Below are 72089 nucleotides of genomic sequence, written 5' to 3'. Positions count from 1 at the left end.
TTCTGACATTAGATACTTGGAAACTGAAATGTGTAAAAATATAAAAGCTTTTAGTAAAGTGATTTCTTGAGTAGGCTTGTTGTGATAATCTCCTTATTCGACTTGCACTTGCGTAGCTCTGACAACAGAGTCACACCCGATGCAAGTACTATACTTTCTCCTTTTCATCTTTTCATTCGTAATACATATATCACTAAAGTTATTAAGTTCTCCTCTATGCTGTATTTCACTAAACTTTTTTACTTTACCTTGCTTTACTTTCAGGCCCCTGATAAAAGCGTAATTAAGTTTTGAGGAAATATTTTATTTAAAGAAATGCACGCGAATTAAAACCCATCTTAACAACGAGCACTTCAGAATTCGACTCATCAAATAATTGTTTGTACTCCGCAAATTATTGTTTGTTTTAAGGCTCATCTGTCTTGCTTAAAAGCCCTCATTTCCACCTATGAAACGTATTATCTTTTCTGAAAATTCGAAAGTTATTTTCATTCAGAATTAACGTATTATAGAAAATAAGAATTTTAAAATGTAAGCCTTTCAAAATTTCCCTGTTTTGGTTCTTTAGCCCCAGTTTTTCTGATTACAAAAACGTATAACTTTCCTAGAATAACATGCATGGAGTAATTCCTGTAAGACCATAACGGCCTCCTTACTCAACTACATAGACCTGGAGGTGATCAACTTTGATTGCAAGTTGTCATACCGTAAAATAAATGTGTGACGGTAATATAAACGATAAAAAATTAATAACAACTTATGCTGTGAAATTTTCAATTAGAGAATTAAACTTTCCAGAAAATTCCTCATGGGCTTTTGTAGATCCAGGTTCACACCAGAACTCCGGCCCAGTAAAAGAGAGACATTTTTGATAGCAGTTTACGTGCTTACGGCTTGTGGTTAAACAAATCCACTTCACTGCCTAATGTGTTCATGATTTTTAACTTTGCGCCCTTTTATGTAATATATAAAATGTAATACCTTTTTATTTTAACATTTTGTTTTCCGTTCTATGCTCGTCTTTGAAAAGGAGTCGAGCATAAAGCTACGGTCAGCCGGAAGCGAGCATACAGCCAGTGCAAATACTGTGTTATTCGGTTTGTTCAACCTGCGTCCAGCGGTCATTGTGTAACCCTTCTTGTCATACACAAAATTCATACGCTCATTTCACCATTGTATTCAATTACGATGATTGTTACAGTGAAAGTTTTGTTATTCAACCACTTGTTTAGTAGTGAATGGCCACCTTTTGTTTTACTAGCCTACGTAGTCTATGTGAGCTCTTGAACCGTATTACAGTATTGAAATTACTGTATGAAAGTTGATTATCCCATTTCTAAAAACCATAAATATAAATGAACAGAAAAACTGAAAAGTAAATTCGACAATGTTGTGTTAAATCATTAGTGACTCTTTAGAGCACTTAAAGAACGAAGAGGATGATTCCGAAAGATCTACAAGACTTACACACTGCTGTATCAGGTCTTTTTTAAATTTGTTAATGGATTTTGGACATCACCATTACAGTCAGTCTTATCATTGTTTAAATGTTTAACTGCCTAAAAGCGTCAAAAGGAAACGGGCTATAAAAGTACCACTATGACAACAGCAATGCATTACACTCATTTAAGCCGAAATTACGTCCAAGTTCTAAGGAAATTAATATACATTCATTACAATATATGGAAACTTGACGTTATGAAACGTAAATTTTATTGAGATTCACAACACTGTAAAAAAATCGCTTTTTCTAAATTCTCATTTGTCCTGCTACAGAACCGTATAGGGGTTTATACTGTGTTCGTTATTCTGTCGATAAAAGACTTCGAATGTCCGATGGTAATTCACTAGCATAGGACACGCTGTGATAGTAGAAACCTTCTGTCACAGCCGAAGAAAATGTTAACAACTTCCACACCGCAGCATTCACATGAAGGTGTCGAAATCATGTTGAGGTGGTAGAACTGGTGCTGGCGTCTTCCATGGTTAAAATTAAGTTGTGCCATTGTCACTACCAAGTCTCTGTTGGTACCATGGATGTAGAGGAAATTAGGCACCACTGCGGCATAGTGTTACCATTTAATTCGTAAGAACGGTGCAGGTTTCAATTCCATCTGTCCACGATTTTATTCTTTATGGTATGTAGGTGATCGCCAGGTGACAATTTATTTTATTTCACTAAACCAGTCTATACAGCTTTCTTGGTTGGAGTATCTACTTGTTAATTTCCCTTTATTTCACTGCGCGTCTTCACCCATGAAACAATAGTGGTGTTATTTACATCTACATCTACATCCATACTCCGCAAGCCTCCTGACGGTGAGTGGCGGAGGGTACTTTGAGTACCGCTATCGGTTCTCCCTTCTGTTCAAGCTGTGGGCGAACAAGTATACTGTAACCTACTTCCTTTGTTTTCGGATTGCGTTTTCTTAGGATTCTTCCAATGAATCTCAGTCTGGCATCCGCTTTACCGACGATCAACTTTATATGATCATTCCATTTTAAACCACTCCTAATGCCTACTCCCAGATAATTCATGGAATTAACTGCTTCCAGTTGCTGACCAGCTGTATTATAGCTAAATGATAAAGGATCTTTCTTTCTATGTATTCGCAGCACATTACACTTGCCTACATTGAATTTAGACGGGAGAGTTCCTGAATTGCTTCTGTAATGTGATATACAAGATGAGTTTTGGAGTTGTTGACGTCGTAACCATTTAAATGCGTGACTCAGATAAATCGCTGTATTTCTGCTGTACGGACGTAGCGTCAGGGAACTTGAATTTTCGCCGTAAATTTGTCTTGCCATCTATGAATCCACTTCCTGTTCCTCTTTTTGTTTAGAGCTATTTGTGTAAATGTATCTTGAGGATAGACATGCTGCTAAATTGCCACCTAAAATTTTCTGCTTGAGTGTACTTTGAATGTATGGAAGGTGTGTCTCAAAGTTCAACAAGCCGTTAACGTAGGACGCGCAGAAGCAACACCACCTACGTACAAAGCCTCACATCGTGTATCGTTACGTCATGACTCGGCGTTTGCAGTGCAGGGCGGTTTGGGAGGCACTGCTCCACCTATTCAACTGAATCACATACACGAAAACATTTAACAATTTTATAGCAGACCGCACATTCTGCTTTTTCATACGTAAATCCGCAGACATGGATCATTTTTATCAGTCTTAAATCGTTAAGATTTCGTAAGCTATTGCTCCAAATGGTAAAATGACTTTCCGTACCCTCCTTCACTCATAGTTGCTACAAATGCGGGTTTTAAAATCAGTAACTCTTATCTCTCAATATAATGACCGTGTTCACTTCAGTCACTTTAATTGAAGTTGAAAAGAGCGACAATTGATCAAAGATTTCAGAAGTACGCAGCTATTCTAATTTTATTTTCATACGACCAATACCTCATTGAGCTTTTACCAGCTGCTTCTTAGTAAAAAATTTGCGAAAATGTTCCCGAATCTTCCACTCTTTACTTCAAATAGCCCCTGAGTAAAAAGGAAGCACAGTATCTACTACTACTAACCTGCGCACACGCGGTCACACACACACACACACACACACACACACACACACACACACACAAAAGCAACAAACACACACGCGCACACACTCACAAGCGCGAATGAGAGAGAATGAGTACTCAGAGTGGAATAAAATCTAAATATAGAAACAAATATTTATTTCACCCATCAGGGGACTATGATTCACAAAGCGGAAATTTGCAATCTACGGTACAGTGTGACATTATTTGAACCTCTTCTACACAATTATTTTAACTTTAGTTTCCTCATTTTATTGTTTACCAAAGAATTTACACAGAAAAATAGTTGTGTTGCAGTGGTTTTCAGTCCAGAGACTGGTTTGATGCAGCTGTCCACGCTACTCTTACCCTGTGCAAGCCTCTTCGGCTTCGAGTAGCACAAAAAAATAGTTCGCAACTCCTAACTGATCGACGGGAATGCCTACTTTTACTTTGAAACGCAGACTAAGGAATGCTTAGGATGTAAATCGGATGTTACCTTGAGAAGCACACTTTTCTGATTTGCCTGTTGGAAAAATAAAATTTCCTTTCACTTTGGAGGTTTCTGCAGATGCTGTGCCACTACATCATCTGCAGGACATTGCCAACCGTCGACGATCTTTTAACACTATCAACTCATCACCCAAGAGTTAGGAACAGCTAACAATGCTTTTCTTTTTCTTCGACACTGTCGATCTGTACTTTTCGAAATGGCAGGTGTGATCTGTTTTTCGGACACAGATAGCAGCCACTCAAGTCAATCAAAGGGACAGTCGTGTGCTTCAAAGCGGAATATATTTCTCTCGCTAGTTTCCTTACACCTCTCAAATAATGTAACGAATGGTTCAAATGATTCAAATGGCTCTGAGCACTATGGGACTTAACATCGATGGTCATCAGTCCCCTAGAACTTAGAACTACTTAAACCTAACTAACCTAAGGACATCACACACATCCATGCCCGAGGCAGGATTCGAACCTGCGACCGTAGCAGTCGCGCGGCTCCGGACTGAGCGCCTAGAACCGCTAGACCACCGCGGCCGGCTAATGTAACGAACATAACCATACATGATGGGAATTAGTAATCACAGTTTCTTGGAAAATATTTCATAACTTCTGAGCCATAAGCAATGTTTTCATGCCATTAACAATTTACTATTTTTATGAATGAAGAAGTACTTCTGCAGTTTTAAATTCTTTTCTTTGAAACGAATTTGTCCAAAGCTACAACTGTCATGTCATTAAAAATACCTAACACTACGTTGTGTAACACCCACGAGATAAATTTTTGGCTACAGTGCGACGAGAGGAAATTATGCCTCTAACAGTTATAAACATTATGTATTCGACGTATGAAAAAACAATGAAAACTTATAGTGAATTAATTATTTATATAATATTCTATGATATAATTGGACATACCGATGTGTGTCATACAAAAACAATGATAATTGTAAAGTGTTTTTATGATCTGCGTTTGTCTTCCTTTGTTTTTACCTTTTGTTGGATGGCTTTTGTAGGTTCGGCACGCAAGACGCGTATCAAACTGAGGTCTGTTAAGAAATTGTAATTATTTGTTAATTATTACTTGAAAATAGAGTTCATTATTATTATGAACATGAGTGAATAATTATTTGTAACTGTAATTCCTCTCTCAGTAAGCATTATCTGTGTTAATTATTTCTTTCCGCTGCAACGAGCGCAGCCATTGATGATAGCGATTTGTATCGCGTGTTTGTCTGTGTTTTCTTTAGAAACAAATCCAATGTTTGCTTGATGAAGTGTAAATAGTGCACAATACGAAAGTAGAGTTTCTGTAAAGTTCAATAAGCATTTAAAATATTTATTTGCTCTAACAATAGGAAGTCTCTATAAATTGTCTGCCGCCCTCTTAACAATTGTCTCAGCGGAAAATTCAAATTCGCAATTCTGCAGACATAAATGCCGAACGTAATACAAATGTGTAAAATTAAATGTGCACCGGTGGTTCCGAACTCATTTTAATGAAAATGATTCGGATCAGATTGGTTCTTTAAAAACAGTGCTCGTAGCACGATCGATATAACAAACTTTTCTAGCTGATGTATGGAGCCGAAATTAATTACGCGCGAGTTGCGAAGAATATTGTTTCAGGTAACATACGTCAGTGTTGTGCGCGGCTGATATTCCGTGGTTTTAATGATCATTTTGCTGAAGATAACTGTTTCCATCATAATCCATAGTTGTATAGAATCCGTTGTATGAACTGTGATTAAGTGACACTTGCACAACTTACAGACAACACTTTAACACGACGTTAACTTGGAGTTCTTTAGCAACTTGATCAAATCTTTAGCCGGGAGAAAAATTATTTAGTAATTACTCAATGTAATAAAATAAGATTATCATTTCCATTTATAAATTAGTTAAATACCAAAACACTGAATAACCCAGCGAACGCCACAGTTGACATTTTGGCATTATATTGATTTTGGAAATGAAGACTTAAATGAACTGCCATTTTCTCATAATGTGTTTTTCAGTTCAAACTGTGTCTGAAGTCGGATAAACACAGCATCTGCTCCTTTTCATTGAAGTAGTTGTTGTGAATACACTTCAAAAGATGAACAGTATACACAAAACAGTACAGCAGGTGATATGTAGACGACCGCGCAGGATGATGCACTTGATTTCCACATCTGGAGAAGTAGAAAAGTTAGGTATGCTTCCCTGCTAATCTCTTTGTCTGGTATTATCCGAACAGCCTTGGATTTTGTAGCTTCTAATTTAGGAATTAGAGTTTTAATATATAAGAATACACAATCAATAAGAACAGGAAGAATAAGTATACCATAGGTACTGGTTGAACACGAAACTTTGTCAGTGTTTAGGGCACCTCCCAGAACATTTCCACAATTTTAGCCAAGATGGTTTAAACTGAATTTCGTAGAATTATGATCCGCAATTTAGGGTGGCAATCATTAAAACAAAGAAGTTTTTCCAGGAAATTTCTATCATTAGCCTTCTCCAATTCATGCGAAATCTTTCTTTCCATTTCAAACTACTTAGGGAGAAATTATCAACGTAATGAGATAAGAGAAATCAGAGCTCGCAAAACGAGGTTACTGTTCCTTTTCCTGTACGCTGATCGAGAGTAAAACGATGCAGGAACATTGTAAAAGTGGTGCAATGAACCCTTTGCTGGCCGCTTAAGTGAGAGCTGCAGGGTAGGTTTATAGATGTAGATCGGTAGGAGCACAGATTTATCATCTAAAGTTAAAGCCCCTAATTTATTTGTGATGTGACTCGTAAACTGGTCACTCTGTTGTTCCATGATGGGATCTGTTAACAGAATGAGATTTTCACTCTGCAGCGGAGTGTGCACTGATATGAAACTTCCTGGCAGATTGAAACTATGTGCCGGACCGAGACTCAAACTCGGGTCGTATGCCTTTTGGGGGCAAGTGCTCTACCATCTGAGCTACCCGAGCACGTCTCACACCCCGTCCTCACAGCTTCACTTCTACCAGTAACTCGACTGCTAGGATCTGTTAAGTTTGAGAGGTTTGTTAGCATACAAAAATTATCATTGTTTCCCATATTTTGTTAGTATGGAGGCTGACACTAGTTACGAATAGCCGCATTATCGTAGGATTAGTATCTACATTGAATTGAACTTGTACTTCAAACATGAAACACGTTCCATCCAAAATTTTGTTTTGGTTTCGTTTCTTGGTAACTTTTCTAATAAGTGTTACAATTAAAGACGAAATGTTATCAGCTGGAGCCATAGCACTAAAATATACTAAATAAATGTCCTTAAGAGCATTACTTACCAACCGCATGTTGTTCACTTTAACGGAAAATTTAATATTTCCAATATATTTCACTTCGGCGTCATTAACAAACACATTGAGTAACATACGTCCGACTTGTTTACCGGTATGAAGTCACATCGATTTTAACATTTCTTCAGCGTAGTTTTGAGTACTTCTAAGTTATGAGACAATGCCGTATCAATAATTTTCGCTTTTGCGTCTATACTTTCCTGGATGGCAACTTGGAGGGCGCTGTTTTGTGAATGCTCCTTGTGACCTCCGGTTCCTCTCGTTCTGATGTTCCATGAGTAGAGAAATGTGTTGGGTGTTCTATCAACTTCGATGGAATTCCGTCTCAAAACGGCAAACTAAATATCAAAGTTATGAACAGTAGATTAAAACTGAAGAAACTGCAAAAAGGTGGGAATTTGAGGAGATATGACCTGGATAAACTGAAAGAACCATAGTTTGTACAGAGTTTCAGGGAGAGCATTAGGGAACAATTGACAAGAATGGGGGAAAGAAATACAGTAGAAGAAGAATGGGTGGCTTTGAGAGACGAAATAGGCTAATAGAAATCCTTGAGTAACAGAAGATATATTGAGTTTAATTGGTGAAAGGAGTAAATATAAAAATGCAGTAAATGAAGCAGACAAAAAGGAATGCAAACGTCTCAAAAATGATATCGACAGGAAGTGCAAAATGGCTAAGCAGGAATGGCTAGAGGACAAATGTAAGGATGTAGAGGGCTATCTCACTAGGGGTAAGATAGATACTGCCTACAGGAAAATTAAAGAGACCTTTGGAGGAAAGAAAACCACTTGCATGAATATCAAGAGCTCAGATGGAAACCCAGTTCTAGGCAAACAAGGGAAAGCAGAAAGGTGGAAGGAGTATATAGAGGGTCTATACAAGGGCGATGTACTTGAGGGCAATATTATGGAAATGGAAGGGGATGTAGATGAAGATGAAATGGGAGATATGATACTGCTGAAGAGTTAGAAACAAGGCCCCGTGTTAGACAACATTCCAATAGAACTACTGACAGCCTTGAGAGAGCTAGTCCTCAAAAAACTCTACCATCTGGTGAGCAAGATGTACGAGACAGGCGAAATACCCTCAGACTTCAAGAAGAATATAATAATTTCAATCCCAAAGAAAGCAGGTGTTGACAGATGGGAAAATTAGCTTAATAAGCCACTGCTGCAAAATACTAACACGAATTCTCTACAGACGAATGGAAAAAATGGTAGAAGACGACCTCGGGGAAGATCAGTTTTGATTCCGTAGAAATATTGGAACACGTGAGGCAATACTGACTCTACGACGTATCTTAGAAGAAAGATTAGGGAAAAGCAAAGCTACGTTTCTAGCATTTCTAAACTTAGAGAAAGCTTTTGACAATGTTGACTAGAATACTCTCTTTCAAATTCTGAAAGTGGCTGGGGTAAAATATAGGGAGCGAAAGGCTATTTACAATTTTTACATAAACCAGATGGCAGTTATAAGAGTCGAGGGACATGAAAGGGAAGCAGTGGTTGGGAAGGGAGTGAGACAGGGTTGTAGCCTCTCCCCGATGCTATTCAATCTTTATATTGAACAAGCAGTAAAGGAAACAAAAGAAAAATTCGGAGTAGGAATGAAAATCCATGGAGAAGAAATAAAAACTTTGAGGTTCGCCGATGACATTGTAATTCTGTCAGAGACAGCAAAGGACCTGAAAGAGCAGCTGAACGGAATGGACATGGTCTTGAAAGAAGGGTATAATATGAACAACAACAAAAGCAAAACGAGGATACTGGAATGTAGTCGAATTAAGACGGGTGATGCTGAGGGAATTAGATTAGGAAATGAGACACTTAAAGTAGTTAAGGAGTTTTGCTGTATGGGGAGCAAAATAACTGATGATGGTTGAAATAGAGAGGATATAAAATGTAGACTGGCAATGGCAAGGAAAACGTTTCTGAAGAAGAGAAATTTGTTAACATCGAGTATAGATTTAAGTGTCAGGAAGCCGTTCCTGAAAGCATTTGTATGGAGTGTAGCCATGTATGGAAGTGAAACATGGACGATAAATAGTTTAGACAAGAAGAGAATAGAAGCTTCCGAAATGTGGTGCTTCAGAAGAATGCTGAAGATTAGATGGGTAGATTACATGACTAATGAGGAGGTACTGAATAGAATTAGAGTGAAGAGAAATTTGTGGCACAACATGACTAGAAGAGGGGATCGGTTGGTAGGGCATACTCTGAGGCATCGAGGGATCACCAATTTAGTATTGGAGGGCAGCGTGGAGGGTAAAAATCGCAGAGGGAGACCAAGAGATGAATGCACGAAACAGATGCAGAAGGATGTTGGTTGCAGTAGGTACTGGGAGATGAAGAACCTTGCACAGGATAGAGTAGCATCGAGAGCTGCATCAAACCAGTCTGTGGACTGAAGACCACAACAACAAATACCAAAGTAATCTCACAAGGCATTTAAGAGACCTACTTAGCTCTCGTGACACTGTAGTTTAGATTTGTGGTATCTGCCTACTTGCCTTTGATTAAAAGTGAAGTTTTTCTTCCTGAACTTAACTTCCATGGGCTGTCAATGGCGCACCAGATTTTAGGTCACACTGATTAGCACAAAGGGCGTCGCGAATTTGCATCATACCAAAACCACGCTAATAAATGTTAAGTTAATTGTTTCTGAGTGCCAGTGACGGTAGGCGCAGATTCTACAATAAGGTACCAACATCTGTGACGGTTCTTTTGTGTCCTAAGTGCTTTGGGTACTTCTCCAGCGACTTTCTGTTCGCATCTTCGTTTACGCCACACATACGAGAAGTTACCGTCATTGTTTGGACGAGTGCGGCTAGATACAAAGGTAAGATCAGTTCTGAAAATTTCTTGTTTGTACTGTAGTACCTGTGACCTGATGTAAACCACATTGTGATTCAATAAAGGAGTTGCACGTGCAACTGAATTCGTAAATACTGTTTGTGTAAAATATGCGTCATTACGAGTGAGTGTACCTTCGTGGGCGAGTGCATAGACGGCGTTCTGAACTGCCACGAAGAACAGACGCCCACTAGGATCGTCGTATCGCGAAGGCAGCAGATCGTACAGCTACCACGGCACAAATAAGAGAACTTGTGAGCCGAGAGGAATCAACACGAACTGCGATTATTAGCAGTGGGACTACGGCTGCGCACACCTCTAGCCCGTCTTCCACTCATGTGGCAGAATCGACGGGCACTGCTCGAATTGTGCCCTTTGATGTATTTGGAGGGGATGCTAACCTGCGCTTGCTACATGCAGATTCTTGTTACACTCGTTCTTTTGCCGTTCTTGCAGAAGGAAGGCGACTTGTTGTTCCAACAGGATAATGCTCGCTTACAGATTGATCATTTAAAAGATGGAATGACGCTCCGTGGTCTTTACTTTTTGAAAGCAGAGTGATGGTCGTCTGCGTGTATAATATACACCTGGTGAGGACTGTTTCGCGGAATGCGTTCATCCAAGACTCATTGGTTCCACCTCATGTCTTATGGTCTGGTGTGCAATTAGCTTTATTTATTTATTTATTTATTGTTCCGTGGGGCCAAATTAAGGAGAAGTCTCCATGGTCATGGAACGAGTCAATACATGAAATTATAACACGATAGTAGAAACAGATAAAATTAAATATAAGAAACGTATTCAGGCTAGAATTCGTAAGTCCTCGACAGAACAGATGGAGTGAGCCATGAGGACACTCTTCAGTTTAGACTTAAAACCGTTTGGGCTACTGCTAAGATTTTTGAGTTCTTGAGGTAGCTTATTGAAAATGGATGCAGCAGAATAGTGCACTTCTTTCTGCACAAGAGTCAAGGAAGTGCATTCCACAAGCAGATTTGATTACTGCCTAGTATTAACTGAGTGAAAGCTGCTAACTCTTGGGAATAAGCTAATATTGCTAACAACAAACGACATTAAAGAAAATATATACTGTCAGGGCAATGTTAGAATTCCCAGACTATTGAAGAGGGGTCGACAAGAGGTTCTCGAACTTACACCACATATAGTCCGAACAGCCCGTTTTTGAGCCAAAAATACCCTTTTTGAATCGGAAGAATTGCCCCAAAAAATAATACCATATGACATAAGCGTATGAAAATATGCGAAGTAGACTACTTTTCGTGTTGAAATGTCATTTATTTCAGATACTATTCTAATGGTAAATAAAGCAGCATTTAATTTCTGAACAAGATCCTGAACATGGGCTTTCCACAACAGCTTACTATCTATCCGAACGCCTAGGAACTTGAACTGTTCCGTCTCGCTTATAATACGCCCATTCTGTCTGATCAAAATATCGGTTCTTGTTGAACTCTCCCTCATCCTTGGTGTATATGGAGGGGATGCTAACCTGTGCTTGCTACATGCAGAATCTTGTTAGACTCGTTCTTTTGCCGTTCCTGCAAAAGGAAGGTCATGTGTTGTTCCAACAGGATAATGTTTGCCTACACATTCTCTGTCAAACTCAATGTGTAATACGTGCAGAAATTTCCCTGGGAAGTATAGACTTGCCTCAAATCGAGCACGTGTGGGGTATTATAGGACGAGAAGTGACTCATGCGACTCATCAACTAGCCACTCTTATAGAACTACGTGAACGTGTCGATCTGAGGAGAAAAACATATCCCATGACAATATTGAGCACCTGTACGATCGACTGGTTGTCAGAGTCAGTGCCTGCATTTTAGCCCGTGGAGTCCACACCACGTACTAATATGGGCGTTTTAGCATTGATCGATATCTGGGACCTTGATCTGTAAGTGCCATCATTTCATGTAATCCTTATGCACTGTTGGGAAAGTTAATCCTGAGTGTATTTGCATCCTCTAAAAGGGTGCACTGATACCTTTCCGGCTGTGTAGTTTCTCTAGGCTACTTTGTATTGCTGAACCGCAGCAGACTGGTGAGGTTGAGCAGTGCTTCCCCCCGCCCGCCTGTGGCAGCTCGACAGCTACCTGCGGCCAGGGTGGCGGCGCCGCCCCTGTACACGGCGGCCACCGGCAGGCAGCTCCACAGACTGAGTCTCCCGACAGCCCGCGCGCCGTGCTTCAATAACGCGCCGGGCCCGTGCGGGCTGCGTGCTTGCCGTGCCGGCCTGGCTCGCCTTTAATATCTCAAATGACGCCAGGGCGCACGCCGCCGCCGCTCTACGTCACTCACGCGGCACACTCTGCCAAATCAAAGCACCTGTCGCGAAAGGAAACCGGCGCCCGGAATGCGGAGGGGCGCCACCGGATATTACGGCCACGGTAGGCGCCTAAGCGCGCAGCACCGCTGTTAACGCAACTACCTCAACACGCCGGCAAGTTCCCAGCTGCTCCGGTAATACCTTCAGCGCACTTTACTATTTGTAGCACGGGCCGTGTTTTCAGTTCTCGCTAAGTGCCGCTGTTAATTAAGCCATGTACAGAACTTCGGTCAGGGCTCTGCGTGTATGTTCTGCGTAGCTATTGGCTACCCGGAGACGCCATAACGCAGGCATTCATCTGTACTGTACGGAAGCATGGACGTTATTTAAGCCTGCTGCGGACAAATTACAAGGTACGCTGGTTATCTATGATAAAGCACAGTACGAAATACGTGGCAAACAAGCGCAGCAGATCGAAGTGGCTCGGAGTCTATACTCGTACGTACAATACGAACAGCAGCAGTGAACCAACCACATCTATAACAGTAGTTGCTGCAGGACCATAACAGACATCCACAGGCACACTCCTCAAGACACCGTACGTCGTTTGGCCGTGGGTACTTTGCGTTGCACTGTCGCTTGTTCCAGGCAGAGCTGCGTGGGGAATAAGCCTCAGTGCGAATTGGAACCAATTGAATCTTGCGTCATGGCTTTTACGCGAAATATACAGAGCAAAAGTACACTGCTGGCCATTAAAATTGCTACACCACGAAGATGACGTGCTACAGACGCGAAATTTAACCGACAGGAAGACGATGCTGTCATATGCAAATGATTAGCTTTTCAGAGCATTCACACAAGGTTGGCACCGGTGGCGACACCTACAACGTGCTGACATGAGGAAAGTTTCCAACCGATTTCTCATACACAAAAAGCAGTTGACCGGCGTTGCCTGGTGAAAAGTTGTTGTGATGCCTCATGTAAGGAGGAGAAATGCGTACCATCACGTTTCCGACTATGATATAGGTCAGATTCCAGCCTATTGCGATTGCTATTTATCGTATCGCGACATTGCTGCTCGCGTTCGTCGAGATCCAACGACTGTTAGCAGAATATGGAATTGGTGGGTTCAGGAGGGTAATACGGAACGCCGTGCTGGATCCCAACGGCATCGTATCACTAGCAGTCGAGATGACAGGCATCTTATCCGCGTGTCTGTAACGGATCGTGCAGCCACGTCTCGATCCCTGAGTCAACAGATGAGGACGTTTGCAAGACAACAACCACCTGCACGAACAGTCCGACGACGTTTGCAGCAGCATGGACTATCAGCTCGGAGACCACGGCTGCGCTTAGCATTGACAACAGAAAAATAAACAAACATATAAGCCCTTCGTTGAAATCCTTTGTGCTTATTTAAAATCGATCTGTTGATCGAAAATTATGCTGAGCGTTATACATGCACAATTTTTTATTTTCTGTGCGCTTAAGGTGTGAATGTGATCGAAAATCATCGGCATATTAGTGACATTTATGGAGAAATCATCACGAGCATTGGACAAGTAAGAAAAGTAATGCAATTAAATATGTTCAGATCAAATGCGAAGTGGATTACTTTGTTCATCCCATAATGTTAGTTACTTTATAACCACTTGGTACAGTAATTCCAAGAAAAGTTTGAAGAAAATAGATGGGTTCAGACTTAGTCATTATCCAGTGAGATTTCTCACTTTTCAAGAAACAGTTTTTGCGAAATTTTTTCTCAACACGCTAACTACCGGAAATTGTACTCAAGCTGGATACCGAAAAGACTGATTGTTGCTGACGGCCAGTCGAGTAACCAGTGCTCTGAATTTCCATGAGTGCCACATGACGGTAAATTTATGAGCCGCATTGTCACAGGATACGAACTGTCGTCTACAACAATGAAGGCAGCGTCAAAACGGCCGCTCATCAAGAGTTGGAAAATCGGGAGACCGATTTTTGTGAGAATGGGAATAAGTAGTCGGTATGTTAAAGGGGCTGGATGGCGGTGGAAATAGCCTTGAAGTGTAAATTATGTTGTCAGATTTTACATAATAATAAAATTGCTCCAAAAAAATCCTATTTTTTAATATACAGACGTTGGTTACAATAAAAAAAAACACTACTGGTATCTAGAGAATCGATCCAGGTTGGTTATATATAAATAGTTACAAAAATGGTTCTGAGCACTATGGGACTCAACTTCTAAGGTCATCAGTCCCCTAGAACTTAGAACTACTTAAACCTAACTAACCCAAGGACATCACACACAACCATGCCCAAGGCAGGCTTGGAACCCGCGACCGTAGCATTCGCGTGGTTCCGGACTAAAGCACCTAGAACCGCTCGGCCACCGAGGCCGGCTTAGGCCTATACGCTGTGTGATTGTGAATCACTGTTAAGCAGCATGGTTTGATGGTTTTGCACATATTGTAATTGAAATAAAACTACATGGTCTATGCTAGGTAATATACAATAATATATACAACAATATAATATATACAATAATATACAATAGGTAATATACACTAACAATCTAACATTAATTGTGCAGGTTCTTACACGATTAAGTCAATACAAAAAGGAAATAGTACACTACTGGCGATTAAAATTTATACACCAAGAAGAAATGCAGATGGTAAACGGGTATTCATTGGACAAATACATTATGCTAGAACTGACATGTGATTAGTGGTAGTGACTGGCGTATTGTGACGAGCCAGTTGCTCGGCCACCATTGACCAGACGTTTTCAAATGGTGAGAGATCTGGAGAATGTACTGGACAGGGCAGCAGTCGAACAGAAAGGCCCGTACAGGACCTGCAACATGCGGTCGTGCATTATCCTGCTGAAAGGTAGGGTTTCGCAAGGATCGAATGAAGGGTAAAGCCACGGGTCGTAACACATCTGAAATGTAACGTTCACTGTTCAAAGTGCTGTCAATGCGAACAAGAGGTGACCGAGACGTGAAACCAATGGCACCCCATACCATCACGCCGGGTGATACGCCAGTATGGCGATGAGGAATACACGCTTCCAATGTGCGTTCACCGCGATGTTGCCAAACATGGATGTGACGATTATGATGCTGTAAACAGAAGCTGGGTTCATCCGAAAAAATGACGGTTTGCCTTTGGTGCACCCAGGTGCGTCGTTGAGTACACCATCGCAGGCGCTCCTGTCTGTGATGTAGCGTCAAGGGTAACCGCAGCCATGGTCTCCGAGCTGATAGTCCATGCTGCTACAAATGTCGCCGAACTGTTCGTGCAGATGGTTGTTGTCTTGCAAACGTCCCCATCTGTTGACTCAGGGATCGAGACGTGGCTGCACGATCCATGTGGATAAGATGCCTGTCATCTCGACTGCAAGTGGTACGAGACCCAGCACGGCGTTCCATATTCTGCTAACAGTCATTGGATCTCGACCAACGCGAGCAGCGATGTCGCGGTACGATAAACCGCAATCGCGATAGGCTACAATCCGACCTTTATAAAAGTCGGAAATGTGATGGTACGCATTTCTCCTCCTTACACGTGGCATCTTTACACGTGTATGTATGAGAAATGGGTTGGAAACTTTCCTCATGCCAGCACGTTGTAGTTGTCGCCACCGGCGCCCACCTTGTGTGAATGCTCTGAAAAGCTAATCATTTGCATATCACAGCATCTTCTTCCTGTCGGTTAAATTTCGCATCTGTAGCACGTCATCGTTGTGGTGTAGCAATGTTAATGGCCAATACTGTATGAAAAAGCTTTGAGTTTGCTGGAAGCCATAAACAAGTTGTGATGTGGAAACCGAAAAATGCAGATGTTTGAACTAAATGGGCATTATGAACATGTTCGTACTAAATGTGACATAATAACAACACAGGAGCTGTACATTAGTTAATATTTGTTTAATTTTGATACAGTAGGGCAGACCTCGGGAAACTTGCGTTCGACAACGATTTGCGGTGTTATATCGCCGCACTGTCCTAACGGCTACTTTCGTCAGAGTTCTAACATTGATTGCTGCCCTTTTTTCACTCTGTATTTCTCGTCGCTTAGCAACGCAAACTCTATGCAAAGGCAGGTGCTCTTGGTCGTTAAGTGAAGGCTGTCGGCCACCACTGTTGTCTGTAACAAGCGGCAACGCCAAACATACGGGGATCTCGGCACACTCTTGACGCTGTTCATCTTGGAAACTTGAGTGTGCTAACGATTACCGAAATGGAATGTCCGATTCTGCGTTCAAAATCTGCTAATTCCCGTTGTGCGGTCATAATCGCGTGGGAAACCTTTTCATATGAATCATCTGAGTAGAAATGACAGCTCCTCCATTATACCCTGTATACGTCATACTAACATCATGTGTACGCGTACATATCGCTATTCCATGACTTCTGTTATCTCACCCAAAGCGATCAGAGCGTAGTCATGTAACACATGAAAGGAGAAGAGAAGTCTTATTGTAAATGGTGTGAATTCATGCCAAATTGCATCATTGGTCCGTTATTGATCAGTCTACCGTCAACAGTAATGTTTATGTGCACATTTACAAGAGTTTGCAGTGTCACAATTGCATCATCTGCGATTTGATGTTATTTTCCAGCAGTATCGGGCACCATCACGTGCCTTTTCTAAATACGTAGGTTGGGACTTAAATAGTGGAAACACAGCTGTGGAGACACTATGCAATTGAATCTACTATTTTCGCTGATAGCACACGTTGTTGACATACCTACCTTACCTCCGAGCAAATGGACTCACCCGTCCCACGTCACCGGCGTGCGCACAATCGAGGGAAACTCAGTCACTTGTGAGCGAGCGGTCTAATTTATCGGTGTCACCGTTTTCGAAACAGGAACAACGGAGTTGAATCAATGCACAGTATTACTGTTCGTTTTTGGAGTCTCACCTGCGACCAGCTTTGCGAAAGAAGCGGCGACACGTTCCGTGTAACCCACCCATCATTTTGCGCGAAAATGCGCGGGCGCATACAGCGCAAGCTGTGGCTGCTCTGTTCGGTCGATGGGACTGGGAAGTACTGTACCATCCACCGTACTCCCCGGGCTTAAGTCTTTGTGACTTTGATTTGATTACGAAGATGGAGGAACCACTTCGTACCATTCGCTTCAGAACTGTTCCAGAGATTCGACAGGCAGTAGACCGCTCCATTCGCGCCATCAACAGAACAGGCTCTGCTAACGGTATACTATGCCTTCCACATCGCTGGCAACGGGTTCTACACAACGCTGGTGACTACTTTGAAGGACAGTAACAGGTGCAAACATATAACTCTTTTGTATAGGTTGTGAATAAATATTTGCCACTATTTAAGTTCCAATGCTCGACTGTCTGTTCCTGGATAAGTGGAACGAGATGACCCCGGTCCCCAGTACCACCCTCCTCATACCAATTGACGTAGTCCTATGGGGGTCTGTAAGGCAAGAAGTATGCAGAATCAAGGTTAAAAACTACAGGACTTTGTGATACATTTGAACGTATCTGTCATGGTAAAGCTGGAGTGTACGTGGAGAGAAACTGAATACCAGCTGGACAGAGTCCGTGCGATTAGGCGGTTCCCAGCCTTTTTGAGACCAATATCTCTTGAAATCGGATATTAACTATTACACTCCGCTCCATCTCCACCCGCCACAACGTTGTGAAAAAAAAGTTTTCGAAAACTTTTATTTTTAAAATGGCAGAATATAAATGGGTGTTTTTGTTAAACCACGACAAGTGAGTCATAAGACAACGTATATTATAGAATGACGAAGCTACTCTCAGTGCAGTGCGAGTGCTATCTACAACTCAAAAATGTTCAAATGTGTGTGAAGTCTTATGGAACTTAACTGCTAAGGTCATCAGTCCCTAAGCTTACACACTACTTAACCTAAATTATCCTACGGACAAACACACACACCCATGCCCGAGGGAGGACTCGAACCTACGCCGGGACCAGCCGCGCAGTCCATGACTGCAGCACCCAAGACCGCTCGGGTAATCCCGCGTGGCTATCTTCAACTCCTACCGGAAAAAAACGAACCTATGCTCATTGAAGGTAGACTATTTTTACAAGATTTTCTTCCTCTGCATCACTACTTCTCGTCTTAGCGACACTGCTTCAGTGACACTGCTTCACCTTCAGCTGCAATACCACTCAGAATTAACCAAGTTCAAATGTGAGCACTATATTATTTTGTTTCTAAATCAGTCGTTATTTATGAACTGACATACTGGAAGACTTCAGGCTACCAAAGCTTTGTGCCTGACCACTGCCACTAATAATAATAATAACAATAATAGTATCTAATCAGTGTATGTCCTACAGCAGTGTTGTTTTCTTGTCACGCAGTGAATAATGAAACAATTTATTGTCCGATGTGTAACTAAACACAACTAAGAGAAGGGATTTACATGACATATTTAAGCATATGTGACATAGATGCATGCATGAATAATACAAAATATGTGTGTAGTGGGTGAATTATATAAGAAAGATGTATCTTGTCACTTATTGAAAAAGCTAGATTTTTACCTAGAACAATTTTAAATTTGTTAAAGCCCGAAATTGTAAAGATGATTTATGGACACCGTGTATTTGGGATGGCCTGCATTAGATGTCACACCCCGTACAGGGGAACCATAAACCCATCGGGTACGTCCTGTGTATTTTGTAATAAGGGACCCTCGGTCTCCGGCACTTTGCTACAGACTTACTGCATTTCTTTTGATTTATTGCCCAAATTACGTTTGTATCTATATTAGACAGAAAATAATATATAACAGTGCACATATCGGCGGTGTATGATACCTTGTCTAGAAACGGAACTGTTCCATTCACTCACAATAACAGCTGTTGAAACAGTAAAGTCCACTAAAGTCTGTGCCTTCAAACTTACACTCAGTACTGCTTGGTAAAACGTAAAGTCGTATGGCATTGTTGGCTGAAAGATCTAGATGGTCAGATGCAGCCGCCTAGTTGGAAAGTTTTTTCCTAGCGTACGCACACATTGGCACCTTTCCTTCACGATGTGTGAGATTTGTGCGCGTAATGTGTGTGTGTGTGTGTGTGTGTGTGTGTGTGTGTGTGTGTGTGTGTGGGTTCTGGTGTAATGTTGGCGTTGTATGATGACGAGAGAAGCGTGAGGGTGAAACCTGGTTCCTGCACACAGCCTACTATTTTGTAATAACCGAGTGAGGTGGCACAGTGGTTAGCACACTGGACTCTCACTCGGGAGGATGACGGTTCGACCCCGTGTCCAGCCATCCAGATTTAGGTTTTCCGTGTTTTACTTAACTCGCTCCAGGCACACAGCGGGATGGTTCTTTGAAAAGGCACGACCGATTTCCTTCCCTATCCTTGACAGTATCATAGCTTGCGCTCTTTCCCTAATGAACTCGATGTCGAAGAAATGATAAGCCCAATCTTCCTTCCTTCTTTCCTTTCTAATAGCATCAAGGGGGGCACCAGGATTATTGTCCCCCTTCGACAGACGGGGCTTCGTCAACAGAGTTACGTGACCTCTTTTCATGAGACACTGCCAAGAAGTCTGGAATTAAGTCCAGGGCACTGGCGCGAAGTCTGGTTATCATGAACTTTGCACCATCACGCCTCCTCCCACTTGCCGGAAAGAAAAACAGAAAATGGGTAACATCGGTCACCCAAGTAAGTACCGGCTATGTCCGGCGTTGCTTCACAGCAACTGGTGTATTCAACGAGGCAATGAGGTTGGCTCATGGCTCTGTTACGTCCCAGGTATGTTCCACGGCATTGTTAGTTTTGCGTCAAAAGTGGTACACAGCAGTGGGGATGGACTTAATGATGAGCAGGCATCGTGTGTGAGATCACTTAACGTAATGTAGGAGTGGCATAGCGACGCTTTGGTGACCTGTTCCTGCGGAGACGTGGCCTCATCACTGTGCTTTTGCATCTCTGATAGGGGCCTACACGAAACGGGTTCTTCCGTGTCAAATGCTTGCATGTTACAATTATTCCCATCGAAGTGCTAGTATTTTCACAGAAACACAGACGCCTGTGGCTACAAACCGAATAAATCGTAATTCAACTATAAAGCTGTAACGAGCCGCCGGAGACGAGGTTCCTTATACAAAAATACTCGAAAGGCATCCAGTATCAGCCCGTGAAATTTTGTTGTGGAGTTTTGGTTCACAATATATATCACTACCTTCGAGAATATTACGCAGCAGATACAAAATGAAAACCTAACTTTATCCACTACGGTTGTTCTGGTGAGTAAATGTCATTTCATACAGAAAAAGAATTAAATTGCTGATCTATTAGCACTCCTTATGGAATAATACGTATTGTGAGGTGTACAGGAATTTAGGTTAATTGCCAAATATTAACCTAATAAACAACTTTAAGTATTATATTTATGCCGGATATTTCTTTTCGGAATACACTGCTAGCACACCGTTTACTTCTTTTGTAATATGATCATAGCGCCAATATATCCATTACTGGTTTCATTCTTCATATTGAATTTAGGCATCAGTGTCGCCATAGATGCTGAAAATGTTGCTCTTGTAAAATTAAAAAATGTGTGTACAACCCATAGCGTGAAGAGATGGAATGTGCATTTGCCCCAAAACACGTCATAACGAATGCGGTGAAGTGCAGCAGTTAGTTGATTCGTTGGGCTATAATTCTGTTTGTTGTTGAACTTGTCTTGGTAGCTGAAGCAGATTTTAAATATTTAGGCACCAAATATCGGAATGAATATGAACTGCAAAAAGCAAACATTAAGAGTATTAATTTTTAAAATGTGGTCTTATAAATATTTAGATACTCCAACACACATCCAGTAAGAGAACGGTCGAGTCCGATGTGTCGAAACCTACTCTGAAATTTTTCGCAAGGGAAGAATACACTAAAAGAAATGCACTGTCAAAATTTTAGCTGCTGAGGCGCACTACAAATATTTCTTAAGTATATTAAAGTTACTCAAGAACGGTTGATAACAGCGGGTTGCACAGTCCTTCCTGCCTAGCGAGGAATCGGCGAATAAGCACATGTAGCCCTAGCAAGAGAAGGAATAAAGTCCAAAGTCCAGACATGCAAATTTAAACACTTAAAGTATCCCAAAAATGTCTCAAATCATTAATTTTTTGAAAACTGGCAGTTTGTGTCGACAGCTAAACTGTCTGTTGTAATTGTTACACAGATGACTAGCAGAGACAAGAAAATGAAGGCAGTGCATGATGTTACATTACAGACGACTTTCATCTGTCAGTACTTAAGTTACTGACATGAGATATCTTACAACAGTTCCCGTAACATTATTCTTATGATAATGTTTAATTAATTTGTATTTTACTGACTTATTTATTGACAAATGTTGATTTTGTTAAGACAGCAACCAGCCACAAATTTATGTTCACTTCCTTTATTCAAAGGGTACCGTTACCGGTTCCGAATCGTTACGATTCATCTTCAGACGGTTTTCATGCTTTCATTACAACATGTGGTGCGTTTTATTACAGATTAATTGTCCTAAAATATAAATAATACATAATTATAAGCACGCCACAAAGATGGTTGCGTTACAGATTTTCATTGGCTGTGACACTGCGTAATTAGGACGTTGCCTAATCGGCGGTGCGGGTCTCCCGCATACGTCCCCTATGCTCCTCGGAGTGGGACGTCATCATCATTTTCCCAGATTTTCTTCCGTAGATTACTAGATTTTTAGTACTAAACAATCATTTTTGTAAATTTTTTGTCTTAAGTTTCCTGAGGATACATATAAAACTCACTTGTGCTTCAAGCTTGTTCTACGAACTTCACTGGAAATGATAAAGTTCGATTTCTCTAGCAGTTGTTCCGTGGAACATGACTGATGGCTTTTTATGCAGCAAAAAATGGCTCTGAGCACTATGGTACTTAACATCTGAGGTCATCAGTCCCCTAGAACTTAGAACTACTTAAACCTAACTAACCTAAGGACATCACAAACATACATGCCCGAGGCAGGATTCGAACCTGCGACCGTAGCGGTCTTGCGGTTCCAGACTGCAGCGCCTTTAACTGATAAATAGGAAATATGTAGTTCTTCATGACAAATAAGGATTTCAATTGCATACCACTTTTTTCTTATTTCATCTTTGCACAGTTGAAAACATTATTTGATTTCCAGAGCACTATGAAGCTCTGGAACCCGCACAAAAACAGCGTATTACTATTAACAAACACATAGAAAGGAAACGCAAAGAAAATTGGATCTCAACACCATTGTTAAAACTTATTACAAAGACAACTGCCAAGCAAATCGAAGGAATAGCATCTGACAAAAATTGTGTCAGATTTCAACATAGGATTATGCAGCCAACAGGTTTCAAATTACTGTTCGGTATATTGACATAGGTTGCACAACCTACTAAGGGTGTCTTCATCAGACAAAGGCTGGAACGCTTTGTTTTATTTTTGACTTGAGGGTAGCTGCATTAGAATCGGTCCATTGCTTTTAACCAATGCAATTTTATGGTTTATCAGAATTTTATTCTGATGAAGACACCCTTAGTAGGTCAATGTACCGAACAGTAATTTGCTACCGGTAGGCAACCTACACTACTGGCCATTAACATTTCTACACCAAGTAGAAATGCAGATGATAAACGGGAATTCATTGGACAAATATGTTATACTAGAACTGATATGTGATTACATTTTCACGCAGTTTGGGTGCATAGATCCGGAGAAATCAGTACCCAGAACAACCATCTCTGGCCGTAATAACGGCCTTGATACACCTGTGCATTGACTCAAACAGAGCTTGGATGGCGTGTACAGGTACAGCTGCCCATGCAGTTTCAACACGATACCACAGTTCATCAAGAGTAGTGACTGGTGTATTGTGACGAGCCAGTTGCTCGGCCGCCATTGACAAGACGTTTTCGTTTGGTGAGAGATCTGGACAGTGTGCTGGCCAGGGCAGCAGTCGAACATTTTCTGTATCCAGAAAGGCCCGTACAGGACCTGCAACATGCGGTCGTGCATTATACTGCTGAAATGTAGGGTTTCTCAGGGATCGAATGAAGTGTAGAGCCACGGGTCGTAACACATCTGAAATGTAACGTCCACTGTTCAAAGTGCTGTCAATGCGAACAAGAGGTGACCGAGACATGTAACCAATGCCACCCCATACCATCTCGCCGGGTGATACGCCAGTATGGCGATGACGAATACACGCTTCCAATGTGCGTTCACCGCGATGTCGCCTAACACGGATGCGACCATCATGATGCTGTAAACAGAACCTGGGTTCATCCGAAAAAATGACGTTTTGCGATTGGTGCACCCAGGTTCGTCGTTGAGTACACCATCGCAGGCGCTCCTGTCTGTGATGCAGCGTAAAGGGTAACTGCAGCCATGGTCTCCGAGCTGATAGTCCATGCTGCTGCAAACGTCATCGAACTGTTCGTGCAGACGGTTGTTGTCTTGCAAACGTCTCCATCTCAGGGATCGAGACGTGGCTGCACGATCCCCTATAGCCATGTGGATAAGATGCCTGTCATCTTGACTGCTAGTGATACGAGGCCGTTGGGATCCAGCACGGCGTTCCGTATTACCCTCCTGAACCCACCGATTCCATATTCTGCTAACAGTCATTGGATGTCGACCAACGAGAGCAGCAATGTCGCGATACGATAAACGACAATCGCGATAGGCTACAATCCAACCTTTATCAAAGTCGGAAACGTGGTTGTACGCATTTCTCCTCCTTACACGAGGCATCACAACAACGTTTCACCAGGCAACGCCGGTCAACTGCTGTTTGTGCATGGGAAATCGGTTGGAAACTTTCCTCATGTCAGCACGTTGTAGGTGTGGCCACCGGCGCCAACCTTGTGTGAATGCTCTGAAAAGCTAATCATTTGCATATCCAGCATCTTCTTCCTGTCGTTTAAATTTCGCGTCTGTAGCACGTCATCTTCGTGGTGTAGCAGTTTTAATGTAGAAATTATTAACGGAAACTGTAATTTACTTTTGAAATTATAAACGTTTTGTGCCACATTATGTGCTTACCGGTACTCTGTCAGTCAATGGTAGGCGCCTGCTTTGTGGCGTATGGGCTGTTTGCTTTAGCTGAGATAAGGGATTATATTTCTCCAGCCACCTGGCGCGCTACGAATTTGGAAATTTTCAACATTTTTTTAAATACCTGCTGCCTGTCTTAACAGCTGAAATTTTTACTATGTCTTTCGGTGTATTCTCCCTGTATAAAAAGTTCAGGGCAGGCTTCAGCATGCTGGATTGGACTGTTCCCTTGTAAACTCAGCCAGTTAAGGAAATTCGAAAGATGACAATGTACTAACGTCAATATAAAAATTTAATGAAAATACAGATTAAAAGAATGAGACGTTGAGTGAAAATAAAGAAGGGGAAGTGCGTTCACTGCTGATACAGAACGTTAATTCAACTGAATATGTAACAGACAGTGTAACAAAAGCTTCGAAAACTGACATTTATCTGAAACTTAGCATAATGTATTCGAGCCTTTTATGCTTTTGATCTCCCAAAATATTCTATAAAGGCCTCACAATGCCGAAATTTTGAGCATATATTTTCAGTCCGAGACAGTACTCTAAGATTCAAACAAAGAGTTAACCGTATTTAATGTAAATCTTTTATTTCCCATAAAACAATGTAACAAGGTTAAATAACTTATTTTTCTAGGAACTATTGTTGAGAGAGTGTATTAGTAGGCTAGTGCATTACCTTAATTTAACCGGAGATTGTAAAAATTTATTTGATTCTGAAAATAGTAATAACGGCCAGCTACCATACATCTATGACATCTTGTGACACGAGAATTAAGTAGTTCACTTTTATGAACTACTTTGCGTATATGGTGATACGTGTCCATAAATATTTTATTGGGGTAGAATAAAGGCTCACTTAGGTCATTAAAATGCTTCTGACGTGTTTTCATGCGCCTGTCATATTACAGTGGCAAAGGAAACATCATCGGTGTCCAAAGCTTCTGTACTTTACGGCCGGCCGGGTGGCCGAGCGGCTTTACCCGCTACAGTCTGGGACCGCGCGACCGCTACGGTCGCAGGTTCGAATCCTGCTTCTGGCATGGATGTGTGTGCTGTCCTTAGGTTAGTTAGGTTTAAGCAGTTCTAAGTTCTAGGGGACTGATGACTTCAGAAGTTGAGTCTCATAGTGCTCACAACCATTTCGGACTTCCATGCATCCACCCACATCGACATCCATACTCCGCAAGCCACCTGACGGTGTGTAGCGGAGGGTACCTTGAGTATCTCTATCGGCTCTCCCTTCTGTTCCACTCTCGTATAGTTCGTGAAAAGAAGGATTGTCGGTATGCCTCTGTGAGGGCTCTAATGTCTCTGAGTTTATTCTCATGGTCTCTTCGCGAGATATACGTAGCAAGGAGCAATATGCTGCTTGACTCCTCGGTGAAGGTATGTTCTCGAAACTTCAACAAAGCCCGTACCGAGCTACTGAGCGTCTCTCCTGCAGAGTCTTCCACGGGAGTTTATCTATCATCTCCGTAACGCTTTCGCGATTACTGAATGATCGTGTAACGAAGTGCGCTGCTCTCCGTTGGATCTTTCCTATCTCTTCTAACAACACTATCTGGTACGGATCCCACACTGGTGAGCAGTATTCAAGCAGTGGACGAACAAGTGTACTGTAACCTACATCCTTTGTTTTCGGATTGCATTTCCTTAGGATTCTTCCAATGAATCTCAGTCTGGCATCTGCTTTACCGACGATCAACTTTATATGATCATTCCATTTTAAAATCACTCCGTACTCCCAGATAATTTATGGAATTAACAGCTTCCAGTTGCTGACCTGCTATTTTGTAGCTAAATGATAAGGGAACTATCTTTCTATATATTCGCAGCACATTACACTTGTCTACATTAAGATTCAATTGCCATTCCCTGCACCATGCGTCAATTCGCTGCAGATCCTCCTTTACGAAATTGTTTTCGGTTGCCAACACAAGTACAGGCTTATTAATCTGAAATTCTTTGTATATCCTCAGGCGTCATATATCGATACTGCCAACTAATTTGGGCAATATATTCCGTTTCTTAAGAGTGATTCGTATTAGTTAAAAAAATCTGTGAAGTATATTTTTAGTTATGGACCAGTCTCTGTTGGAACTACAGAAGGCGCTGACTTTAAGTTCACTATTAGTTTCTACGTCTCGCCTCGCGGCCTCTACTTTCTGCTCTCTAGTTGGCACTGTTTTTCTTCGTTTTTTTTTTGTACGATTTTTATAAATAATGAGATAGTTTTAGACGGCTTACAACCTGTATGTCTAGAGTAATATTCTATGTTGATTCTTCACTATTTTTCTCCACAGGCCTGATGATAATCTAATCGTTTGGATGAGAACTCTTCATAAATCATCTATGATGTTGAACGCATACTTAATAAATAGTCTGAAATTTTCTAGCAGAAGGAAACAGTGTGCCTTACCGGGACTTTTTGGGGACCCTTGCTGTCAGTTGACACTTCCTTATCCACTGAGCTACGCAGGAACGGCTCACGAACCGCCTCTTACCGCCCCATCTCTCCTCTATGCACAAGCCTTCATTTCTGCTAGCCTCTCTCTCCTGCTTGCCCTATCTCACAGAAGTTCCCCTGGACCATCACTGCTGGAGAGAAGACTGTTACAGAAAACTGGTTTAGCCTTAGCGTAAGGTACTATTTCCGGAATGAATTTTGAACTCTCCATCGCAGGTCAAAATTCGGGTTCGAGTCCCAGTTCATGACATTTTAATCTCCCAGGAACTTTCTAAAACCTGTTTACTCCGCTGCAGAGCGAAAAATCCATTCTAGAAATAATAGTTTCGTAGTTAATTCTCTACACGTGAATATCCTCCAACAGTTCTCTTCTTCCATACAGATATATCTTCATTTAACAAAATGTAGAGTAAATATGTTCTTTGAATCCGCAATGGAAACCAAATAAACATCAGGGTTGATTCATTCGAGTGGTAAAAATATAGATTTCAATACAGTCGATACAAATTTCAAAGCTACAAATCTACTCTTAGCAAAATCTCTAACAAATCTCCTTTCCATCTGTTTTCTCACGGGTGACTGTACATTACTACTCAAGACGCCCAGCTTAAAAAGGATATCGAGCAACAGTGCCTGGGTAAGATATCACGGCGAAGAAGTGTGGAATCACACATTAGGAGAATGACTCGCTTAACAGAAACATGCAGCCATCTCTGATTCGTCAATAACAAATTTTGTTTACGAGAAGCTCATGAACTGGATTCACGTCTGTCAGCAGATAATCTCTGACTGAGCTTCAGCACAGCGCATCTTCTAGGAAGATCATTTTTAATGAACATCAAAGCTAAATTTTCTTTCTGTCCCAAATGAATTCGAAGCCTTATACCCTTCGACACCGTTTGGATGGCAGTCACATACTTTCCAGCTCAAACGGGTACATAGAATATGTCGATTGCTATGAGATTACATTCTTTTTTATAAATCATCAGTCTTGTGACTGATTTGAAGCGGACCGTCACGAGTTCCTCCCCTGTGACAACCTCTTCATCTCAGAATAGCTCTTGCTTGCTACGTCCTCAGTTATTTACTGATTGTATTCCAATCTTCATCTCCATCTAAAGTTTTTCCCCCTACAGCTCCTTCTAGTACCATGGAAATCGTTCCATGATGTCTTAACAGATATCCTTTCATTCTTGTTAGTGTTTTCCACGGATTCCTTTCGTCTCCGATTCCGCGCAGGATATCCTCATTCCGTATTTTATCAGTCCACCTAATTTTCAACATTTGTCTGCAGCACCACATCTCAAACGCTTCCATTCTCTTCTGTTCCTTTATGTCCATCATTGCTTCTTCGATGTACAGATGGAACAGTAGGGGACAGAGACTATGTCCCTGTCTTACATCCTTATTAATCCGAGCACTTCGATGTTGGTCGTCCTCATTTATTATTCCCTCTTGGCTCTTGTACATATTGTATATTACCCGTCTCCCTACAGCTTACCACCATTTTTCTCAAAATTTCGAATATCTTGGAACATTTTATATTGTCGAAATCTTTTTCCAGGTCACAAATCTTATGAACGTGTCTTGATTTATCTTTAGTCTTGCTTCCTTTTACTACCACGACGTCAGAATGGCCTCTCTGGTGCCTTTACCTTTCCTAAATGGAAACCGACCGTCTTCTACAACATCCTCAGTTTACTTTTCCATTCTCCTGTGCGTTATTCTTGTCAGTGACTTGGATGCATGAGCTGTTAAGCTGATTGTGCGATAATTCTCCACTTGTCAGCTTTTGCAGTCTTCGGAATTGTGTGGATGATATTTTTTCGAAAGTCAGATCGTATCTCGCCAGACTCATACTTTCAACATACCAGCAGGAGTAGTCGTTTTGTTGACACTTCCCCCAGTGATTTAAGAAATTCTGATGGAATATTATGTCCTTCTGCCTTATTTGACCTACCCCAGAGCTCTTTTAAAATCTGATTCTAATAATGGATCCCCTATCTCTTCTAAATCACCTCCTTATTCTTCTCCTATCACGCCAGACAGTTCACGCTCTGTCAGAAGCCTACAATGTACTCTTTCCACTTATCCGCTCTCTCCTATGTATTTAACAATGGAATTCCCTTTGCACCCTTTATGTTACCACCGTTGCTTTCTATTTCACCGGAGGTTCTTTTGACTTTCCTACTGAGTTATTTGTTTTGGCGGTGTCTATAGCCTTAGAGAACTTCAAGAGTATCTCGTCATCCCTTAGTACTTCTGTAACCCACTTATTTGCGTATTGATTCTTCCTGAATAATCTCTTAAACTTCAGCCTACCATCACTGCTACATTTTGATCTGAGTCTATATCTTCCCTTGGGTACGCCTTACAATCCAGAATCTGATTTCGAAATCTCTGTTTAATCATGATGTAATCTAACTGAAATCTTCCCCTATCAACCAGCTTTTTCCGAGCATATATAATCCTCTTGTGATTCTTGAACAGAGCATTACCTGTTACTAACTAAAATTTACTAGCAAACTCAATTAGTCTTTCTCCTGTCTCATTCCTTGTCCCAAGCCCATATTCTCCTATAACCATTTCTTCTGCTCCTTCCCCTACAACTTCATTCCAGTCCCCCATGACAGATTGTCATCGCCCTTTAGATAGTGTATTGTCCTTTCAGTATCCTCATATACTTTCGTTGTCTCTTCATTTTCAGCTTGCGACGTCGGCATATATATCTGAACTGTCGTTGTCGGTGTTGGTTTGCTATCAGTTCTGATAAGAACAACATTGTCACTGGACTGTTCACAGTAACAGAGTCTTCGCCCTACCTTCCAATTAATAACGACTCTTACCCCCTTTATAGCATTTTCTGCTGTTGTTGATATTACCCTACGCCTCTCTGGCAAGAAGTTATTGTCTTCGTTCCATTTAATTTCACTGATCCCTACTGTATCTAGACTGAGCCTTTGCATTCCCCTTTTCTGATTTTCTAGTTGCTCTACCTCTTCTTTTACTCATGGTCATTTCCCCTTGGCAGTTCCCTCCCGGAGATCCGAATGGGGGACTATTCCTGAATCTTTTGCCAATGGAGAGATCATCATGACACTTTCATCGTATAACTTACAAACGAATGGCAAAGATTATGGATATCGAATGTACGCAACAGTGATGTATATAATTGTTCACTTGTTATTATGACCCCTAGTTCTGCCCCGACCTCAGCAAGGCGGACATCACTGCTACTACACCTGCTTAGTGGTCGTTGTGGTGTCAGAATGCTGTCGTTAAAAATGCGGATAATGCCCCTCAATATGAAGAATAAAAAGGACGTGATGTTACAGTGAGTAATTTTTGATTTCATACTATGTCTGTGTGTTAACGGAGGACCTGCTCGTATATTGTGCTGAGAGCTCTATCTCAACACTAAGAGTTGGAATCGAGTATTTCAATTGTGGAAGCTGAGTTTCTCTCCATCGTTTAGTCCAATTCGGCGTTGAATCCATACTGATAAATCACCAATACTACAAACAGTTTATAGATAATGATCTATCTTGGTGTGTATTCTTGTAATGAACACTACACGAAGGCTAATCTGTTCTACGACAAATGCTGTACACGGCCTTACTCACCTTGACATATAGACAACGTTGCTTCGAGAAGGGAACTGGCCATGGACATAAGTATATTCTCAGAAAACAATCCGCCAGGATAGGCGAGTGCGTTAAAGCTCCTACTTCGGGACACGGGGAGATGCCCCGAACCCTGCTGTAATCCGCCAGCACACAGCGCATTAACGACAAGTGAACCTGTGTGCCAGTCATTGTGGGTTTGACTTAGGTGGATTTCCATGTCCGACTAGCTGAATACCAGTCTGGCAACGACGTCCCGATTCAGTTACACGCTTCGCCAACATTTAGAAAACGTTCACACACTTGCACATGAGAACACTAGACGCAGATAGTAGTAGTACATATGTTCTCTCATAGGAGAAAGTAGAGGTATCGCTATCTCGCCTATTACTGCCATTAGCAATACCACAACCGAGACAACATGTCGACCTCGTGCAAATACAGGATAAGGCCATGAATAAGACGAAGAAGTAGAACAAGAAGTCGATAGCAAGAGGTTCGTCAGAAGAGGCTTCTGCGAAAGTATACAGAGTAGGCAACAAAAGGACCTGTTGAAGATACATTAAACACATTAGTATTTCTCCTCTGCTGGTCTCGGAGACCACTCTTGAAACGTAAGAAAGAAGTTTGATACTAAAGAGCAGAGAAGCTGCGTTTAATGATTCATAAATTTATTATACGGAAGCGGTGGTGCAAAAGAAACGCAATGCTAATGAAAGGACGTGACACGTGGCTTTGCGGAGAGGGGGTGGGTTTAGAGGGGGATGGGAGAAGTGAGATAGGAGGGCGCTAGCCGTCGCAAACAGGAGTACAGGAGTACATTATCAGGAATTCTAGTCGAACAAACCCTCACGGCGAGCCGAGTTTTCGGAATATCTATCATTTTAATGGCCATTATTTGATCCGCGGAGCTTCGAAACCGTCCATTATGATGGAAATGAGGAGTGCACGTCCTGCGAGCGGGCTCATTAGCACTATATCTCCCCCTCTCCTCCCCCACCTTCCCTCCCCCTACCCTTTACTCCCTGCTTTATTAATCCTTTCCCCCACTTCTCCTCCCTTCAGGGCCAGCTCTGGTCTAAACCAGTTTCTCCTTTAATTCAGCAGCCAGCAGTCATTTGAATATCGTATAACGGCGCAGCAGTGGCAGCGCCAGAATACATCCGTAAATTATAAAACTCTGCTCTTAATCGCCTCCGGAATACACCATTAACAAGCGACCGGGATCCGCAATCTGCATAATTTAATCTGCACCGGTTTTTGGAGCGCGGCTGATATATTGTTTTAAGTCCCACTGGGCTACGGCCTGGCGGAGACACTTATCCGCGTATCGCAGATTCAGGTGCAGGGCCGGAAATACCTGCTTTCATTAAAGTTACAGCTTACCAACTCCGCCAGTGCTTTCTTTGTGGATCGCACTATGCTGATAAACGTAATCCCTCAAAAGTGAACTGTTATCTTAATATTTTTCCCTATTCGGCGCCACTGATATAATAATCTTGGAAGCTCAGGACTCGTAAATATTACTGTATGTCGATAACTTTGATAATTTTACGTGAATCCACACACTTAGACCCTACCTGACTACACTGTGAAAATACGAATTACATTAAGGTGACCAATAGTCTTACTAGAATAAAAAGTAAAATATTCTCATAAGACTTCTTATAGAAACAAACACAGGTGCACACAAACACAATGACAAATTGTATTCAACATTCAGTGTGCAATGAAGCAGATATTAAAATACTGCAGCAAATACCTGTAAATGGCTGGTCAGTGAACTTGAACTGGATGAGCGAGCCGCTGTTGAATCTCTGACACATCCAGCCTACGAGAGTATTTTGGAGTATAGACACTTCCTACAATTTTAAAGATGCATACCAGACTTATCTAGTCGTTGTTGCCCTCTCGCCTTTGTATAAACTGCCTGGCAAAAATGGGGTAGGAGGGGGAGGGAGATGAACAAAATGTAACTTAACGGATTGTTGGAGTGTATGTGACGTTATTTCGTTGATTTCAACAGCGAGCTTAATTTACGAACAGGTTGGCAGTATGAGCCCACATATGAATATGACGTTTCATCCCATCTGTCCCGGATGTACCCACTGATTCAGTTAGTTAGGGTATCATAAAGAACTTATACCATCTCCTGAGACAAACTACCCAACAAATGTTCTAACTGGTACTTGATATCCTAGATACTGGCACTGTGACGTATATTACGTCCATGCTGGTATCACGCATGTCCTTTCGGGGACAGTGGGGACCTTACTGGTCATGGGAATACATCAGCACCATTCACACAGTTCATAGAGACACATGCAATTCGTGGACGAGCACTTTATTGCTTATGAATGGACGGTGAAACTGTCGAATGTGAGGTAACATATGAATTCACATGATTTCAATGACGAACCCCTGACCCGACAGAGATTCCTCAGTCACTACCAACAGTGACCTGAAGTCACGATAACGTCAGGAATAACGCCGCTGTGCCCCCCTCCCCACTCTCCTCCCCCCCCCCCCCAGCCCCGCACCCCCTACCACCCCCAGGTCAACGCCGTATTCGAGCAAGAGGGCCACTGAAGGTAGTGTAGAACTACGAACTCTCTCTGAATAAAAAGCGATGCCATTCATTAGCAATCAATGCATCCAGATCACAGTACCAGACTCTGTCCTTATATTGTGGTATTACAGCAAAATGCGCATGGGATAGTAATTCCCTAACCGAGCTGCTACTATTTTCCGAACAAACGTCGTGACGATGCAGAATGTTTCGAGTCCTTTGCTTGTTCTCGGATGGCAGACGAAAATAACGGATTACGATATGCTTGGTGCACAATGTGGGGACCCTCCCTTTTGGTGGTCATGCGTGGTCGACCACACCTTCACAACGAGTACGCCTGCCCTTACGTTCCCACGCAACTCAACGTGGGTCACTCTCACATCTGAATGCTCCACGAATATGTATAATGACCGATTCGACGATTCTGCGTTATGGAGACCCATAATGGGTCACTTTTCACACTCTGTGAGGTGCTGAGCGCTGTCCCACACGAGTACGCATCATCTCTGTGTCCTTCAATAACTGACGTTATTCTGGTCAGTTACATGCCCTGTCAGGCCTGGTAACAACAATGGACACGAGCGAAACTAGTGCAATCTGGTGAATTTTCTACCCGTCACAAAGAAATACAACTCTAATCCTTTGCACACACACGCCGATGGTGTATACGTGTACACGCTACATTGACATCCGACCATGTTTTCTGGGTATTTCACCTTTTGCCAGGTTGCGCATAAAACATTTACGGAATACAGATTTGACGTGGATGTTAGTTATTTTATTAAGAAGCTAGCTGGTCGAGCTTGAGTTCACTCTGAAGTTCATATTGGATGTGTACAGACCATCGTCGTAAATAGTATAAAAAGTCCGTACGTAATTGCAATGGTTAATAAAGGACTGACGTAAAATAACATGGCGGAAATGATGTAGATCCTCAAACTTATCGAGGCCGATGCGGCCAAGCAGAAAAAGTCAGTGTAGAACTCAGAATGATGTATTTTGAAATGTAGATCCCACGAGTGCCAAACACTGGATGGTCCTCTTGCTGGAGTAGAAAGAACCATAAGTCAGAGGACAACGATGTTTAAGGAGATGTGTCAAAACCACCTCATCCCTTTTCCGTGATCTCAACGAGATCATCGAGGCTGGAGAGTTGGGTTCACAGACCGCAATTTATTTCCAGCTGAACAGCACCTTTTTCTGCAGTGTGTTGCTGACAAACTTCCATATCTGCTACGCCACCTTCTTTATTTCGCTGCATGCCGTCGTGCACTGGAATCCAAAAGAATACTACTTGCTTTCCTGGTCATGTGGGTGAACAAGGGAGTCGTTGATAATCTGAATAATTTCGTCAGCTGGACACTTCCGTCAAATAGCAGAGAGAGACTGTACCTACCGAAGCAAGTGACAAAACTACTCTCACTTTTGCACATAATCTGCCTGCAGCGTCGTATAAAGTGTTGGTCTGAAATGCGAATCTGTCAAAGAAACCTACTTAGGAGTTGAGAGGGTACGTTTCCTCAGACTCAACAGCATACGCTGTAAGACAATTACCATAATAATGCTAAAGTTGAACAACAATTGTGCGTCTGCTTCATTGGTTTACGGGCTTCTCGTCGGATAATGTTGTGGAAGCTGCAAAATATGTTGCCGTGCCCTATGATTCGTCTACGATGACGTTATAGCGTCACACCTTGGCGCCTGCGCTTCTCTGACAAATATTGTGCAGCTCCACAACATTAACCGATGCGACACCCGTGAACCAATGCAGCAGTTATTACGTCTGAATGTCTCATACAAGACCATTGTGCTCCTCTTTAACAAATCAACGTGGTGATCTGTGGCAAGCGTGGCGTAGAATGTTAACAATTGCCACACCAATTTGTAAAATACACCTCACTGCACAACTTCTCTAGGGTCTCATTAGCAAAAATAAGCTATTATGTCAGAATTCTTCACGCTTCTAAATTGGTTATAGTATTTTAAACGTACTTCGCCTACTTGGCACGCTATTTCAGAGCGTCTTAGTAATCTCTACGTTTCTTCTTATTATGTTAGGTATCATGCATCCATCTGTTAATACCAGGTACATGAGGTCCAGTTTTAGTGCTGAAAGTACGCTGATTGACAGCTGTTACGAAACAAAAAGAGTTCTACATCCACCGGAGCACTGTACTAAATGGAATTACAGATGCACTGCCGGAGGTTTCGTGTTAGTAATCATGTGATGCAGGCCGCAAACCAGAGAAAGATCGCAATAGACATAAACACGCAGTTTTAACGTAATTTTCCTACGCAGTAGCAATAATACTGCTCTAGGATGGCTGCAGGGCCATAATATGGCAATACGTCTGTTTAAAGTGGGTCGAAGTTTCCTCTCAGTTACTTTCTGCGGCGGCAGTGAAAGAAAGAAAGTTGTTGCTGGCAGAAAATTTACACACACACATTGCGAGGTGTGCCGAATCTTTACAATTGACCAAAATAATCTAAACAAAGCTGAATGCAGGAAAGTGGCACGTCTGCTTTTCTTCACAGAGTGCTTCCGACTGTGATAATGTACTTGTAGCACAAGGTTGACATGACCATTTCACATACCAGAGGTGTATTCACTTTTGGGCAAGCGGGAATGTTATTGCATGGATCCAGTTGAGCTTAGCGAACAATCTGGACTCCATGAGGAGTACAGTTCATTAGTAATACATTATCAGAACCGAAATATCATGGACAATGAATTTTTCTAGATCGTGAACAGACGTAGTGGCCGATAATAGCTATCCTTACAAGAATTTCACTGTACGTCTTTACTGCTGGATGAGTCACAAGAAAACGGAACCTCACGGAGATAGGGAAAGGGGATGGGGATATGTTTGACTTCCCTGTTGCTTTCATGAAAGAAACCACGTAACCCTTCAGTGCCGCATACGATGATAATAAACTGGACAGTAATGACACTGTACGTTAATATTCAACAGACTTGAAACCCTTTAACTTCAAGTATGTCGCAGAAAATTGAATAATGTACGCCAGGTGAGGTTCTCCTTATTTTAAATATGGTACTATAGATACCCAGATGTTTTGCGAGCAAGGAATTTTTAAAAACATTGAAAAACCGTTGGGGGTGAGTTCGTTAGAAAAACAAATTTTTTCACCACAACGCGTGTCGTAACAGTTTAGTCCTTTATTAAGTTGGAAACCCTACAGATATTCACCACGGAAAAGCTTTTGTTTAATACCGTTAATATCTGGATCCTGATCTTGTTTTTCCTTTAATTTACCGAATATTGAAGGTATTTCGAGTAATGCCCTCGAAACACGCACCCCACGTCCGTACCTGAACATATTCGAATCAGCATCATCGGCTTCGGACATACAACTCATTGCACCCGCATTTTGATTATCTTATCCCCTTGTATTCTTTACTGTTAAGCGAAAGGCAGAAATGCGGAGACCCCAAAGTGCAATCCTATCAGCTTCACGAACTTTCACATGCACCAGCTTCTGGCGTGGTTGTTAGTTTCCAACAATAATTCCCTACGTTAGAGATAATATTTAAATTTCTCCAAGGAGAAAATGTTTTAATTCGCTTTCATGTTCCTGCAGGAGCACTGCTGCAACCATAGAACTGGAAGCATCAGTTTGGACTGTAAGGAGTCACTCAGAATCTGGAATAGACAAAATGGAAGCTCTGCTTAGAGCAAGTTAAACTGCACCAAAGGAGACCTATTGACTATAAGGCTACTGGAAATCTTCCTCTCTAAGACCCAGCTAATTCAAGGGTCCAATAAACCAGAAATAACTGTTGCACCTGTTGAAAAACCATATGTAAAGTCGGTGGATTAAAAAAAAATTCAGTCGGTACAGAATGCTGTGAGAGGGATTACGGAAGGCTAGAGTTGACAGAATACTCTGCCAGTATGGCAAAGCATTTATTGGTCAGACCACATGCACAGAACGTGAAAGGTCCATTGAACAAGACTGCTACACTCGCCTTTCACAGTCCAGAAAGTCAGCCATAGCTGACCATTGTACTTCCGCAGGACAGTCTATGGATTATTCTGCCACGGAAATCTTGCCCCGACGAGGTATCTTTGGCAGTACTTTTGGCAGAAGATTTTATTAACCTTGATGGCGTATTTCAGCCAGATAAGGCGTGGACCTGGTCATGTCTTTAACACCCTAAGAAAGGAATCATTTGATGCCTAATGACAGCACTAGCGGCACTTAATTTTATTAATATGACATCTGAACCTTAGCTCCATGAGCCATTGTTCCGGCAGATGGCGTGCCATGGACGAAACAGTATTGCAAGAGAGCACTGAACTCAATAGAAGGTGGTTATGTACTGGCTGCCTAAGCGCGTGCGCCTTCGCTCCAATTTTTGGTATAAAACTGTCGACGTGGACTAGCAATCTTCAGTCTAAAACACCCACCAGAGGATAGCGCAAAGGTTGTTGGCCAGAATATCGTGGCTAGGTGACGTCTTTCGGCTGAAGTCCCGAAACGTTACGAACTGCAAGTGAAACAACTGTATAATTCCGATAAGGAAACAAACTGTAAGATAATGTTTTGATTGGACGCACGATTATCTGCGAATGGCCTATTGCCACGCCATTTCCCGTGTATACCAGAAATATGCGTGAAACGTAAGGAGAGATGGATGTCCTAATAACACATTCAGCAAGTGACTTATCAGAAATCTGGCGCAACTCTTTCATTTTGGGAGGGGATAAGCGATATGGTGCATGGCGAACTGGTAGATCATCCATCATGTGATGCTGATATTGAACTTCTCTCAACCTGTCGGTCAGTACTTACGGAAATTAATTGAGAAGCCTTAAAATTTATTCGGCTTCGCTTCCTTCAAATGAGCAACGTCTATAGGGAAAATTCTGCTCATTAGAAAAAAATGGTTCAAATGGCTCTGAGCATTATGGGACTTAACTGCTGAGGTCATCAGTCCCCTAGAACTTAGAACTACTTAAACCTAACTAACCTAAGGACATCACACACATCCATGCCAGAGGCAGGATTCGAACCTGCGACCGTAGCGGTCGCGCGGTTCCAGACTGTGCTGCCTAGAACCGCTTGGCCACTCCGGCCGGCTGCTCATTAGACCATGCCAGTCGACAGATCCTGTACACTCTTTTTCATTTTCACTAATTACAGCAGCGTCATCAGCGAATCCCCTCACTGATATCCTTTCAGCAAGAATTTTTATCTCACACTTCGACCATTCTTTTATTTCCGTCATTACTTCTTCGATCTACACATTGAACGGTGGGGGCGAAAGACTGCACCACTTTGTCACGCACTTTTTCAATCCGAACACTTCGTTCCTGACGTTCCAGTCTTATTTTTTCTTCTTGGTTCTTGTACATATCTTATTTTATCCGTCTTTCCGGGAAGTGTACTCCTACCTTTCTTAGAACTTCGATTAGCTTGCACCGTTTGACACTGTCGAACGCTCGTTTCAGGTCAACAAATCCTATGAGCGTATCTGATCTTTTTTCAGTCACGCCTCCACTATCAAGCGTTGGCTTCGATGGCATGAGATCAGAGCAAATACCGAACCCTGTTACTATCAGCTGGATCCTGAAAATGAAGAACACTTGTGTTGCCAGAATGATAATCCCAGAGATCTGGAGTAGGGCAAAAGTGGTGGCATTGCTTAAACCAGGCGAAAAGCCCAGTACTATTTCCGGCACAATCATCCATACATCTACAATTTTTCATTTTGTCTGTGACCACTTCTTGATATATCATTTCGTACTTTCTGTTAATTTCAGTTTTTAACGTCCAGGTCCGCTCCGCCTTCTTCTTCTGCTGCGGTTATATACTTTTCCTTCACATATTCAATTTAATATCTGGCACCATCGAAGAATACTTATTGGGTACTATATTTTACCTGTTTTGTCACCCACTATCTTCACCATTTCATCTGTCAGTCCTACCAACTCATTACAACAAATAGAGACTTTGTTTAAATCTTCTTGCATTTCCTCATGATCGTCCGTTGGCAATATATCTCTATTACTAGAACGCTATTCCTGAACCTGAAATCTGGAACTCGAAACCCGGCACCAGTTACAGCGCAGGGATAGCCGATTTTCAATGTTTCGCGTAATTAGTTAACGAATTTAAAACTTTAGAAAGCTGTCTTAATCTACTCATTAAGCGATCTAATCTTAGGTTAAACGTTAAGAGACAAAAATTACAGTTACATTGTGTTTGTGTGTGTGTGTGTGTGTGTGTGTGTTCCGAGGCAGCGGAACTGACGCCGTGCAAATTCGCGGAATTCACTCACCCAGGGTATGAGAATGAGAGCACTTGACCACTTCAGACAAAGTATGCATTTCCAACATTTACGAAACTTCTTCTTGCTGACACCTCCCACAGAACAATGTTGAGGGAATAAACATTCATAGGTTAAAACGTTTTCGCTGTTCATGCAGCCAGACTTCATCATCAGGCTTGACGTTTTAAATTATTACTTCTTTACTAACACCTGTATTCACAGCGCAATTTTCAGAAGATATCCACGTATACCTGTGGATGTGGTTGCAAAATTATATCATCGTATGACACATAGTTAAGCAGGTATTATGTCATAAACAGTGAGATGCATGGAAAACTAGAGTTTGATTAAAATTGATAGCAAATTAATGAGGCTATATTTATCTGGTGTTTCTTAGTTAGAGCACTCAGCGACTTCCAGCAAACTTCGAACATAATTCCAAACTGTTCGTAAACTTTCTATACCAAGGCGGCGTCGGAAACTGGATCTCCTGCTCGCTTGGCACATATTGCATTGCAAAACCTGTTCGGGTTTTGGGGGAATACCATGAATGAGAATTTGAACTATGGAGGGAGGTATGCTAGGGTAGTCCGTGCATATGTGCACAGCCACTGTGCCAGGATGGGATAGTGGTCAGCGCATCTGTCTTGTGAACTGGAGACCCAGAACCGAATCCCGGCCTTGGAACAACTATCATCCGTCGCTTTAGTTTGCACACATATATCACAGATGACAGGTTTTAAAAGGACTCTGGATTTATATAGTTTCACTTGACTTAAGCACCTATGCCTGGGTTTCAGGCAGGATCCCACGTGTCGTTCGATGCCAAGGCGCTATTTCAAAACAGTTGAACAGCCTTGGGCAATACCAAGTGGGCTGAGGCGTGGATGGGAATTACGATTGAGGAGCGAGCCATCCTAGGATTGTCCGTGCAGATGTGCAAAGCCACTGTGCCGGCGTGGTGTATTAGTTAGCGAGTCTGCCTACTGTGCAGAAGACCGGGATTCGATTCCCAGCCTTAGTTCAAATTCTCATTCCTCGTTTCAGTCTGCATTTATACATCTAACATAGTAACTCAACTGTGAAGTAGTCATACGTTTGAAGCTGTTCTGTACGTTGGAGTTCGATTTTTTAAAGAACAGCAGTTTATTGGATTACCTATGGTCAACATAATCGTTAGTGAACAGACTGGCTGGTCTTCTGATCAATCTTTTGCGAATATGTTGTGAATATTGGCGGCCTTATTGTGCTGATACTTCAATAACAATAATAGGTGAATAAACTGGAAATATTTTTCTGAAGTTAATAAACTAAATTTGCACATTGTCTATCGACACTACTGGTCATTAAAATTGTTACACCACGAAGATGACGTGCTACAGTCACGAAATTTAACCGACAGGAAGAAGATGCTGTCTGATGCAAATGATTAGCTTTTCAGAGCATTCACACAAGGTTGGCGCCGGTGACGACACCTACAACGTGCTGACATGAGGAAAGTTTCCAACCGATTTCTCACACACAAACAGCAGTTGACCGGCGTTGCCTGGTGAAACTTTGTTGTGATGCCTCGTGTAAGGAGGAGAAATGCGTACCATCTTCCGACTTTGATAAAGGTCGATTGTAACCTATCACGATTGCGGTTTATCGTATCGCGACATTGCTGCTCGCGTTGGTCGAGATCCAATGACTGTTTGCAGAATATGGAATCGGTGGGTTCAGGAGGGTAATACGGAACGCCGTGTTGGATCCCAACGGCCTCGTATCACTGACAGTCGAGATGACAGGCATCTTATCCGCATGGCTGTAGCGGATCGTGCAGCCACGTCTCGATCCCTAAGTCAACAGATGGGGACGTTTGCAAGACAACAACCAACTGCACGAACAGTTCGACGACGTTTGCAGCAGCATGGACTATCAGCTCGGAGACCATGGTTGCGGTTACCCTTTACGCTGCATCACAGACACGAGTTCCTGCGATGGTGTACTCAATGACGAACCTGGGTGCACGAATGGCAAAACGTCATTTTTTCGGATGAATCCAGGTTCTGTTTACAGCATCATGATGGTCGCATCCGTGTTAGGCGACATCGCGGTGAACGCACATTGGAAGCGTGTATTCATCATCGCCATACTGGCGTATCACCCGGCGTGATGGTATGGGGTACCATTGGTTACATATCTCGGTCACCTCTTGTTCGCATTGGCGGCACTTTGAACAGTGGGCGTTACGTTTCAGATGTGGTACGACCCGTGGCTCTAACCTTCATTCGATCCTTGTGAAATCCTACGTGTCACCTGGATAACGCACGACCGCATATTGCAGGTCCTGTACGGGCCTTTCTGGATACAGAAAATGTTCGACTGCTGCCCTGGCCAGCACATACTCTAGATCTCTCATCAATTGGAAACGTCTGGTAAATGGTGGCCTCGCAACTGGCTCGTCACAATCCGTCAGTCACTACTCTTGATGAACTGTGGTATCGTGTTGAAGCTGCATGGGCAGCTGTACCAGTACACGCCATCCAAGCTCTGCTTTACTCAATGCATAGGCGTATCAAGGTCGTTATTACGGCCAGAGGTGGTTGTCCCGGGACTCTGATTTCTCAGGATCTATGCACCCAAACTGCGTGAAAATGTAATCACATATCAGTTCTAGTATAATATATTTGTCCAATGAAAACCCGTTTATCATCTGCATTTCTTCTTGGTGAAGCAATTTTAATGGCCAATAGCGTACTTAAGTTTAAGCATTTCAGATCGTTCTAGTTCCTTCTTCTAGCACAATCGTACTAGTGATCGTAGGTGGTCTGGTCTACGGAGCTAACTGGTAGATATTAGGAAATTCTAGTTATAGATTGGTTACATTCGCTGGAAAAGCTGTTGTAGAACATGTTGCAGAAACAAAGAAACAGTCAAGCCAAATTTAAACGAACGCAAAATCCCAAGCTTGGCTATCTTTCACAGAAGCTTGGATTTAGCGCGGACTTCAATACGAGATGCTTATAAGAGTTTCCACAACGAAAATCTATCTTGAAACGGACTAGAAGATTCAAAGAGGTTCTGGTCGGGAAGTATTCTAGCGGCAAGACACAGTCAGTGCCTTCTTTCCACGATAGCATTGGAAATCTGTCGACGGCAGTGCTGCGACAGCACAGTTATTAAACACAGCCTTTCCAAAGTCCTTCACAAGAGAAGACGATGTAAATATTCCAGAAAATGAATCGAAAACAGCTGCGACCATTAGTAACTTAGAATTAGATATCCTCGGAGTAGTGAAGCAAATCTTCTGGTCCACACTGTACACCAATTAGGTTCCTTTCAGAGTATTCTGATGCAGTAGATCCATATTGAACAATCATATACAACCGCTCGCTTGATGAAAGATCCGTACCCAAAGACTGGAAAGTTTCACAGGTCACACTAATATTCGAGAAAGGTAGTAGGATAATAAATTATAGGCCCATATCATTAACGTTGATATCCATCAGGGCTTTGTAACATACGTTGTTTTCGAACATTATGAATTACCTCGAAGGGAACGGTCTATTGGCCCACAGTCAACACCGATTTAGAAAACATCGTTCTTGTAAAACAAAACTATCTCTTTATTCAAATGAAGTGTTGAGTTCTATAGACTAGAGTTTTCAAATCGGTTTCTAGAAAGCTTTTCACACTGTATCTCACAAGCCGCTTGCGGTGAAATAGAATATCGTCTCAGTTATGGGGCTGGATTCTTGATTTCCTGTCAGAGAGGTCACAGGTCGTACTAACTGACGGAAAGTCATCGAGTAAAACGAAGAAGTGATTTCCGGCGTTCCTCAGGAAAGAATTATAGGCCCTGTGCCGTTCCTTATCTATGAAAACAATTTAGGAGACAATCTGAGCAGCTGTATTAGGTTGTTTGCAGATGATAATGTAGTTTACCGTCTAGTAAAGTCGTCAGAAGATCAAAAATTGCAAAACGATTTAGACAAGATATCCCTACGGTGCGAAAATGGGCAACTGACCATAAATAAAGAGAAGTGTGGGGTAATCCAGACGAGCGCTTAAAGGAATCCGTTACACTTGGGATATACAGTAAGTGAATCAAATAATCAAATCTGAATACCTAGGAATTACAGTTATGAACAATCTAAATCGGAAAGAACAAATAGAAAATGTTGTGGGGAAGGCTAACTAGGACTAGGTTTTTTTGGCAGAACACTTAGAAGATGCAACAGATCTACTAAAGAGGTTGCCTAAACTACGCTTGTCCGCCCTCTTTTGGAGTACTGATGCGCGGTCTGGTGTCCTTGCCAGTCCGGATTAACAGAGTACATCGAGAAAGTTCAAAGACGGGCAGCACGTTTTTGTACTATCGAGAAATAGGGAAGACATGACATAGAATTTGGGGTGGACATCACTAAAATAAAAGCGTTTATCGTTGCGGCGGTATCTTCTCATGAAATTTCGGTCACCAACTTACTCATCCAAATGCGAAAATATTTTGTTTCCGTCGACCTACAAAGGGAAGAGAAACAGGCACCATAATAAACGGACTTGTCAAAGAGGGCGGAGTAGCGGATAGCGGTTCAGGGCACTCTATTGTCCCAGAGGTGGGAAACTGCCTCTAAATGTGGAAGGATCAGCAATGATCAACGGCATGAAGATGCAGAAGGCAATGGAAACCACTGCATTAAACACACGTAACGTGTATCCACAGGACATGTGGCCTGTAATTGAAGAAGTGTCATGATGATCACTCCATTGGCAAATTATTCCGGAATAGTCCTCCATTCGGATCTCCGAGAGGGGACAGCCAAGCGAAAAGGGGTGATGGGGGGAAGGCGGGTTATCATGAGAAAAAGATTCAATAATCAACTGAAGGATAATGAGCTACGAGTCTCAGCGTGTAATGCCACAAGCTTCAATGTGATGGGGAACCTAGAAAATCTGAAAAGGGAAATGCAAAGACTCAGTTTAGATATAGTAGGGGTTAGTGAAGTGAAGTGGAAAGAAGAAAAGGATTTCTGGTCAGATGAGTGTAGGGTAATATCAAAAGTAGCAGAAAATAGAGTAACGGGAGTAGGATTCTTTACGCATAGGAACGTTGGGCAGAGAGTGTGTTACTGTGAACAGTCCAGTGATAGGGTTGTTATTATGAAAATCGACGGCAAACCAATACCGACAACGATGGTTCAGGTGTACATGCCAATGTCGTAAGCTGAAGATGAAGGAATAGAGAAAGTGTATGAGGATATTGAAAGGGTAATACAGTATGTAAAGGGATGTGAAAATCTAATAGTCATGGGAGACTGGAATGCAGTTGAAGGGTAAGGAGTAGAAGAGAAGGTTACAGGAGAATATGGGCTTGGTAAAAGGAATGTGAGAGGAGAAAGACTAATTGAGTTCCGTAACAAGGTCCACCTAGTTATAGCGAGTACTCTGTTCAAGAATCAAAAGAGGAGGAGGTATACTTGGAAAGGGCCAGGTGATACGGGAAGATTACAGTTAGATTACATCATGGTCAGACAGAGAATCCGAAATCAGATACTGGATTGTAAAGCGTACCCAGGAGCAGACGTAGACTCAGATCGCAATATAGTAATGATGAAGAGTAGGCTGAAGTTTAAGACATTCGTGAGGAAGAATCAATACGCAAAGAAGTGGGATACGGAAGCATTAAGGAATAACGATATGGTGTTGAAATTCTCTAAGAATGTAGATACAGCTATAAGGAATAGCTCAGTAGGCAGTACAGTTGAAGAGGAATGGACATCACAGAAAAAAATGGTTCAAATGGGTCTGAGCACTATGGGACTCAACTGCTGTGGTCTTCAGTCCCCTAGAACTTAGAACTACTTAAACCTAACTAACCTAAGGACATCACACACATCCATGCCCGACGCAGGATTCGAACCTGCGACCGTAGCAGCAGCGCGGCTCCTGACTGGAGCGCCTAGAACCGCACGACCACCGCGGCCGGCAACGGAGACATCACAGAAGCTGACAAGGAAAACATAGGTATAAAGAAGGTAACTGCGAAGAAACCATGGGTAACAGAAGTGCTTTAATTGCTCGATGAAAGGAGGAAGTACAAAAATGTTCCGGGAAACAGGAATAAAGAAATACAAGTCTCTGGGTAATGAAATTAGTAGGAAGTGCAGGGAAGCTAAGGCGAATTGGCTGCAGGACAAAAATGAAGACATCGAAAAGGAAATGATTGTAGGAAGGACAGACTCGACATACAGGAGAGTCAAAACAACATTCGGTGACATTTAAAGCAAGGTTGATAACGTAAAGAGTGCAACGGAAATTCCACACTTAAATGCAGAGGAGAGAGCGGTTAGGTGGAAAGAATACACTGAAAGCCCCTATGAGGGGGGAAGATTTTTCCGATGTGATAAAGAAGAAACAGGAGTCGATTTAGAAGAGATAGGGGATCCAGCATTAGAATCAGAATTTAAAAGAGCTGTGGAGAAGATCAAATAAGACAGAAGGTTCAAAAATGGCTCTGAGCACTATGGGACTTAACATCTATGGTCATCAGTCCTCTAGAACTTAGAACTACTTAAACCTAACTAACCTAAGGACATCACACAACACCCAGTCATCACGAGTCAGAGAAAATCCCTAACCTCGCCGGGAATCGAACCCGGGAATCCGGGCGTCGGAAGCGTGAACGCTACCACACGACCACGAGCTGCGGACTGAGGCAGAAGGGCCAGATAACATTCCATCAGAATTTCTAAAATCACTGGGGGATGTGGTAGTAAAACGACTATTCGCGTTGGTGTGTAGAATGTTTGAATCTGGCGACATAGTATCTAGCTTTCGGAAAAGCATCATCCACAGAATTCCGAAGACGGCAAGAGCTGACTAGTGCGAGAATTACCGCACAATCAGCTTAACACCTCATGCATCCAAGTTGCTTGCAAGAATAATATACAGAAGAATGGAAAAGAAAATTGAGGATCCGCTAGATGACGATTAGTTTGCCTTTAGGACAGGGCCGGCCGTGGTAGCCGAGCGGTTCTAGGCGCTTCAGTTCGGAACCGCGCGACTGCTACGGTCGCAGGTTCGAATTTTGCCTCGAGTATGGATGTGTGTGATGTCCTTAGGTTAGTTAGGTTTAAGTAGTTCTAAGTTCTAGGGGACTGATGACCTCAGATGATAAGTCCCATAGTGCTCAGAGCTTGAACCATTGTAGGACAGGTAAATGCACCAGAGCGGCATTTCGAAGTTGCAGTTTAATAATGGAAACAAGACTAAAGAAAAATCAAGACACGTTCATAGTATTTGTCGACCTGGAAGAAGTGTTCGACAACGTGAAATGGTGCGTTTTCGAAATTCTGAGAAAAGTAGGGGTAAGCTATAGGCAGAGACGGGTCATGCACAATGGACAAGAATGAATAATAAGAGTCGACGACCAAGAACGAGCCCGCATCTCGTGGTCGTGCGGTAGCGTTCTCGCTTCCCACGCCCGGGTTACCGGGTTCGATTCCCGGCGGGGTCAGGGATTTTCTCTGCCTCGTGATGGCTGGGTGTTGTGTGATGTCCTTAGGTTAGTTAGGTTTAAGTAGTTCTAAGTTCTAGGGGACTGATGACCATAGATGTTAAATCCCATAGTGCTCAGAGCCATTTGAACCATTTTTGAACCAAGAACGAAGTGCTCGTAGTAAAATGGGTGTAAGATAAGGATTTAGCCTTTCGCCCCTACTGTTCAATCTCCATATCGAAGAAACAGTGATGGAAACAAAAGGAAAGGTTGAGCAGTGGAATTAAAATTCAAGGTGAAAGGATATCAATATACGATTCGCTGATGACATGATTTGCTGAACGGAATAAATAGTCTAATGAGTACAGAGTATGGACTGAGAGTAAATCGAAGAAAGACGAAGATAATGAGGAGTAGTGGAAACGAGAACAGGCAGAAACTTAACATCAGGATTGATGTTCACGAAGTAGATGAAGTTAAGGAATTCTCCTACCTAGGCAGTAAAATAACCAGTGATGGACGGAGCAAGGACAGCAAAAGCAGACTAGCAATGGCAAAAAGGGAACTACTGGTCAAGAAAAGTCTACTAATATCAAACATGGGCCTTAATTTGAGGAAGAAATTTGTGAGAATGTACGTCTGAAGTACAGGATTGTATGGTAGTAAAACATGGACTGTGGGAAAACCGGAACAGATGGAGAATCGAAGCATTTGAGATGTGGTGCTACAGACGAATCTTGAAAATTAGGCGGACTGATAAGGTAAGGAACGAGGAGGTTCTGCGGAGAATAGGAGAGGATATGAGTATGTGGAAAACACTGGTAAGAAGAACGGACAGGGTGATAGGACCTCTCTTAAGACATGAGGGAACGACTTCCATGGTACTAGAGGGAGCTGTAAAGGGCAAAAACTGTAGAGGAAGACAGAAATTGGAATACACCCAGCAAATAATTGAGGACGTAGGTTTTAAGTGCTAGTCCAAGATGAAGAGGTTATCACAGGAGAGTAATTCGCGGGGGCCGCATCAAACCTGTCATACGACTGAAGAGAAAAAAAAAGAAGAAAAGGAGAAAACATGAAGGGAAATCGGAGGTCCCACGGAAATACAGATGCTCGATTTTTCCGCGCACTGTTCGAGAATGGGATGTGGAGAACGATTGTGAAAGTGGCTCGATAAACCATCTGCCAGGCACCTAAGTGTAAATTGCTGGATATCCACGTACATGAGGATTTAAATGAAGATGTAAATGAATTTGCTGTCTCACGATTCCATGAGATGTGACAGTCTCTCCAAGGATTCGAAAGGTTACCACGCTAACGTGAAACACTCGGGACACTCCTTGGTGTGAAAGTTTTTACCGTTTGACAATTGGAACGACACTTGCGCAGCAAGCCAAGAGCAAGCAGCCCAGCGCTCAGTGTCATTTGCTCGTCAGATTTCCCATATACTTTACTAAATAGTTACATATTTTTCGTTTGAAACGCCAGTAGGATATTCAACTATGAGTGAGTGTAAAATAAATGCAAACTGAGCCAAAACTCTCGATTGGAATGACTTAATTTAGCAACAAATGAACAGAGTAAAAATTCTAATTACAAAATTTTCAGAAGACGTATAATTTGAAGATCTTTTTTTTTTTTTTTTTTTTTTAAAAAAAAATACTGAAACATTAGTTTCTTTTGTATCGGTAGACAGTTTTATTTCTTTTGACAATAAGTTTTGAGGCTATTTGGCAGTTGTCTCTTCAGAATTAACTGGTTTGTCTCCAAGCGTAGCAAACAAAATTTCCCGACAGATATACGAAAGATTTCCTCAAAAGTCGTGACTTTTATAATTTAGCAGCCATATTATGCTCGTATATGGAAGGTTAATCCTCACTAAATGCCCGCACTTTATACGAGAATCGAGTCTAAACTTGTTGCGGGAGGTAATGAACTATTTACTATCTTTATTGTAATATCGATTTTGAAACGCTAACGGCTACGTCATCAGGAACACGTGTTGCCTATCGACATACTGGAGAACCACAAAATGTATTATTTCATGATCATTGATTGTTGGCAGATACGGTCCCCTTTTAATAGGTTAGCTAAAAATGAGCTGTTCTTCTAAGCGATCCATAATTATGAAATATGTTTTGCGTCTTCTCAGTACATCGATAGTCAACGCTTGAGCCTGATGTGTAGTCGCGAGCGCTTTGAAATTAACAGCGATTAACATTCTTCATTGCATATAGGTGTGTGAAGTGGATATTATAATAAATAGAATAGGTACCGTATTTTACGAGACTGTAAGGCACACTTTCTTCTTCGAAAAATTGGCCCAGAAATTCAGGTGCTTCTTACACACGAAATCAGTTTAAAAATGTCCAGTGTTTGATTTAAAATTCTCGGCAGTCTTAAAACTGGCTGTGTATTCGATACCGTGGGGAACTTATCTCTATCTCGCAACAATGGATTCGACTGGCGGGAACTACACCGATGCGACGCACACGAGTTGCGAGGATTCCCAAGCCTTGCTAACACTGTCTCCCTCCCACTCCGCCAACACAAACTCAGAACATTGTCTAGCCTATGATGTGTCATTGCAGTGTACGGTTCCAGTTAACTTGAAAGTGATTTGTGTTATCTGTTAATGTACTATAGTTTTATTAGTAGTTAATTTCGTAATGGAAAGAAATAAAAGGTATTTATGTGATGAACTGAAAGTAATAGCGTATGCAGTAGAACATGGAAACTGTGCAGGTGAGCGGCAGTTTCAACCTCCATTACGAGAAAAATCCATTCGCGATTGGCGAGCTAGGAAAGAAGAACTGAAAAAAATGGGGGAGACTATATATGCAAATAGAGTACTGAACCTAAAACGGCCCAAACTAGAAGAGGACGTTTTTCAGGGATTTTAATAGACAGTTCGGTTTTATAAACTGAGAATTCCTTTTGTTTCAGTCTGGCTTTGCAATCGAATAATAAAAGTTTTAAAAACCCTATTTTAAATGCTTAAAAATTAAGGTGTGTCTTATAGTCCTTAGCGTCTTATGCTGTAGTTCATATAATACGGTAGTTCATTTTACTCCGAAACAAATGCATATCAGCTGTCGTTCCTCGTTTCTTCCTGGAAGACGGAAAGTCTATTATTCGCAATTGGTTCTATAATGTTGTGTCTCATACATCTCAGGATATTTAGAATGAAAAATATGCTTCCTTCTCTTTGTTATGGCTGCAGTTTATCGCGCCAAATACGCTCCATTCGGAAAATAACACGTTACAGATCAATATCTACATCTACATCTTAATCCACAAACCACCTAATGGTGTGTGGTGGATGGTGCTTTCGATACCTCTATCTGATCTCTCCAACCCTGTTCCACTGGCGAATAGTGCCTTGGAAGAACGATTGACGGTAAGCTTCAGTATTTGCTCTACTTCCTCTAATTGGCTCCTCGTGGTCAACACGCGAGATGTATGTGGGGGGAAGTGATATGTTGTCCGACTCCTCCTGAAAAGTGCTGTTCCTAAATTTCAATTGTAGGCCTAAATCTCTCCGTGATGCATAACGCCTCTGTTGTAATGTCTGCCAGTGGAGTTTGTTTAGCATCTCCGTAACGCTCTCTCGCCAGCTTAACGATCCCATAACGAAACGCGCCGCTCTTCATTGGATCTGCTCTATCTCCTCTATCAGTCCTACCTGATAGCAATCCCAGATAGATGAACAATACTCAAGAATCGGACGAACAAGCGCCTTATAAGCCACTTTTTTCGTGGATGATTTCCATAATGCTAAGAATATTATTCGCATTGGTCGGATGTCGTATTCAATAGTGTAGCTTACCGTCCACTAGCCGTATTGCTGTCGCGATGTACAAGAAAACTGAGATTCTACACTCCCTAGCTAAGGAGGAAACTATCTACAAACCGGAAAACATCGTAGTTAGGGAAGGAGTTCAATAACGCAAATCTTACGTTCGAAGCAGTATGACGTTATTAACTAATACCATAAGCATACTGAAGAGCCTCAAAAAAAAAAAGAAAATGGAACAAAAGTATATCTCCTGTAATTATTATTATGATAAGTCACTACAAACAAGCAAGCAGAAAATTCTTGTGGATTGCAGGGTGCGGTGACATCATTTATAATGAAGCCGTAGACTGCTTATCGAAGCGAAATGTGCCAACAAACGCCGAGTTTAATCGATGACAAAGCGAGAAACGACAGATGCAATGTGATTCGACCAAGTTCTCTTAAGGAGTATATTATAATAAGGCTACCATATACGACACGAAACACTGTTGTGGAAACAAACTTTTGCAACTCGTGTCACATTAGACTGTGTCTATTGCAAACTGTGTCTTTAATATTCCCTCCTGTGTTTTACCATAGACTGCATGTGTCTGCCCACATTTTTATTGTAAATACAGAACATGTGTGCGGTCTAGTTGTACTCTGCTGTATCGATGCAGAACACAGAGATACTACAGAGATCATAGTCCCCATTCAGAAGTAATACGTCGCACGTCCATAGTTCTTGATGTGAGGTGTAAAAAACATACTAGCGAGTAGGCTAAGGCTCTCAGTGCTAGTAAGTGGGCAGTCAGATTTCATATAAATGGATGCCTACGGTTTTTAAATGACGAATGGCGTAGCAGGCAAAGCTATAAACATCTAAAAAGTGAGTCAATAATTTTTCGGCTACAGTATCAGACGTAACACAGTTCCACTATACGTAACATCTGAAATTCTTCTTCCCAAGATACTTTGCGTAAATCAGAATCAGATGTCAAAGTAAACTTACTGTATACATTGTTCCTCTCTGCATTGCTCTCACACCCGTGATTCATTAGTAGAACTGGATCCACGGCGGTCAACTAAGATGTTAATTGAGCCGCCTCCCACTTCGAACCGTATCGTTCAGCCATTCAACTTAGTCTTTCCCACTCGGCTCTAAACTTCATTCGTCAGCCCGAAACACGGGGCTCGAAACGCTTTGCTGGAGCGAGTCAAAGGCGCACGAGCAAATATGTCTGCAACTCATTTCACTTCTTATGTGAGAAATCTACTACCATTTCTTTTCTCAATAACAAAGTGAAGTTTGGGAGTGAATAGTGTGGGTCCCAAAGCTAGGAACGTTGCAGTGACTGGGTGCATACCAAAATAGCGTTATCTCCTTGGTTTACTGATTGATATAGAAGCCAATGACTTGCGATAATAATTATGTGAATTTACTCAGATCGCGCTGAATTCCCAACCCACGTGTTCCAGATAGAATTCGAGGAATCTACATTATGCGACTCATGCAATGAAGAAGACGAAGTACACCATCCACTGTTTTCCTGCGCCAAATGCGATACACAACATAATGTTTTATCGATGCACTGATTAACGCCGAGATTCTTCCTATAACACGAGGTACAGATTTTTTAAATAAAAATAGTGAAATGCTGTTAAACGTCTCGTTCAACCGCTTGTATACAGAGTAGGCCATACGTCAATTGTCAAAACTGCGTTTGGTCCAATAATACAAAACAACTGAAAATGAAATTTATTATCAACGAAAAGACATGTGTAAAATTCACAGAACGTACATAAGATGCTCAAAGTAGTTTCCATGCTGTTCTTCGAAAACACTGTATCTTTTCAACAGTGATTAAAAAATTTTGTCACAAATCTTCCGGAACTGCAGATTTTCAAATCCTGATTTGATTGGTTCCTTCAAATGCTCAAGATCACGAATTTCGAAATCTACTTTCATTTTCTTTCCTCAATAACTAAGTGAAGTTTGGGAGTGAATAGTGAATAGTCTTCCTTTCTTTTTTTTGTGTTTAGTATATCCCAGATTGAGAGCTTGAGAGGTAGGGCACTTTCCAAAGGTCCAAAGTCTTCATCCGACACACAGTTTTAATCTGCCAGTAAGTTTAATGTCAATGCACACTCCGCTGCAGAGTGAAAATTCCCTTCTACAAACATCCCTCCCTCTGGCTGTGGCTAAGCCATGTCAACACAATATCCTTTCTTCCAGAGTACTAGTTCTGCAAGTTCTGCATGAGAGCTTGCGTGAAGTGTGGATGGTAGGAGACGAGGTATTGGTGGAACTGGAGCTGTGAGGATGGGTCATGAGTCGTGGTAGAGTAGTTGCCCGCGAAAGGCAAAGGTCCCGAGCTCGAGACTCGGTCCGGCAAACAGTTTCAATCTGCCAGGATGTTTCATTTCAGCGATGCAGAGTGAAAATTTCATTTTGCAGACAGGGATATATCTGTTCACTCTGTCATTCACAATCATAGCTACTTCGTCGCTGAAAAAATGTTGTGATCGGTTTGGTTTACAACTCGGAGAACTCCATACACCTGTCCGGATCATTTTCACTTAGACCTTGAAGTAAATTAGGCCAGTATGGTCAGAATTCTAGAATTCTTCGTAGACCTGTTCTTGGTATTCCACATCCCTTGGACGCTTTTCTTAGAGATTTAGTCGGCGACTGCGTAAATCATTTGGGCGACAAAATTAAGTATTCTTTTCTGTAGTAATAGGCTTTGGCCTACCGGAACGAGGAAGCTCCGCTGCCTACGCAGTCTCTTTAAATTTTAAATTTAACTTTCGAATATCTTGCTATGGTGGAGTTTGGGAAACATTCCAGAAACAAATTACAAACATCACTGCAGTTATTGTCATGTTATCACCACATTTTGAAAACAAATACACGCTGTTCTCTAGTTAAGTTTCTATTCATTATGTCTCAGGTAACAACAAACAACATAACCTCAAACTGCTAGTGTCAGCTGATAATAGGGTAATGTCTACTATTCAGGTGCACCTGATTACCACTAAACAAAGTCTAGGGATTGCTAGTGACAACTGACTTACAGCCCACCCTGTAAATTTGATCTATCTAGATATACTGCACACATGATGTATATGGTACGATATTAAGGGTTTCTCGTATGTACTTCCTTACTTGTTTTGCTGGAACCCAGGCCGTAATTGGCCCCCTTCAGTGCGTTCTGTGCTTGACATCTTCTCGATTGTTCCAAGCATGCAAATTCCTTAACCACCTGGCACACCATCTTATTTTCGGTCTACCTAAAGGCCTTCGCCATTCTGGTCTTTCTTTAATGGTCTCTCAGTCTTGATACCTCTTTTCTTCAACCTATGGTCGCCAACGATGCCTGGTTCATTATACAACTCTCTAAGCTCGCTGTTTTCTTTTCTTTCTTTTTCTCCTTCGCCATTCTCCTCAGTCACAGATTGGTCGAAATGTCTTCCATGGGATTATGTTTTCGAAACCCACATCTTTCTTTCTGTATATTTGTCTGTTCTCCATATTTCTGCCCCTTATTGTAATACGGGACTTGGTTGGTTGGTTTTGGGGAAAGAGACCAAACAGCGAGGTCATCGGTCTCATCGGATTAGGGAAGGACAGGGAAGGAAGTCGGCCGTGCCCTTTCAGAGGAACCATCCCGGCATTTGCCTGGAGCGATTTAGGGAAATCACGGAAAACCTAAATCAGGATGGCCGGACGCGGGATTGAACCGTCGTCCTCCCGAATGCGAGTCCAGTGTGAATAAGGGACTCATTACACTATTATATATACTTATTTTGCCTCGAATTGATAAATTTCTCCTCCACAGTGGTTTGTTGAGTGAATTTCATGCTCTGGATGCCACCTTTACCCTAGCTTTTTTTTCTTATTTCTCGTCATTTGATTTATTTACACCGACCTCCAGATATTTAACTTTTGCTACTTGAAACACGTGGTTATAAATATGTAAGGGTTCTCACCTTTTTGGCTAGTAATTTCGTTCTACCCTAATGAATTTTGTTTTCTCGTCATTTACCCCAAAGAAAACTTCCTTTGCCTTTTGAAATAGCATTCTTGCCAATCTTATCAAGTCATTTCGGTTTTCAGCTATTAGTACAACATCATTCGCGAAGGCTGGTATATTAATTTTTATTCTTATGCTATTATCCTCTTCTGCTCCATTTGTTGCTTGGGGTGACCGAGCGGTTCTAGGTGCTACAGTCTGGGACCGCGCGACCGCTACGGTCACAGGTTCGAATCCTGCCTCGGCCATGGATGTGTGTGTTGTCCTTAGGTTAGTTAGGTTTAAGTAGCTCTAAGTTCTAGAGGACTAATGACCTCAGAAGTTAAGTCCCATAGTGCTCAGAGCCATTTTGAACCAGTACTTCCTGTATTATTACACTGAACAAGAATGGTGATATTCCATCTCCTTGCCTGACTCCTACCTTTATAGCAAAAACCATGGTTTGTCCACCGTCCCTTTTCAGTATGCCTTTGAGCTTCCAGTGCAACTTTTACGACATTCGTAATTTTCTATGGCTTTTCTAACTTCTGCATTTCCTCCCACAATATTTCTCTGTTTGTGCTGTCGTATGTTTTCTTAAAATCGCCAAATAATATTACCGTTGATTTTTTGCATTCCCAATATTCTGATATGGCTTCCTTCTGTACCAATATCTGATCAGTGGTGGATCTATTCTTCATAAATCCCAATTACTTCTCTTATTATCTCTTTTAAATATGATTCCAGTCTTTTCTGGAGAGTCTAGGAGAACATTTTGTATGCTGTGCTATATCTTTACATTCTTGTTTATCGTCATTTTTCTGGATTCGTATAGTGATTCTTCTTCCACACAGATGGATTGTTTTTCATTTCAAATGTTGGTCACGAGTTGACGTATTTGTTTCGCAATTGTGTTTCCTCCCTTCTTAAGTAGTTCAGCCGTTATTCCACCTCTCCCCGGATCTAAATGGTTCAAATGGCTATGAGCACTATGGGACTCAACATCTGAGGTCATAAGTCCCCTAGAACTTAGAACTACTTAAACCTAACTAACGTAAGGACATCACACACACCCATGCCCGAGGCAGGATTCGAACCTGCGACCGTAGCAGTCCCGCGGTTCCGGACTGCAGCGCCAGAACCGCTAGACCACCGCGGCCGGCCCCCCGGATCTCTGTTGTTTATTTAGCACAAGTATTCTGATTTTGTCTACTGCCTGTATCAATGCCGGAGGTGCAGCTAAGGGTTGTACATTCTGATATTTATGTTGTTCCTTCGTTTCTGTACTTCCATCTCCTACATTTAAAAGTTCCTCAAAATAGTCCTACCAAATTTTCATTCCTTTTTTTCTTTCCCCCAAATATGTATTGCCATTTTTATCTTATTGCTACACATCCGTAGTGTGTATCATATTCTGAAGAACCTAACTGACCTATAAAAATCTCTTGCATTACATGAGGTATATTCCCCTCTTCTTTTTTAAACGGACTTGCGACATGCTCTCTCTTTTTCCTTCTGACAAGAGTTTTAGTTTCCCTACTATTTTATATGCTTGTCCACTTTCGTTTGAATCTTCCTGTAAGTGTTTTTTCTTTGCTGCACTTCTTTGTTTCACTTTTTGGTCACGTTCTTCCGAGAAACGTGGACTTTTCTTTCTTAATTGTTTTCGTCCACACATTTCCACTACTGCTGTTTCCACATTTCATTTTATCATTTCCCACTAGCCTTAAGTGTCGAGATGGTCTTCCCTCGTTAGAAACTCAAATCTGTTTTTAAGCTTACTGTTAAGTTCCCGTGCCTTTTCATTATCGTCAGTTTATCCGCGACGGTATTCCATTTGTTTGTACTATTTCTTCCCCTTGTCTTTTATAGAGCTATTTGTTGTAGCACCTATGTCATGACTAAGGAGCGGTCTGTACCTACCTCTGCTCCTCGTATGGTCTATCACACTCATTATACCACTTCTCTGCCTTTCATTTACCAGGAGTGGTCTATTCAATTTGTTATTCTGCCACTTAGTGATACCTAAGTTGCCTTGTAGATATTCTTCTGAAGAATTTATTCCTTACGTTGGTTGCACTTGCACAGTTAAGAGGTCTCACTCCATTATCATTACTTTCGGCCTGTAAGCTTTCTATCCCCGCTATTCCTTCCAAATGGTCTCCCTACCGACTTTAGCACTGGCGTCTCCAACAATGAGTTTCATATCGTATCCCGATTTTTTATGATAATCTCTTCAAAGTTTCATAGAAACTGTCTTTCTTTTCATTCTCTGCGACGTGTTAGGGTATGTAGCATAATTATTGTTATAGTTGTTAATCTACATCTTAGTCTTTTCACCGCTATTCTGTCATCGGTTGAAACTCAATTACTGATGCTGCTACTCTTTTGTCGATCATTAAACTTACTCCATTTTGAAATTTTCCATCTTCCAATCCACTACATTACAGAATATGTTGGTCCGTTTCCAGCTTTTCTGTTCCTTGCAAAATTTATGGTATAATTAATTTAATAACAGTTTCCAGTGCTTGCACGTTTCAATCATTTATTTTCTGGCGGAAAAACGAACCTATCCGAGCGCTAAAATTGCGAATACGTTCCTGTTTCCTTAAAAGACTTTGACTGAAAGGTAGAGTACCAGCTGCCTCATTCTTCCTTTCTCAGCACCTTGAGATACTTTGCTTACGTGAAACTGAAGCTACACAAAACTAATTTTACACCTCATACATTATTTTACATAAAAAAGATCTGTATGTGCTTCATATGTATGTGCAACTGCAGCATGGGGTTCGGAGATGATATCGAGACACTTAGAGCACGTTTCTCCTTGCTGTGTCACATTATAAACTAGATTTTCGCCCCACACCTAATTTTGCCTAGGTATTTTACATATTCGATAGGGATAAGGTTGAATTTTTGTATCTCGGAAACGGATAAAGGTACGAAGATTTTCAAGGTTCTTAGACATCTGGATCATAGAAATACGTCATAAAAATTAAAATCATTTCCTGTGCATAGCCGTTTCAGAACCGTCGCCTGGATTTCTTTACTCGAAAACCAAGTCTTTGTGGTTTTTTCTCGGTAGTTAGTAAATATTTTTGAAATCGAGGAGATGTGTCTTCTAGATAAATGCCTAGGGCATACACTGTTAAAATTTGAGCAGTTTGTTCTGGTTACTAATTCTCTAGATTTCTTCTCTTGCCGTATATTACGTGTTAGGGTAGTTTTGATCCTCTGTATCTTGCAAGCGGATAAAGATATGTAGAAAATTTTCAAGACTTTTCGAGATCTGCATATTAGGAATACATCGTAAAACTTACAATCAGTTGCTGTGCGTAACCGTCTTGGAATCTTCACCTGCGTTTTGGTTCACTGGTAACAGCGAAAACATTGTAAAAATACTTTTTGTGGGGTTTTTCGAGAAACCACCAATGAACTAATGGTGCCTCCATAAGTCCCATAGAGCCAATCGTAGAACAAATCAAATGCAAAAGGAATCAATAGATTTTCTATATTTGTCTTATCAGGAGGAAGTGAGTAAGATTACTATTTTTACCCTGTAACGTATGATAATGGCACTAAGACGATCATTCTGTAGGGTGCACAAATGACCCGTGGACCAAGAGCTATGCAAAACACTTAAATCTATCTTTTTATCACCTATAGAACCAGAGGTACGAGCACAGGCAGGTCCCGTATTTATGCGCGGCGTTTTGGAAAATATTAGGTGTGAGAATTACCGAACTGCCAGTCTAACAAGTCACGGTTGCAATATACTAACACGAGTTCTACACAGACGAATGGAAAAACTGGCAGAAGCTGGCCTCGGGGAAGGCCAGTTTCCATTTCTTAGAAAAGTAGGAACACGGGAGGTAATACTGACCCTACGACTTAGCTTAGAAGATAGGTTAAGGAAACGCAAAGCTGCGTTTCTAGCATTTGTAGACTTAGAGAAAGCTTTTCACAATGTTGACTGGAATATTCTCATTCAAATTCTGGAAGCGCCAGGCGTAAAAATGCAGAGAGCGAAAGGTTATTTACAATTTGTACAGAAACCAGATGACAATTATAAGAGTCGAGGGACACGAAAGGGGCAGTGTTTGAGAAGGGAATGAGACAGGGTTTCAGTCAGTCCCCAATGCTGTTCAATCTGTATATTGAGCAGGCAGTGAAGGAAACAAAGGAAAAATCTGGAGTAGGAGTTACAACCAGGGAGAAGAAATAAAAAAAAAGGGAGAAGAAATAAGAACCTTGAGATGTGCTAATGACATTGTAATTCCGTCAGAAACGGAAAAGGACTGGGAAAGGCAGTTGAACGGAATGCACAACGTCTTGAAAGGAGGAGTCAACAAAAGAAAAACGAGGATAATGGAAAATAGTTGCATTAAATCAGTTGATACTGAGGGAAATAGATAAGGAAATGAGACACTTAAAGTAGTAGATGAGTTTTGCTATTTAGGGAGCAAAGTAAGTGAGAATCGTCAAAGTAGAGAGGATATAAAACATAGACTAGCGACGGCAAAGGAAAAAGTTTCTGAATAAGAGATATTTATTGACATCAAGTATAGATTTAAGTGTCAGGAAGTCCTTTCTGAAAGTATTTGTATGGAAGTGAAACAGTTTAGACAAGAAGCGAATAAAAGCTTTTGAAATGTGGTGCTACAGATGAATGCCGAAGATTAGACGCGTAGATCACGTAAATAATGAGAGTTAATGAATAGAATTGGGGAGAAGAGAAATTTGTGGCACAACTTGACTAGAAGAAGGGATCGGTTGGTAGGACACGTTCTGAGGCATCAAGAGATCACCAATTTAGTATTGGAGGGAAGCGCGGAGGGTAAAAATCGTAGAGGGAGACGAAGAGACGAATACACCAAGGAGATTCAGAAGGATGAGTATGTATGTATATATGTATGTATGGTATTCTGCCTTACGGCAGGTCTTGTCATGGGTTAAGCCTCTTCCACTTTTGTCTGTCCATAGCCAGTCTTTTCATTTCTAAATATTTGCCTCCTTTGATATTGTCCAGCATTTGATATCTTCTTTTTCCTCTTCCCCTTTTTCCCTCCATCATTCCTTCTACTCCTTCCTTCAATAAACAGTCCCTCCTCAAACAATGTCCAATCCAGTTCCTCTTTTTCTTTCTGATGACTTTAAGCATGTTTCTTTCTTCTCCAACTCTTCTTAATACTTCTTCATTCCTTACTCGGTCTTCCCACTTCACTTTTTCCATTCTTTTCCATATCCACTTCTCTAGCGGTCTAATCTTCTTTCTTCTTCCTTCCTCAATGTCCAGGTCTCCATACCATATAGTGCAATGCTCCAGATGTAGCATTTGGCAAGTTGTGTCCTCAGATCTTTATTTAGTGGTCCACAATGTAATTTCTGTTTCCTCTTGATTCCTTCTTTTGCTATTGCAATTCTTTTCCTAATTTCTGTTGAGCAATACATATCTTCCATTATTACACTTCCCAAGAAACTGAAGTTATTCACTTGCTCTATTTCCCCCTATTTTCATACGGGATTTTCTCCCTTCGTTTTCTTCTTGTTGAAGGATGTATGTTGCAGTAATTAGTCGGAGATGAAGAGGCTTGCACAGGATAAAGTAGCATGAAGAGCTGCATCAAACCAGTTTTTTGACTGACGCATGCATACTCAAGTTTATTCACTGTTCAAAGAAGTACGTAGAAACTTCCTGGCAGATTAAAACTGTGTGCCGGACCGAGACTCGAACTCCGCTGCAGAGTGAAAATCTCATTCTGGAAACATCCCCTAGGCTGTGGCTAAGCCATGTTTCCGCAATATCCGTTCTTTCAGGAGTGCTAGTTCTGCAAGGTTCGCAGGAGAGCTTCTGTAAAGTTTGGAAGGCAGGAGACGAGGTACTGGCAGAAGTAAAGCTGTGAGGACGGGGCGTGAGTCGTGCTTGGGTAGCTCAGTCGGTGGAGCACTTGCCCGCGAAGGGCAAAGGTCCCAAGTTCGAGTCTCGGTCCGGCACACAGTTTTAATCTGCCAGGAAGTTTCATATCAGCGCACACTCCGCTGCAGAGTGAAAATCTCAAGTACGTAGAAGAAGAGGCACTAAGAATGATACTGTGTGGGGATGGTGGGATGCTTAAAAAATAATCATTTCAGCAGCGGTGTCGAGACCGTGTGCATCAGACTATAACATCAATTGTATTTGCACTCAAAGGTCTCAGCACAAGACCAGTACGACAGAAAAGTAGCGGTAATGCACCTGCGGGTAAGCGCTAGCAGCACTCTACACAGTTCTCGACCATTTAAGCGTTGGGTGCAGCACGGCACCGCTCCGTTCTCGATGTTTTCCCCGTCATGGGTGACGGCACAAACGCGACCGGCTCGACACTGGATACATTTTAGCGGCGCAGAAAGGCCCGAGTTAATATCGCAAGTAAGAGGGGCCGGGCGCCGGTGATGCGACAATTGAAGCGTCTCCTAAACAAAACAGGGCGCGTCTACGTGCCTGCTGCGGCACAGATGTTGCGCCGGCCGGGGCTCGGTCCGCAAGGGGCAGGGAGGGAAGCGCCGGGCCCGCCGCTGCAGGGGGGCTGTACTCGGAATTTCAATTACCCGGATGTTGTATTATTGCAAGGGGTACGCTAAAGGAAAAAGTTTGAGTGAGTGCCGGGGAGGGAGCGGCTCTGGCACGGCTGTAAGGAAGGGGGGGGGGGGGGGGGGGAGGAAGCGACCGTGGAGGCAGGAAAGGAGCACAGGGTAAGAGCGGCTTTCAGCGCCAGCAGCCCCCTCTCGGCCTCCCACCAGCCCCTCCTCTCACCCCGCCAACCACCACACTACCGACCCCTCTCACCCTCTGGCTCTCTCTCTCTCTCTTTCTGCTTGCTTCTCTTCGTCCGCATGGCAGCGCAATGGGAAATGCACAGATGACGCCAATTCCAGCTCATCCTTTTTTCCCCCTCTTTTTTTGGGAAAACTCCGCCGTTACGTCTCGGCGAACGCAAAAACAACTCGGCGGAAGTGCGCGGGCGCCAGTCGAATAAAGGGTTTCCGTGTATGTTTATTATTTCTGATGCCGAATCAACATATGCTTGTTTCTCGCCAATGACTTTCCGGATGGGATGTTTGATCGATGTGTGCGTGGGGTTCGATAACTTAAGCTGCCTATTGCCTCTGGTGGCCAGCGCAGTTTGTGGGTACTAGAGGCTCCAAAGATGAAACCGTATGAGAATGTCGAGATCTGGATTAAGAGGGGCATGGTTCTTATTACATTTCTAATTGGCCTTTCTAGGAATCAAAAGTGTTTCAAAACATTTACTGTTCATTGCCCTCTGCCCTATACTGCAAAGCACCGACCATCCTATTTCCGGTGTTTGTGTGGACTTTACAGTGACTCGTCGTCTGCGATATGCATCCCTATGCATTTGACCGATGATATTTGCGTTAGTTCGATCAATTTTAGTATTACATTATTTTATCTAACTTGACCAATAAGTGCACATACATGTTTTATAAATTAGGGACGTTGTGCTTCTTATCCCTTATACGCCAAAAATTTAAATCTGAGTAATATAGCTAAATTATGTTCTTATGTAATATAATACGAGAGAAAAGTAATGAAAAAATAATTTTTTTTTTCTACGGACACAAGTTTTATTGGAAAATGTTCTGAAGCATTGCGATGTCAACCCATAGTTTGTTATATACGAAGATAGCGTTATATGTATGCTTCTCGATGTGAAATATCTTGAAATAATTGTTGGCTTTGGTGACACAGTGTTAACACATGATTGTGCATAAATAACTTTGTAACTGACCCCTTTGTTGGTCCATGTAGGTCAATGACCAACTTGGTCCTGATGTATAGGTGCTGATGGCACACACTATACGGGGCGTTTCTGTTTCTTTGCTTAAATTCCCCTTCCGATGAACCCCTTGATTTTCTGCATACAGATGATCTTGTGTTTAGACTGCGCGATACTTCTGCCTAATCAAGAGGGAATTCTGCTGAATTCATTGTTCCCTCTGAAAATGTCATCTCTTTCAGCACACATTTGTGCAGCGACCAAGGACTTCCTCGTCATGTCAGTAAAACAGTAAAACATAGTACATGCCATGTCTTGCTCCTCAATAGTATTTTGTATCTCCCCACAACACTGCTTATCAGATCTACCTCACCCAAGTGCCAGTTATATTCTCCAACAATCAAAGACCTGTCAATGGAAATATTCCTTTTCTGAGATTTGTCATAGCATAGCAACTCTGTTTTAGGCACTTCCCCTAGAAAGCTAGATTTGGCATCTTACTGTCCCTCCAACCAACCATACAAAAAATCTAGCTTTTGTACGTCCATCCTTGTTATCGGAGGTCAGGGGGACTTCTGTCGTTCACTTATATAACAAAACAAATCACCTAATGCCGCCCTTATGATGTCATCTGATCCACTGCTATCAGCTAGATGCTTAACTGAATGCAAACGTTATTTTTCTGAAATTATTTCACAACTGCTATTTTACTGTTTGAAATTCGGTTTCTTCTAATAGTGCCAAACCTTAAGGTTTCCATCTTCATACAGCTGCTTCAACGAAGGAATAACTGATGATGTCTTGGAGTATCACACGCCAGGTATCCAACTATATTTGAGGAAGCTACCATGTTTGGTTCTCGGTCTCTTACAAAATTCTCCTTTCCTGTTTTAAACCAGGCTTGTAAACAAACTCCGATGCACCACTGAGCACAACATTCTTTTTGTAATATCAATTGTGTGTTTTGTGACATATAATGTTGCATGCTGTTACAAGATTTTGTGAAGCACACTTGTTCATAAACAGCCAGATCTTTCTCAAGGGGCAATTTTCTAAATGCTTCATTGAGTTTGTTTGCCGTAGGTCGTACTGAATGAACTGACTCCCTCATCTTGAGCATCAAGCATGAAATAGTTAGTTTCTGAAGGCCGTATTTGTCCAATGTTTTCGTTAGGCTAACTACTATTAGGTACCGACCTCGTTTGTGCCCCTCACTATTGAGCACACTTTCCTGTGTAATCTGTAGTGGTCAAGTATTGCGAAACTGGTGTCTGCAATGTAAAATATCCAAGTACATCAAAAACAATTCTATTTCATCACACTTGTCTGGTGTCAAATAAAAAATACTGAACCCTAATAACGTACCTGCAGCCAGACAACACACCAGTAGTAGAGTAAGCTTCGTTCTGGGGTTCTGTTAGTGCAGGTTGCCTGCATCAGAGAAAAGCATACTTTCAGGGGGAAACCTGTTGTTCTCTTTTGACAGAAAGGTCGTTGATCTACTGTTCTGCTTAGTGGATTATGACCCATCAGAGATAATCCACCTCTGAGAAAAATCTCCGAACTCATCCTCTACCTCTCCTCCACCTCCTCCCCTTCCTCTTCCCCAACCCTCTGGGAACCCCCTACTACGAAAAGCACACTTTAGTTATCAAATTAATTAACTAATTAATCAAATCGATCATTTAATTACCCCTTCCCTTCTGGGATATCTATCAGTCGTCCCCTATCCCCCCTAACCTGGAAAATATAGGGAAAAAGACTCATTTGAGTGTCTGTTTGGATGGAAAATCGATTGCAGCAAATGGAATATTGTTTAAACAACTTCTGGTAGACAGTCAATGCGTGGACTATTCTTTTTTTGAGCAATTTATGAGGAAAATGCTGTGTATGAAATATAGTTTATTTATTTAAAGAATTTGTTGCGAAATTGATGGCTGTGTTTGGAATAATGTTTAATTAACCATTTTGAGGGTGACAAGACACTATGGATTACTTAAACAATTGTGGAGTTTTCTTTATTCCTATCATGCAACTTAACTCACAACGTGAAATTACACTGTTAAAAATGTTTCTCACCCAGTGCAGGGCATTGTGCTGTGCACCCACATGCCCAACAACTTTGTGGGACCGACTGCTTTATGTGGCCAACCACTTCATTGGGCCGACCATTTCGTGTATTCCTGCATTAGTACACCGCACTAAGATTGCTCGGGCCCCACAACTGAATGTCAAATTAATCCCAAACAAAAAATCAGGTTGTGGCAAAATGATGATATTAATACCAGAAAAAATCCTGTTGAAACACATTCTCTCTCTCTCTCTCTCTCTCTCAAATTACCATGTCCTGTCGCATTTCCCTGCTTCCTATTGTTGAATAATAGAATTGGAATATTTGATGGGTCTAGATCCTGCAACCATCCAATTTGCAAACTATACTGTTTCTTTTTCCTTTGCCTCCTACTGGTGGATACTGCCATGGTTGGATCATTTGATGGATACAGTGGAGGTACCCGAAAATTTCAGACTTCAGCTCAGTTGCATGCTTTGTCCGTAAACAATCTGTGGAGATTTTTGGCCTGGTGTGTGTCCTCGTAGTACCACTATTGGAAATAATAAATTAATCGATTGGGAAACTGACACCGTCGTAAAATATGTAAAGAGTCCTTCGACGAATAAACGGGTTTTTCAGATTCTTAATGGTACATTTTCTGGTAGAAATGCTGCCGGCGATTTGCAATCAAGTCTCTCCACATACTTGCATTGGATCCTGTGGAGTTGTCCTTTGGCTTTCCTGTTGTGACTCTGTCTAACTGACCCAGTTCGTTTGCTAAAGTTAACATAATCCGCGACTAATATTTATACCCTAATTATTGGATGTGTAATAATTTATGTAGTCCTCAGTATTTATTTCAAAATCGAAAATAATTTAGGAGAAACACCACACAGGTCAGCACCAAGAAGGTATCAGCAAGAGAGAAGTGATCGTACGCAATAAAGATACGCATTCCTAAGGCTACATGGTTCTGCACTTAAACGCGCTGTAATGTTAAAGCTATGTATTTTCTAAAATATTAGTCATGCAGTGTCCAGCGCTCTTAACACCCTAATGCAAGACATGTATGTCCAGCATCTGACATACATCCACCTTGCAAGTTTTCAATGCCACCCACAATGATGACAAACTTTCAGATGATTGAACTACTTCGCTCTATACCAAAGAAAAATGTATATTCATTGTGATACATGCGCAATGTAGCTTTCCTGAGGTGTAAAGCGCCAACTGTTCACATCCCATATGGAATCATCAGTAGTGAAAATGTCACTTGCAAAGAATCAGTCAAATGCCTAGCAGTGATGTCTGAGATATGAAATTACATGCCATGCTGCTCTAACTCATAAACAGGACATCAAGCAAATGTATATGTTGAGTCTGCATTACCTCACAAAAACGGGTCACAAACTTAGAACCATAGCAGTTATGAAATTGCAGACTCGATTTATGTCCAAATGTGGCAGACAGATGGACTATTTTGCACACATCTTCGTTCATCTAGAGGAGGGCGTTGAAATAGGTTTTCCATCGATAGAGATGACTCATGATACATGTGTGGGAATCTCTCTGGTGACTGTGGTATGCAGATGTTTGCTGTTAATGAAATCATGTAGGCAGTGCTGTAAGTCACACAGAGAACATGCAGTTGTATGTAAGTCAACCGCAAGTTATACCACACAACTTATGCTCCCTGAGAGTACAACGGAAAAAATGGTTAAATGCATAATAAATCACCTGCAGCAACATCTCTCTCTCTCTCTATGGAAATCCTACCACTAAAACCATTAAATCATACCTTGTTGCAAACCCTCTCAACTGATCACCCCATCTACTTTCTATCATCCATTAATGCAGATCCATGTCAACTTAGAGGCAGATGTATAATGTGGATGACTACCAAATATAGAGTAATAAATTTATATATGTCATATCATTAGCTGAGGTGTGTCCCAAAAGATATCGGGAACTACCTTATAGATCTTTATAAAATGTCCTTAGGTAAAGAGTATTGTATAGCCAGCTTAGGAACTGCAGTACACAACTATAGAATGGGTCATGTGCTTGAACATGTGCGAGATTGTTTAGATATCTGAAACCCTAAAAACAGTATTTACAAAATGTTTCTCTGTACTCTGCACCAATCACAACCATACAGTGTCAGCTAACAAATGCCTTGCAGAGCAGTTGCTCTATGCTTCTTTAACATCATTCTACTATATGTCTATTGAGGTCATAGCGATACATGCAAGTTGACTGCTGTCTTTGATGATTTTCTCGAAAAGCGAACCTTCTACCTATACTACACACCGATATAATGTGCTAACCTCCTCGTCAGGAGTGTATCTGGAGAGATCTTGTATACTTGGGTGGGTGCTGCGAGTAAGATTGGTGTGGAAAATGCTTTAGCAAACAGCAGTTACAGCCTCAGATCCTTCTGTTCCTTCACGAGAGGATGAATGTAATGGGTATAGCAATCTCCTACCTCTGGTCAGTTGCCAATTAAATCAGTGACAGTGTCGTAGGAAGGGTTGGTCAAAGACAATTTAGCAAAATCTTTCCTTCTTCAACTTTATCCTAAGATCATAAGAACACTCTGTGACTACCATCCACCCATCCACATACGGAAAGATGGACAATCGTAATCATAAATTGTGCACTATGATCGAAGTGCTACAAATATGTAGATAACCTGTCTGCATAAGAATAGGAAACTATCATATATATACAGGGCTACAACAAATGATTGAAGCGATTTCATAAATTCACTGTAGCTCCATTCATTGACATATGGTCACGACACACTACAGATACGTAGAAAAACTCATAAAGTTTTGTTCGGTTGAAGCCGCACTTCAGGTTTCTGCCGCCAGAGCTCTCGAGATCCAGTGAGACAAAATGGCGACAGGAGCCGAGAAAGCGTATGTCGTGCTTGAAATGCACTCACATCAGTCAGTCACAACAGTGCAACGACACTTCAGGACCAAGTTCAACAAAGATCCACCAACTGCTAACTCCATTCGGCGATGGTATGCGCAGTTTAAAGCTTCTGGATGCCTCTGTAAGGGGAAATCAACGGGTCGGCCTGCAGTGAGCGAAGAAACGGCTGAACGCGTGCGGGCAAGTTTCACGCGTAGCCCGCGGAAGTCGACGAATAAAGCAAGCAGGGAGCTAAACGTACCATTTCCGACGGTTTGGAAAATCTTATGGAAAAGGCTAAAGCAGAAGCCTTACCGTTTACAATTGCTACAAGCCCTGACACCCGATGACAAAGTCAAACGCTTTGAATTTTCGGCGCGGTTGCAACAGCTCATGGAAGAGGATGCGTTCAGTGCGAAACTTGTTTTCGGTGATGAAGCAACATTTTTTCTTAATGGTGAAGTGAACAGACACAATGTGCGAATCTGGGCGGTAGAGAATCCTGACGCATTCGTGCAGCAAATTCGCAATTCACCAAAAGTTAACGTGTTTTGTGCAATCTCACGGTTTTAAAGTTTACGGCCCCTTTTTCTTCTGCGAAAAATACGTTATAGGACTCGTGTATCTGGACATGCTGGAAAATTGGCTCATGCCACAACTGGAGACCGACAGAGCCGACTTCATCTTTCAACAGGATGGTGCTCCACAGCACTTCCATCATGATGTTCGGCATTTCTTAAACAGGAGATTGAAAAACCGATGGATCGGTCGTGGTGGAGATCATGATCAGCAATTCATGTCATGGCCTCCACGCTCTCCCGACTTAACCCCATGCGATTTCTTTCTGTGGGGTTATGTGAAAGATTCAGTGTTTAAACCTCCTCTACCAAGAAACGTGCCAGAACTGCGAGCTCGCATCAACGATGCTTTCGAACTCATTGATGGGGACATGTTGCGCCGAGTGTGGGAGAAACTTGATTATCGGCTTGATGTCTGCCAAATCACTAAAGGAGCACATATCGAACATTTGTGAATGCCTAAAAAAACTTTTTGAGTTTTTGTATGTGTGTGCAAAGCATTGTGAAAATATCTCAAATAATAAAGTTATTGTAGAGCTGTGAAATCGCTTCAATCATTTGTAATAACCCTGTATATATATATATATATATATATATATATATATATATATATATATATATATATATATATAGTGGTATATGTTGGAGAATTAACCATGAAGGCATAGTCATCTACATATATTCGCAATCTGGTATGTGGTACCTGAAAACTAGTGCAGGGGTGAACTAGTGATGTTGCGGAAACTCTGAAGCATGCTTCCGTGTCATTGTTTGGCGTTAAAATAATGGAAAAACTGGTAAAATTGCTAAAATTGATCACACTGTCAACTATGGTGCTTGTCACAATACATTGTCCCATATCGATGGTATCTTTTCCACCCCATCAGTCCACTGGTATGTTGTTCATTAATACATGACGACACAACATCATCACTTGTTTTAGATGGATAGAGTCTTGTTGGGAGCAACATATTCCAGTGGACGACCAACACTAAAACAGTGATCATGTATATGGCTACAGTATGAGGAATCAATGCTCTTGATCTCTTCACGATGGAACACCTAGACATCGGCTGCCCGTCACTGTGAAAGATGAGATTAAATGTAGAGGCCATTACCGTTGGGCACGTGATTGGAAATGCTAGCACAGTGACACAAATACATCCAGTTTCAGTACGTTGAATGTCTTCCACACGTTTTTTAATGAGAAACACCACCTCTGTCTTGTATTTCAACCACCTGTTGTGTTGTGGGAGCAGCTTAGTTTACACTATGCCATGTCCAGCTTTCTGTGACATCCCAATGGATCGAAACGAGTATAATGTCGTTTTAGCGCCTGATGCAGGACTCGAAGTCATAGTGTAAAAAAACAGAATGTGTGTCCATGTGTAAAACTGTAGTCAAACACTGCTTGGAAGTGGTACAACAGAAGAAAAACAATGTATCAAATTACTTATGACAGAACAACACAGGGAGCCTCTCTTGTGATTGATAGTCTTTAGAGTTTGTGCAAGCGACTTTGACGACTAGCTACCGACCACATTAGACCGTACCCGTATATTTAAGAAGATCGCCACATACACTATGTGATCAGATGTATTCAGACACCTGGCTGAAAATGACTTACAAGTCTGCGGCCCCCTCCACAGGTAATCCTGGAATTAAGTATGGTGTTCTCCCAGCCTCAGCCATGATGACATCTTCCACTCTTGCGGGCACACGTTGAATCAGGTGCTGGCAGGTTTCTTGGGAAATGGCAGTCCATTCTTCATGGAGTGCTGCACTGAGAAGAAGTATCCGTGTCGGTCAGTGAGACCTGGCACAACGTCGGCATTCCAGAACATCCGAAACGTGTTCTATAGGGTTCAAGTCAAGACTCTTAGCAGGCCAGTTCATTACACGGACGTTATTGTTGTGTAACCACAGCCACAGGCCGTGCATCACGAACAGATGCTCGATCGTGTTGAAAGATGCGATCTCCGTCCCCAAATTGTTCTTCAGCCGTGGGAAGCAAGAAGGTGCTTAAAACATCAATGTAGGCCTGTGTTGTGGTAGTGCCACGCAAAAAACAAGGGTTGCAAGCCCCCTCCATGGAAAACATGACCACTTCATACCACCACCACAGCCGCGCAGGGTAGCTGCGAGGTCTAAGGTGTCTTCTCACGGTCCGGGCCGCTCCACCCATCGGAGGTTAGAGTGCTCCCTCTAGCATGGCTGTGTGTGTTGTCCTTAGCGTAAGATGTTTCAGTTAGGTTAAGTAGTGTGTAACCTTAGGGACTGATGACCTCAGTAATTTGGTCCCATAAGACCTTACCACAAATTTCCAATTTCCAATACCACTACCTTCGAATTTTTCTGTTGGCACTACACACGCTGGCAGATGACGTTCGCCGGGCATTCGCCATATCCACGCCCTGCCATCGGATCGCCACATTGTGTACCGTGATTCGTCAGTCCACAATATGTTTTTCCACTGTTTATTCATCCAATGTTTACGCTCCTTACACGAAGCGAAGCGTCGTCTGGTATTTACCGGAGTGATGTGTGGCTTATGAGCAGCCACTCGACCATGAAATCCAAGTTTTCTCACCTCCTGCATGACTGCCATAGTACTTGTAGTGGACACTGACGCTGTTTGAAATTTATGGGTGACAGTCTGAATAGATGTCCGAATAGATGTCTAGCTATTACACATTACGACCCTCTTCAACTGTCGGCAGTCTCTGTTGGTCAACAGACGAGGTCTGCCTGTACGCTTTTGTGCTGTACATGTCCCTTCACGTTTCCACTTAACTATCACTTCTGGAAGAGTGGACCTAGGGATATTTAGGAACGTTGAAATCTCGCATACAGATGTATGACACGAGTGACACCCGATTACCTGACCACTTTCGATGTCCATTTCCACGGAGCGCCACATTCTACTCTCACGATGTCTAATGACTACTCAGATCTCCTTCTGACTGCAGAACCTGTGTATAGTTTGGGAACGCATTGCAATGCAGTGCCAAAAGCCTTGTCTTCTATCCATTTCCCCAGTGATGTGGAGTACACTAATTTCCACGATAAGAAACACTACTTCTTATACTGTCTTTCTACTGCCTCATGTAGCAGGAGAAAGCTTTCTGAGGCGCTGGCCTTATACATTATATGCTGTTGGCAGAGCTATGACAACATGTTCTCATTTCCGACAAGTTGTTAAAACATCATCCAGTGTTATTAACTCAGCTCGCTCTGTTTCTCCGCATGATGCAGAAGGCCCTAGATATTGGCTCTCCTACTTCTGCTCATTTCCGAATTAAACTGGAACGATCACACGGACAAAGCTGCAGGGAGGATGGGATAGAGACATCCAGATAGATGCATTACAAATACGTTTGTTAGAGTGGGAAATATCTGGCTGCAGCAAGAGGGAGTCGCAAATATCAGCTTAATACCACGTTCCCTAGCCGAATCTCTCCCTAAATTCGGTGATTAGGATGATTTTATTACGAGTTTACACTGACTGACACATGCACCCACACGTTCTGTGTATTAATAGACACCCCGTGATAGTTATCTGTATTCAGTGTCGACGTACTTGTGTGGAAGACCACTTCATTCGGAAGCAATACCATATCTCGATTATAAGCACGTATAGTTTTTAACATGGATATCGTCAGTGACTCTTGTGTGTGCCTGTAGAGATGGCTTTTATGTGTGGGGTGGCAGTGACATAGTCGTGAACGTGTTTTTAATACCATTGTCCTTCAGCAAAATGTACGTTGTTGGCGATAGAATCCTTCTGCGGGCAGCTTTGAATGTAGGTTCTCAATAGTGTTCCGCGGAAAGAACTTCGTCCTCCCTCCAGGGATTCCCTTTGGTACTACCTGGCAAGTGTACTCTGACTGCTGAAAAAAAAGTACTCGCCATGCAAAGTGACCCCCATGATCAATTTCGTTAATTAGCCAATCAATTTGA

The sequence above is a fragment of the Schistocerca serialis genome, chromosome 1 (genome assembly GCF_023864345.2).
Source record: "Schistocerca serialis cubense isolate TAMUIC-IGC-003099 chromosome 1, iqSchSeri2.2, whole genome shotgun sequence".
NCBI classification, from domain to species: Eukaryota; Metazoa; Arthropoda; class Insecta; order Orthoptera; family Acrididae; genus Schistocerca; species Schistocerca serialis.
Note: the sequence above shows the minus strand (reverse complement) of the source record.